A 54,281-nucleotide genomic window follows, 5' to 3' on the forward strand; every position below is an offset into this window, starting at 1 on the left:
GACTTTGCTGCTGCTTGTTGAAGCGCACGTTCGGGTTTAATACAAACTTCTGTCACAGCACAAATTTTCTGGAAAACTTCAATCCAAAACATTTGAACAGTAACACATTCTCATAATATATATAGATATTACCCTTTATTAGATGAGCATTTCCAACATGTGTCTGTCTGGCCAAAACCCCACCCTCCATGACCTATTGGGAATCCAGTGACACCTGTGTAATGTTTTGAGCTGAGTTAGTTTCAGTGAGACATTCTTGGACATAGACTTCTCTCCAGACCTTGTTCCATTCATCATTTGTTATATCACATCTTAGATATATGACCCAAGCCATTTTCAGAGCTGGAAAACCAGATGTTATTTTATTTAGAACTTCTTGATAGATATTTTTTGTTTTTAAATGAGGGATATCTCTTGCTAGTAAACACTTCCCAAGTGTCCCAATATGAGGCTTTGGGTGGTTCTCTTGCCTGATTCGTAAAAGCAATAATTGCACTTCTCACTTGGAGATATCTTCACCAAGGTATTTGTTTTAGGGAGATTTCTGAGTTAATATCTGCATATGATTTAAATTCTTTATCATTATAAAGATCAGCTACTTTTTCAATCTTATCCCCATATAAATGATGCCATATAAAGGGTTTTCCCCTTATCATTATGTATGAGTTGTCCCAAATTGGTATCCACGGTGACTGTGTCATAGATTCTTTTGTATAGCTATTAAGGATGTGCAGAGGGCCCAGTATTTGTATTTGTATCTGTATTTGTTGAGGCAGCAAAATTATTTATATTTATATTTGTATTCAAATAAAAGTGGAAAGAGGTTTAGAAATCCTGTTTTTGTTTTTATTGCACTTTTAATTTTAAATTAAAAAAAAAAAAACTTTTAAATTAAAGTGTTACAATAAGTTTTCATGAAGTGTTCCGTTGGGAGCACTTTGCTTGTGTCAGTAGCTCAATTTTATCTCTGAGGAACACCCCCAACTCGGGAGTGATGTCCAAATTAGGAAATGTGCATCATGTAGCAGGTGGATGTGACTCCCCTCATTGAGACCTGCTGATAGACATAACAGTGGAGCAGAGGCAATTTTTAAAATATTTGTAAAAAATGTGAAACAAATATTTGCTGAATAACGTATTTGTAGCTATGTAGCTTCTTCCAAATATAGTACACAAAACTTAGGCATGGGTGGGGAAGATCTTTACTGCGATGTTTGATAAAAAAGGCAATGTTTTAACTGATTGGATGTAACATATTGCTGTTCAATATTGGCCCAAGATGGTTTAGGTTGACCAGATTTGTCTTCAGAAATACATGCATAGTGAAAGCCCAGTGATATAACTGAATGTTTGGCAGAATAAACCCTCTTTTGTCTTTTAAAATGCGCTTTTCTTCTGTTCCATAAAAAAAATAGTAATAAGTTTGTTAATTTGATTGTATAGATTATCAGGCATTGTAATTGGCAAAATACTTAACACAGAATAATTTTGGGATGACCATCATTTTGATGGCACATATTTTGCCCCCAAGAGAGACGTTGAGGCCTTTCCATCTTTCAAACATATTTTTCAATTTCTCCAGAATTGGGGTAGTAATATAATGCCAAGATAAGTGAGGCCATTTTGCAAGAACTTGATATTAAGGTCGCTCAAATCCGGCTTTGTTGACTGCTCAAAAAAAAATAATGTCCTCTAATTATGAGTAATTCACTTTATACCCCGAAAAAGAAGAAAAACACTATAATACTCTTGATTGATGGTTGTGGCTGAGTAAGAAACAGGTTAACATTGTCTGCATACAAGGACATTTTATGAAGTTCATTAGCTATAGTGACACCATGTATGTTTCCATCCTCTCTTATAGCAATAGCCAAAGGTTCAAGGGCCAGAACAAGCAGCAAAGAGGAGAGAGGGCACAGCTGTCTGGTCCCTCTATGGAGTTTAAAACTGGGGGATGCCATTTGTGATGACTGATGCATAAGCCCCTGAACATAGGCTTCTAATGCATCTGATAAAAAAGGGACCAAATCCATAGGAATTCAAAATGTTGAGTAAATATTCCCACTCTACCCTGTCAAAGGCCTTCTCCGCACCTAAAGACAAAGCTATGGTAGGACTGGGGGAGGTACCTGTGCACCATTTTATATTGAGTAGATGCTTTATATTATCAGCACCAAAGCAATTTCTTATAAATCCAACTTGGTCAGGATGCACTGAGTTGGTTATCATCTTTTCCAATCTATTTGATAATACCTTAGCCAAGATTTTAATATTACAATTCAAAGTTGATGGAGGTCGACAGCTCTCACATAAACTAAAGTCCTTATCTTTTTTAGGAATTATTATCATAGATGCTGTATTAGAGATTACAGGAAAATGTTCCTTCTTGGATAACATTGTTCAAATGAGCAAAAGCAGGGAAGTGAGTTTATTATGAAACATAGAAGCATAGAATTCTTGAGGGACACCATCATGGCCAGGTAATATCCCAGCGGCCGTGTGATTAATAGCTGTGTTAATTTCATCAATTGTTAAGTCATTTTCCAGCATCTTTCCAGTATTCATAGATGGCAGTTGTATACTTTTGATAAAAAGCTCCATGTTCTGGTCTATTGATACTTGACCATAAGCAGCAGATTCTGATTGGTACAGTTTTTCAAAATACTCCCTAAAGATACAATTTATTTCTTCATCATTTAACACCAGGTTACCATGATTATCTTTTAAAGCAGTGATTACATTTCTACTTTTACCTTTTTTTAAAATTCAGTTTCTATTAACATAGTAACAACAATTTAACCTTTGTGTTGGTACATATTGTTATGTTGTATTATCACATTTATTTTATGAACCTTACATCACAAGCACATTTTTTTTAGTACAGTGTTACTACTATGTCATTAAGCATTACTTTCTTGAACAGGTCTCCTGTTTCAGCACACCTATGAAATGTCATGTTTTAGTTAATAACACTATGGAACATATGGTTTGGACTTTGTAATACCATGGGATTAAACATTGTTTTCTTTTACAGTACAATTTCAGTTTATTAGAGAGTTGTGTAAAGTTACCGTTGATGCAAACCCAACATTTCCTGCTTTACTGCTTCTTATTAAAAGCTTTTAAATTACTTAATAATGGGAGACTTTTGTTGTGAAGAATTTACAGGAAATGAAACGTGTTCCTCAAAGAATTAACAGAGCTTCGTTAGTGGTGCTAAAAACCTGTTGACACAATAATGTATGAACAAATTTGGAGCTCTTTGTTTAGCGGATCAGTTAGAAATGATGCAGGGAGGAATAACACAAACAGCCACAGTGATGATGATGTTTGATGTAGAGCTGCAGATGACAAGCACACTTCCAACTGGTAAATAACTTATTTTAACTTGCTATACTGTGCAATGGAAAAACTCTCACAGCGTGCCAGCTCAACTCAAATCATGGCTCAACGTGACTACCCCCAAAACAATGGAAATGCTGTAACTTTTGCAGAGTGGAGAGTGCAGAGTGGAGAGTGCGGAGTGGAGTATCTCCCAGGCATCTCATAGAGATGTCTGGGAGATGTCTCTCACAGAGATGTCTCTCAGTCATCTGTGACACAGAGATAGACTAAGAGACTGAGAGATAGCTGCAGGTCTGTGTGTCTGGTGGAGCTAATCTTTGGCTGAGTGGTCAGTGCAGTCATCCATGGTCTGGGAGATTGGGGTTTGAGACCCCGTGTGGGAACCCTACTTTGCAAAAATATTGAAGAACACTTATTTTAATACTTTATTATCCTAAAATTAGAAGTGTAATAAAAAGAAAAAACAGGATTGTTACATCTATTTCCACATCCCTAACAGTGACACTGTTTGAATGTCTGGCAGTAAGGTTGAGTGAGGTCCAAAAACACACCTGCAATTACCGCTTAATGCCATATGGTGCCACCAAAGAGAATGACACAGATCTTCAAGATTGCCACTTTAATATGAATATATATGACGGAAAAGCATAATAGGATAAAGGAACACGCAAACCTCTACATGAAGACCATGGAGTGTTAACTGCATTAACTTATGTTAATTAATTTACCCTTATTGTAGAGTTTTACCCAGATCTATTTGCTTGTTTGTCATGTTGTTGTAAATGTCATCTTTTGTATACTATGTCTTGCTACTGCAGTTGAATCTACAGTCAACAGTCCTTTAATTGGTCAGAATTCATAACTTTTTGACACTAACAACGAGAACAGAGAGCAAGAACATTGTGACTGTGTTAGTTGTAGCCCCAAAGTGCCCAGATACCTTGTGTGTGCTCTCCATATACAGACAGAACATACTGTAACACATACCCACCCACATACACATGCACATACACACATACAACTGTTAAGTGACTCTCTTGGACTTACTGAAGCTTTGTTACATAATATTGCAGTCTAGAAGCTTGTACCGTACTTTCTTCTACAAATCAATACCAATCAATCAACACTAACCACAGGGTATTCTTTTGTTTTCTAACAATATACTCACAGGAAAGAAAATACAGAAAAATAAAAGGTGTTTCACTTGGAAAGCAAGACAAGACTCAGCAAGAAGTGGTTGAATAATGGATAACTCTGCCTTTTACTGTGCAATGCTATGTGTGTTTATCGCTCATGCTGATGAGTGCATTAGTAGTAAGATAAGCTATCTACATGCCGATTCCCTTGTGGTTTCAAAGATGAATGTATCCAAGAATAAAATTTTCAATGTGGCTTTTAATGTTACATGAACATATATAATACCAACTAAAATGTTGAAATGTGATGAAAGAAATCTCAAGTTTTATTTCTCTGTGGATGGCTAGAGAATGTTACATGGAACATACTATACCACAATTTTGGAGACTTCTGGTGTCCAGTGCTTCAACATGGACTATAAGTTTGGAAGTAACCTGAATGTTCAATGTTATTAGTAGAACATAAACTGATCTGATCAAACAAAAAAATGATCAAATGAATAAACAGCATAAAAACAATTACTCAAGGTTTAGCTGTTTATGTCAAAGACTTGCAGAGAGCAAGCTTGCAGAGTTAGGTTGAAATATACAGTAAGTTGGAACATGTTTTACATTGCTTGTGGATACAAGAGTATTGTCTGCATTATTGGCTCCCATAAAATCAATCAATCTACATAATTTAAAGTCGCCGTTACTGTCTGTTAGTTGTGTGCAAGTCAGACATGGAAATTAGAAAGTACATTATTAACGTTAATATGTGATAATGATTTAATTTAAAGCTTGCATAAGTAATGTCATTCATTTAGAATTTTTAATTAATCAGACAGTGGATATGTACATGATGTGTTGTTGAAGTTATCTAGTTAATTCAAATGTGGCACAGCCCAAAGTAGCTGCAGCAGCACAGCCCAGAGCCACAGCAAGAAATGTGTGCTGATCAGCTGATCACATAGCCTGTCCAAAAGGAAACAAGTCCACCAGGGCTCACGGTACAAATCAATTTGGGAGTTATTTTGAGGTGAGTCATTTTTCCCCGCTGCATTGCTACACCAGATTTCAGGGTTCCCCTACCTGCCAAATCCCATTTAACCCATGGCAAAAGATAAAAGCAGATACTAAAATATCACACTACTAAATACTTTAAAATATCTGGAAGGAACCTAGTTTCATGATACCCAGCCATAATCACACTATGGAATCAGACACAACAGGGTGTGGAGGAGGAAGTGACCACCGGAGCTACGCTACAGCCACAACCTGACACACAAACTTCGCAGTGCTGAGTTTCTCCATGATTCCGCCGACTACCAACCTGAGAATTTTGAGCCTCAGGTGGACAGAAAAGCTGAATCTAACACAAAAAACCCAATTAACTTTACAATATAATGTTGGAGCAGAGATGTAGTACCACTATTACAATTTATGAGGCTGAATATAGTGCTGTGGAATCAGACAAAACAGTGTGGAGGATGAAGCGACCACTAGAACTACGTTACAGTGAGAATGAAAGATAGGCACTGTAGCTGGTGTAGCTTTGCAGCATCGACCAGTGACCAGTGAGGATTGTCAGAAAGAATGGAGACAGACTGAAAACTCTGCACTTCTACAAACTTCGTGGTGCTTTGGTTCGGTAAACCTAACTTTATTTTCTGACAGAATATCATATCGGACTTTAACTCTGAATACAGAACAGCACAACAGCGACTATGTTACCTGTGACTTTTGCGACTGCATGCAGCTTCGAGCACAATCCAGACCCAGCTCCTCCTCATCTAAAACAATGAAAGACACAATATCTCATTGCAGTTTTTCACCCCGTCACCTACAACTGTTTCCCAAACCAAGCTGAAATAGACACAGCAGACGGGGAGTTTTTTTCACTGTCCACCGGCAGCTCTGGTAGCATTCTGGCTTGTGTGTCGCTAAGTTTGCATTGATCCACATAACTAACTCCAACACACTGTTTGTGTTATGATCCTTGCAAATCAGTACGATACATCCAGACTTGATGAGGAAAAATATAATGCTGCTCACTAACTTTTTCTCGGCTAACCGGCTGCTTTGCTGGGAAACGTTACTCGTCGCCTGCGTTCCATAAATACACCGTCAGTAGCAGATTGGATGGGACACACACAATGCATTCTGGTTGATGTAGGAATCCCCCTTGAGAGTAATATAGGGAATCTTTAGCCTTTTTCTCAGTTTTATCTAGTCATAGGGCACAAGTTTCCCTTTAACTTAGTTTATCATATAATCTCTGTAAAAAAAAAAAGCACTCACCTATCAGTTGTATAGTTCAGTTTAAAGCTAATCAAAACAGACTAGATTCAGGGCTATTGAATTAATTATTGATTTAAGAGTCATCACATTAAACTGAACTCTAAACTAATACCATGTAAAATGTCAGCAGAGCTACTCATGGACATTTTAGCACATTTATGACTGCAGTCTGACTGCACTTGCATTGAACATGAAGGATGTGGGAGGATGCATTACTTGAACTTATGATTCTAATCTATTCAATCTTTGTAAGGTTAGACATATTTTTCAAGGTGCCGCAAGGTGTTCAAGGACTATTCAACATCATAAGCTCAGCCATAGGGGCTGTTGATAAAGTGAATAATGCAGTCCTGTACAATATATCTGTCAGGCTTATATTTAACACCAGCCATTTTAATCCAGGCTTTTACCTTCTGTAATATCGACATTTTATGAGTTTAACACATTTTTTCCTTCACACTGATCTTTTTGGGAGTAAGTAAGTATTGAAAATTTAGATCCAGTATTCTGAAGTCTGTAAGATCAATATAATTTATGACTTTGGGTCATCTAGAGCCTGGTTGTCACATTGAAATTAGGATTTGGAGGAATTATTATCACTCAGTGATAAATCTGGCTCATAATCTGCATCACATATCCTCTTTCCTTATATCTCATGTATGCTTAGTCTCTTTCTGGCATGCTGTTAAATAAAGGAGAGTTATCTCAAAGGTAATTATAATTAAAGGCAGATATGGGCACACAGTTGCACATAAAAGGTAAAATAAATTCTGCATTTTTATTGATGATCTTTCTTCCCCAATCCATCCATTTGAGGATGTGTTCAGAGCTCTGGGGAAAAAGGCCACAGCTGAGGAGAAAACCAAAGCGAGAGTCAAAGCTGTGTTCTCAAAGCCAAAGTTATAATGAACTCCACATGTTTGAAGTCAGACATGCAGGCATCTCCTCAAAGAATACTAAACTTCAATATCAAATGATACGGTATAAACACAGTCAACTGATAAAATATTCATAGATAAGTACTTATTGTTCATTGATCATCACACCATTTTCATTTCTGAGCTTTTCTGAAACTATACAGTGTCAAAATTTAATAACTGCGCATTATGACAAGTCATCTTATGTCCTCAACCACATGCACTGTACATTCTGATACTGGACATTAGGGAATCATCATAAAAGGTTTTCTCTGAAATGTTCACTTTTAGTAGAATATTGAAAAGCCCTCTTAATGATGGACGCAACAACAGAATACCAATTATTAGTTCTTTGCTGTATTCAGTACACTACAATACTATTAAAATGAGATTTCATTAATTTTGGTCCATGACAAGATATCTGAAAAGAAAGAGTTGAATATCCATTAAATTTGTTGTAGATGTTCATGGTCCCCAGAGGAGTAATCTAAATGTTTTGGTGTCCCCTGATGTTTTGTTCTTGCCAATATGTCAATCCTATACACACATTTATGACTCCAAGGGGATCAATTCTTTTGATTTATTAATACATGGCCGTTCCTCCTGATAAAACAAAGTGAATTATTGTCAGACTTTGTACATAAAATAATTGAATAGTTAATTAAGTTAGAAATATGAGAAACGTAAAATGAATGCACAATTATCTCCCACTGAATTGTATTCTTCCACATTGGAGGATAAGGCTGGCGATTTTCTATATTTTTCTTATTGTCAACAAACATGCAGAGCTGAACCTATAATGAACTGGTCCTACTTACAATTATCTTGTGTGTATCCAAAGCTATCTGTACTCTGTGCCATACACGTCCGATGTCCAAAAACTATTAAAAACACACTAGTGAGCCACACGCCTGTTGCACTGGGTGACATGTTCCTTCACCCGGTTAGTTTGTTTAGAAATGGCTCGAGACTAATAATGGAAATCACATTTTCACTGCAGGAGAGTAATACGACAAGCTAGCAAAGCCCTGTAAACATCACTGCGTTCCCATGCATGCACAGTGGCGTCTGCTCTACATTGAACTTCTCTTCAGGGGTGAAAACAAGGTCGTTGTTGCTAGTCTTTGGAGCCATTTCTAAACATTCTCATTGACATGTTTTTAATTGTTTTCGGACTATGAAAGTCGGACAGACCGAAATGTTGTGATTTAATATATATTATACTGTAAGCAAGACAGTGTCTGGGAGTCCTTCCAACAACGGAGGTCTATGGCACAGAGGAACAAGATATATCAGGCTTTGGATACACACACAATACTTAGAAGTATACTAAGTAGGATCACTTCACTGTTGGTTTGGCTCTGCACATGAGTTTTTTTGATGATAAGACAAATATAGAAAATCACTTGCCATATCCTTTAAAATACGAATCTTATCTAAAAGTTTACAGTTGATGACATTAGTCATTCATGTATGCAACCATTCTTTTACAGTATATAGATCCCTACTTATGCATATCATAATATTTGACATTCCACTCATAATATCTTGTGGTCTCTCTCCCAGGTGGCCTTGATCTGGCTTGATTGAGGGAGGACCAATAAAGAGAGGGCAGGAATTTGGCTCGCTCTCTTTTCTCCTCCTCCCAGCCTTGGCAGCAGCTGCTATTTTTGTGTGTTACTGTTATGCTTTAGCTTTTTGCCTCTGTTTTGTTTGTTTGGTGGGTATAGTAGTCCTATTTTTGTGGCTTTATTTCTGTTAAGTTTAGCTTTCATGTTGGTTTAGGTTAGAGAGAAGAGCCCAGATCCTACAACCCTTTGTGGGTTGTTCTGAGTGTCTTCCCTTGTTTTGTTCATTTTGGCCGGCCCATCGGCTTCTGTTAGTTGCTGTTGGTTTTGTCAATAAATTGGTTTGACTTTTCTGATACTCCTGACTCTTTAATTATGTTGGGCTTTCTTTGAGCTGTTTTAGAGGGCCATAACATTTTTACTTACATTTACTAAAAATACATTATTTATTTACAGAGAACATTAGCAGCCACATTGCACAAAGTAACAACATGCTCTTTTCTTTTAACAGCTATTCTACCTTGTGGACAACAGCACTGTTAATTCTCGGGCTCTTTTTAGCACATCATCATAAAATGAGGAAAATGTTTTCATGCATTCACAGAAATAATAATTAGAAATGGCCTTATGCATTATGCCTGTAACATTAATGCTCAGAATTTTTAATTTATCATGACTTTTAAAACACCATAGGTTGATGTCAGGTTAAACCTTAATATACAAGAGATTCAGAAGGAATATATGCAGGGATATGTACTGAAATGTGTTATATTTACTGGTACTGGCATAGCTCTCTAGGGATGTCAATCAGTCCTTTTTGGTGAAATGTCTTGGCAAATATTGGATGATTTGCAGTAATATCTTGTACCTTCATGGTCCCCAGAGAATGGATTCTATTGATTTTGATAAGACACAGAAACAACATATAAATAAATATCATGTTACTCTGAAGAAGTAGGTTTAAAGTTTGGCCTTCTACTTCAAAAAATAAACTGGGTAAGGCGATGGCTGAGGGAGGAAGCAATCATCAGCAGCTCTTACAAAAAATACATAAGGTGTTTGGTGTAAAGGAATGGCTGACAGGAAAGCATAAAATAAGGATGCATGAGAAACTCATGAAACCTAAGAATACGACTTATTGAGTATCCACACTATGAAAGAAAATACAGGCACCTCAAGGTCTGTGTTTGTACAAGAATTGCTCAATAAAAAGCTTGGGCTTGTGAGTATAAAACTTCAAGAGGAAAAAGAAAACCTTTAAACTGTTCTGTAGGAAGCTATAGGTGATATTCATGCAGTTTAAAAAAAGACACAGTAAGCACTTTGGGTTGTTTTTGACCGCTGACTTGAAACTACATATATCTACAGTTTAGAGGAAAAATAATTGTGTTCGGGTGTGCAAGCAGGGGTTTTCTAGGGAAGTGGATTGAGGTTCCTTACATCTCTATCAGCAAAGTCAGAGCAGCAAGAAAACAAAGTGAGGCCTGGGTGAAAGGATTAAGGGAAGAAGAGGGCCCAGAGCAAAGAGCTGCTTCTGGTCTGATAAGTATGCTGAGGAGGCTGATTCATATTGGAATTTGGCAGACGTCAAACCATTACCATCTGCAGAGGACATAAGCAAAACAATTCATTTTTCTTGAACTGTAGCAAGAAACCTGTAGCAGCACAACTGTGGTGAGAACCCTTTATTTGTATAGCTACAACTCACATTAGCTGCAGCTACTTAACTTGATTTATGTGCCTTACTAAATTTATTTAGTCAGCTATCTAGGTTAGATTATGTGGCATGCTGCTCAGTAAATTAAACCTGATTGAGAAGCTTAAGTCTTAATGCTAAACTGAACCAGCAGCAGCACTTTGCCTCAGGTCCTCATTTTATTTTGTTTTTTAACCTGGTGGCTAACAGAAATTAATCCCCACCGAAAAAATCCTCCACCGAACACATTTCTTTGTCAGTGTACTTTAATTACTACAGTCATTAATTCATAAGTACTTAATGTTTTTGCACTAGGTGATCAACAACACAATGACAGTTCATTAGAGATACATTTTGTAAACAATGCATGTCTTATGTTTGTACGTTTTCAATATAATGTTTACATTTTAAGCTGTATTTATAGATATACAAATGTCACCTATGATTCTGCTTAAAAATAGGAGCAGCCACCAGTATTGAAAATGTTCTTTAGTTGTGAATAATAAGTAAATGCAATGAGTTTTGTGGATGTCAAAATTAATCAATCCACTAGACTTGTGTTTCCCGGTTTCTCTAAATGAATTCTTCAGATAAAATTACAGTCAGGAAAGCCTCTGAAAATCTTCTTTAAAAAGTAAATTGTGCAAGCCCACATCTTTTTTTTTTTTTTTTAGCCACCTGATGGATGTCTTAAAGTCCTGTATTTCAGAGAAGAATATCTTGATCTTTAGCAGTTAGATGTTCAACAGCTATTTGCTGAATTTGTCTTTCTGCTGTTTTGACCTGAGCAGGTAGCGGACACTTTGCTCGTCAGAGAATACTCATTGGAAACTACCTGCTCGTGGTTTCGCATGAGGGGTCATGGGCCAAGTGAGACTCCACGTTGTTAATTTTCAGGACCTCAGAGATTTGATATGGTGATAATATAATATACAAGCACTATAAAAAAAAACACAACAACATAACATTCTGCAAGATACACCAGTTAGCCAAGCTCTAATATTACTGCTACTACTACTACTTACAGTGTGGATTTATGCCATTGATTAAAAAAATGTTTAAACTTTAAAGCTTCACTTTATTGAAAAGCTGATATTGTTGGCTTACAGATAATATAATGTACAATATAATAATGAGGTCAGTTAAACTCCACAATTGTCTACCACTGTGTATCTTGGTGTTGATTTTGCAATAAGGTTGACTGAATAGATATTAAATTCTGCTGTATATAAAATGCTGTATTTTTGCAAGTGGTTTGGCTTGACTGACATACCTTAAGTGTTGGACAATCACACAGATGTAGCTGCTGCTCATTTACTCCCCTTGTCAGGACAAGGCTCACAAAAGAAAATCCATACTCCTTTGTTGTCAATGGCTTGTCTGTTAATCACCAGACAAAGGTCGCCGTGTTTAAGTGCTTGCATAGCATGATCTTTATCTGGAAGCTTTCATTGTATAAGATGTATAATTGTCATGTTGAAAAAAAGATTACATTTTATTTCTATAAAGGGGCAAAAATGGATTATACTGAAACTACTGATTACTACATTTTCTGTCATTCTCCAGTTTTAACTATCCAATGAAGGCAAAATCCCCCCAAAAAGAACAAAATGTCAAAATGTAGTGATATAAGAATGTCAAAATGCAGAAGTGGCCTTTTAAATGTCGACCCTGGGATACATTAGTGATTTTAAGTGTTTTGGTGTGGGACTGTGTGCTGACTGGCTGACACACATAAGCTTACAGTACTTGTGTCTGAACGTCAATAATATTAATTTATATCACCACTTGGCCTGTCACAAGGCTTTTACTGAAGCTAAAAATCATAAACACATTTACACTTTAATCAATATCATAGAAAATATGGTGCAGCAATGAGTGTTCCTTTTCTCCTGAGACATGGGTGCCAAACACGTTAATACAACTTGAACATAATTTATGGGTTGAGAGGCGCCACTACAGCACTTGAACTGTTATACATCCCTCAACTGATTGAAACGACGAGGGAAAATAACATTTTCTGCGATGCTTATAATGAGATGCCTTGCGCTGCAACTGATAATGTGTTCCAAAAAAGGCTGCTAATGGCTGTAGTGATGAAGGAGAAGAGGATCAAAAACAGCACCAACATCATTTAAAGTTTTATTAACAAACCTAAATTAAAATGAGCTTTTTGAGGGAGTTCAAACAAAAATACATCAGGGAGCAAAAAAATGAAGAAAGGTACAACGTGGGCCTCCGTGTGTGGATCCTTCAAACATTACAGATTGAAGTGTATAAGAAAAAACCATAACGAAGGGGCTCACTTTCACCAGTTTGTTCCATAGAGTGATACCAGTGGTTTTGTAGGAACTTGACTCAGGTATGCGCACAATGTTATTGTGAAGAGAAAGTATGTTTGGACTGTATCACACATACTTTCTGCCATATCTTATAACAAGTGGGTATTACATTTCCATTGATTTGGGATGCTGTGGCAGTTTCTTGTATTGTCAGTAGATGTAACACTTAGTTTGTCAGGTCAAACACCAAAATGAATCATCTGTGGCTGGTCCCTCTTGCATGAAAATTAAGGATAAGTAGGATTGTATTTTGGTTTCATGAGCACCATTATTAGTTCAGGCTACATTCTTTGAAATGTTGGAGAACGATGCCAACTAATACACTTATCTGGAACTTCATGGACCATGAAAATAGGTTGTTATACTTTCAGCCATCATTGCTCTGTTAAAACATTCTAGATACCAACTTAGCTGCTTAGATGTGGGGCCATGTCAACAAGAACAGGCATGATTAAAATGAAAACAAACAGGAAAAAACAAACAAGAAAACCCACAATTATTTTATCAGATGGCTCTGAAGTTAAATGCTTTGAGGGTACCAGACATCTTTCATGTAACATCAGAAAACTTGCTGTTTTATTTTTTTTTATTCCAGTTAAAAAACTGTAGACTGGTCAGTGAAAATGGCTCTTTATCCTCGCTGTTCATCAAAGTGAACATTTTTTTATTGTAGCTTTGAGCCCTTTCCATCATACTGCATAACCTATCCAAAAAAGAACATGTAACTTGCAACAGTCACATCACCCAGCCACTAAGTTTTTATGGGAAAGATGTGCCCATATGACCCCATTCCACAGTATGGATGATGTGCCTCAGTGCCTCCCTGAGCCTTAATATCACACAAGTCTTTCTTTTCTTCATATTCCATTCTTAATGTGTCTGTTGCTGAACTTTGCTGGCTGACAGGTAATAAATATTAATATAAATGCATAATGGCATGAATATTGGAATGTATAACACACATAATTGGTGCCAGGGTAAAGTCTGACTGAGATCCCTGAATGCTTGAGGAAACTTTTTTTTCTTAAAGGTCCAGTGTGTAGAATTTAATGGCATCTAGCTGAATGGACTTGGCAGAAATGGAATATAATATTCATAAGTAGCTATGTTTTAATTAGTGTATAATCTCATGAAAATAAGAATTACTGTGTTTTTGTTACCTTTAGAATGAGCTCTTTCTATCTACAGAGGGAGCAGGTCCTGTTCCATGGAGCCCGCAGTAGCTCAGAACGGACAAACCAAACACTGCCTCTACAGAGGGCCTTTCGCGTTTTTCGTGACCCCCGTTGGTTCTCCTTTTCGTTTGGAAGGGCAAGAGGGGTATTCAGTTGGTTGCAATCTGCAACCTCAGCACTAGATGCCACTAAATCCTACAGACTGGTCCTTTAAATGTAGTCATTTGTCAGCTTTTTATAGCTCATTCCTCAGCAAATCACTCAGCACCAACAAATCAAAATATTACTTTATTTATTTATTTATTGTCTGTTCAAGCTTTTAGATTTTCTGACTTTGTGAGCTTCAGAATGTCATTTTTATGCTATGGGCTGATGTTCAATTTCTTTTGCAAATTAGTTTACCAGAATTCCTAATTAATCAGAAGATGGAGAATCTTGGCAGTGCTAGCACAGCATGAAAGAATAATTTTGTTGTTGTTGGGGGTTTTTTATATTTCTTGTTTTTCCCATTTTAAATAAGACTGTGGCATATTTGACTGAACTCTGTTTTGAGGGAATACAGTGGTGGAAGCAATGGGATGGGGGCAGCAAAGGGAGCTTGTTAAAAGAACAGCTCCTCTAGCTTTCATGAAAAATGAGTATGCAGAAGACTGGAGGCATGCTGTGCAAGGATCCACAGGCATTGTGTGATGCCTACACTAAGACTCGAATGGTGGTTTGGGAATGAAAGGATGTCCACAGACACAGCTAGAGTCCTTTTACATTTATTTTTACTGAAAGGTGTTTGACAAGCTGACCACAGACATTTGTGTGTACGCAGTGTTCATCAAAAATCAAAAGAGGAATTTGTTTATTACATTTGCTGTTTAAAAGGGAAATATGGCTTCAAAACTTCAGCAAAGGATATGTAGCTTATACACACTATCAGACATCATTCTGTGTGCCTTCAGTTCAAAAAAGAGAGAAAGACATAGCTTTAAAAATGCAGAAATGTTTAAACTTTAAACCTCTATTTTCAGCTTTGGATTTCTATTTTTCAAAAAGGCAGGAAAACCTAAAAAAAAAAAAAAGAGAGACTTTAAAATAATTTCTGACTCGTTTACATTCCATCAGCTTTTATTGATTGAAGCAAAGGCAGGTAATCATCATTACTGACCAACTGAGATGCACAGTATGTTCATGTCTGACACACACCAAGATCTTGATTCAGTGCAGGCGAACCTGAATAGGAAAGCGTTTGAACCCAAGGACGTTGATTTTGACAGCTGCTCTCTCATGAGTTGTCCCACAGTGCTTTGCAGCATACCTCTTCCGGATCACAGACATTCAATCTACTTCAACTCTGAATCTGCTCTCACCATCAAATTTCATCAATTTTGAAGCAGGCCAGCATGAAAGGCAGATGATTACAATCGGCTCTCCTGATTGAACTCCACTGACCTTTCTGCAACAAATGTCTCTTTCTTAAAAAGGACCAGAAAATGTCAAACTATTCCCTTCTCTTCCAATGGGAGGGCTGAAGGGTCTAGTCCACACTGCTTCATCTGGACGGCGATATCAAACAGGTAGTCGTAGCATTCGCACCTACAAAATGCAGCAAGGTAAAGAATTTTAATCAATTTTCTTTGTTAAACGGCCCACAAAAGAAACATATTTTAAACAAGATCCAAAAGTGCAGAGAGGTAAATACTCACATGGTCTTGGCTTTTTCCCATGTCTCACCCCAGACGTACACCCCATGTCGGCGGACGAGGACTGCACATGAATTTGGATACTGCTCCATGGCCAAAGCCATCCTGTCTTTCAAGTCCCTTTCTTCCGGAGTATTCTCAATGATGGGCACTACCAGAGTTTCATCATACCTGTGAATGCAGCATACAAAATTACAAGGTTCACCCATCACCCAGTACTATCAGATACAGTCTTGCCAAAACTTGCCTGCTCTCAAAGCTTGACACTGTCATAGTCTCTCAGAGTATGAGGAAATCATATGAAAAGTAATACAAAGTTTGTGGATTTTCAGTTTGTGGAAGTGAAACTGTTAAGTAATTCAAAATACCAAAACTTTTCTGATTCCAGCTTCTCAAATGTGAGGATTTTCTACTTTTCTCTGCTGTATATTATTGTAAATAATATATCCATGGGTTTTGGGGTGTTGGTTGAACAACAAACCAATCATTATGAAAAAAAAAAAATCCAGTAACAACAGAACAACTCCATATTAGGGATCCACATGTTTCAGCCTGTGATCTGCATCAGTTATTGAGAAAAGTAAGGCAAGACAGGGCACATGTATTTGCAAAGAGCTCATGGCTAAGAATTAGCTGGTCAAATTGTACAATATGTTTTATGTGGAAATACCATAGACAATATTGAAGGTGTAAAGTTCAAACATGTTGATTTGATGTTTTTCTGAAGAAGATGGATGAAGGTGGAGTAAATATGTTGGTTTCTACAACAAAGCTGGCTGCTGCAATACCAGAAGATGCTGGAAATTTCTACTGTCAGAATGATTACAGGTGAATTTGTGCCAGAACTCCACCTTAACAAACTAGTCTTGGTAGGCAGACTTTCATTTTTTTTTTCCTAGTCATGAGACACCCATTCATTTTGGACAGTGATATGAGACTACAGAACACTAGGACCGCAACTAAGGAATTTTCATTATCGATTAATCTGCCCATTATTTTCTCAATGAATTGTTTGGTCTATAAAATGTCAGAAAATAGTAAAAAATGACCATTATAATTTCCCAGTCCTTCAGATGTCTTGTTTTGTCCGACTCACAGTCCAAAACCCAAAGATAATCCATTTACAATGATGTATGATTAAAAAAAAAAAAATCACTTTAGATTTTTTTGAATCACTGCATCTCTACAGAAACAAAAAATACAAAATGTACAAAAAAAAAAGATGGCAGCAAGCAGAAACATAACACTTCATAAATTCATTGTCCGTCCAAATTAACAGTTTTAGCGTTTCTAGAATGTTTATCATTGTACTTAATTTTGTGTTTTTTACTGTCAATGCCAAGCTACTTCAATAACTAAGACTTTACAAACCTACTCTTGACTGAGAAATGAAAATGGTTGAAAACTCTTTAGACTTCACTAATCCTTGCTGCTTGATTACATACCGATAGTTGGTGCCTGAGGTACCCTTACGAATCCCCTTGATCATCTCCTGGTGTGTTATCCTGAACTCTTTGCCAGGATACAGCAGTGTTGCCATGACAGCAGCCTTGGAGTGGGTGTGTATAACTGCTTGTGCCCCTGTATTTTAGCAAAGGAAAAACAGATTTTGATTTTCGAGTGTTTTGTCTTCTCTTCCTCAAATAATAATTGTAACGAGGCAACAGAAAGAATGCCACTGGCCACAAATTATTAATAAAAAAAAACTCCTCTACCTTCAAACACACTGGTACAATTTGAGTTGTATTTGAAATAACTACCATATTTGGAAGCTCTGCCAATTCTCATTCTCATCATTGAGTTTGCAGATAAAAACTGTACAAACTTTCTGCTGGATTTCCACAATCTCCATTTCCATTTCCAAAATCTTGACCTGTAATTTCAGTGTCAAAATGAAACTACTATAACTTACCTGCTTTTCTACAAACTGCCATTTTCCATAATTTCATCTAAAAAGGAGGATTTTTACAAACCGTAACTTCCATGAGGCTTCTCCTAACTTTGAGTAGGACTTTTGAGTCCCAACTTCAGAATAAAACCCCTATTCTGCTCAGTGATGAGTTTTATCAATGACTGAGTATGAGTGGTGTGTGTATCAGAGTCTCACCTCTCATAGTATAGGCATTCATAAAGAGAGGGGTGCACTGGCTTTTCTTTAACTTTTTCCAGGCAGGTGGACAGCTGATGTCCTTCTCCTCCACATCACAAACAAACATGTCTTCTGGCTGAGTAACACAAACATAAGAAAGGTATATTTTTAAAACTTTGTGCATTCATTTCCATGTACATGCTTCTCAATCAGACTATGATTAAAACCTGCTTACCTGTATTCTCTCTTTCTGGACACCCGATGGTGCGATGTAGATCTGTTCTCTGTGAGTTATATAACGAACAACATGCTATGTATCAATAGGAAGGACAGGTAAGTAGTTCTTGAAGGAGATATCCCAAGTTGTCACAACATAATGGAGCATGATGGCCTTCCATGGTAACAGCTGGTCTCCTCTTAAGGTTCTTTTCTTCAAAGAGAAAGTTATGGTGTGTACTGAACTGAAGCTCACTGGCTACTGCACAATGTGAAAGAAACACCAATGCTTTTTCTAGCAATCCATAAAGAACCCAATCCCCCAAGGCGGTTACAGAAAATAATTATTTCAAATTCTGCAGCAGTTTTACATTGTTCCAAGTATTCATAATGCACTTCGTACTGACAATGTCCATTCTAAATAACATTTCAACGACTGCCTGATGTGTCAACAAATCACATTTCCCTGACAGAATATTAAGTCGTTGATGGAAAAATTTACATTCTACTGTCTTGACCAAAAAGCCTGAGATAAAAAAATAGAGAAACCAACAGATTTGCAGTTAAGAACCAACCAGAGTGGATCTGTCTAAAAATCTTGTAAATAAATCACATTATTGTCTAAATGTTGAGAGTTTCCCTTCAGAATGTAAATGATAAACCCATTGTACTCTTCTTTATCTAGCAACAAACAGCAGATAAAGCAGTAGCCTATTGATTTTCAGTGCAAGGCTTGGCAAGGCTATCTTAGGCTCTGAGTCATTTCTGAGTCAAACTAAAGCAACAGTAAAAAAAGAAAGCCTTCAAAAGTTCAAATTCAGACCTGCACTTACTAGAATTTTTGTTTAATACGTCTGACAACACTACTGTATGTTAAGATCACTTGATTTATTCCAGATCTCCTTTGATACCATCCTCTCGCTTCATCTGGTGTTATGAGTATTGTTTTAATTAAATTAATCAGCCTTCAGATTTCTGAGCTGAAGGAGGACAATGAAGGACTGGAAAATAGTTATCACTCCATCCAAGAAACATCTGTTTTAAGGAATGTGAAATTGTTGTGTTGCAGTGGAGCTCAGTACTGCTTCTTTTCTATCAGACTCTAAAAAGGTAGCATTTCAAATAGTCTTAATAAGATGAAAAGAAATTCTCTTTTGAATCATTTCAAAGTAGCAATATCTTTCTATCTGAATGAAATACCAGCACACAGAGCTGCAGTCAGTAAATCTTATTTGGCTTCATCTCAGGTTTCATCAAGTTCCTCTGTTGGCTTAAATAAATGTCTGCCATTTCCCATTTCAGATAGGGATTTGCTAATGGGTGGTGCATTTTTGTAGCTGCCACCCAAAACAACACAGATCAAAGATGTTTGGAATAACCTGTCAAAAGCCTTCAGTTTGTATTCTGTTTCACTTTGGCAAAACTGTGGCCTTCTGTCTTCAGCCTAAATTTGCACACATTGTCAAAACCGATATAACTGACCTCACATCAGCTTCACTGGACTTTTAGGAATTTGTCAGCATACAAATTCTTCTCTTGGGAAATAAAAAAAATCTCCACAACAACATTCGATTTTTGGGATGTCAAAAGATATGCAAAGTGAAAAAGCTAAACGAAAGTGTGTCAGTCGGTTCAGGTCAGATATCTATTCAGTTAGGAGTGAAAACTTTAATAGCAGTGGATAAAACTAAAGCTGGGAAAATGATCGCTGTTAACCGTTTAAGCATAATGATGCACAATTTCAGATTCCGTACAATCTAAAATACTCATACGAACCCTCTTCTCAAACTGATTCCTCCGCCCGTCCCCGTCACCCATCCCAGCTGGTAGAAGAGTCGACATAGTTCAGGAATAAGAACACGAGGATGCTCCTGGTCCTGCAACAGTCACAAAACTGTTAACGCAATCAATATGAATAAAAGTGTTGCCAAACTTTTAATATATAGGCTATGCTTAAACGCATATGGAGAGAGCTTTTAATATTGATGTTTTGGGTATTGCTGTACCAACAGTGTGTCACTGTAATGGAAACAGAAGACTGTTACTCAGTATAAAAAATGAATACATGCAGTATTCACTTCTATTGTTGCAAAAAATAAGTTGGTGGGTAAATTTTGTACCATTTTTCTTAGTGTCAAAAAAATCCTTTGAATGACCAAAACCAACAATGAATCGATCCTACTAACAAGTATTGTCTGTGTATCTAAAGTCTGATTAGAGCTGCAAGGATTAGTTAATTAATCGATCAACAGAAAATTAATGTTTTGAATCATTTTTTTACAAAGAAAAATGTCCAAATTCACTGATTCCCACTTCTCAAAAGTGATTTTTTTTCTGGTTTCTGGTTACTTACTTACTTACTTATTTCAAGTAAATCTCAAATACACCACCTTGCTGCTGTCAATACTCACAAGAACATCAAATGTGTATCAACACACAGCTGAAAATAGTCCCTAACAAATACTAAATTAATGTTTGCCAAATGCTACAAAGCCCAGCTGTTTCTTATAAAAATGAAACTATATATTTGTGCCCCGTTTTTAAAGATTTAAGTCTTCAGTAGTTCAATGGGTTTGGGGTTTAGTACTACAGAGAGAGTAAGGAAGTTGGGAAGTACTGAGAGACTAACACACTGTTGGTTTTGGTCTTTTCATGGGATTATTTGACAATAAGAAAAAATGGAATAACACCAGCCGTAAAACCTTTAATGTTTATATGCACTGTGCTTTTAATGTTCCCCCAGTTATGTCTTGAGTAGTGCTGCACTAGTACTGTGTCACTATAATGGAAAGATCATATTATTATAACTAATTTGTATTTTATGTTGAATAATTAAATAAAAGCCTCCTAAAGCTCCATAAAATACTTTTAGCCTATTTTCTGACTTTGGCAGCCATCTGTCAGTTCAGGTGAATTTCACTGCAACATTTCATACAGAACATTTCAGTGTTTATCTGTCACGTCACGCTTACCTGCTTCTCTATGGACTCTTGAGCGGCATCTTGGAAGTCATTGCTGGTGCCACACAAAGATGACATGGCCTGTAAGAAAAGCACTGCATTTAATAACAATTCACCTTGCCAAGAGAAGATGTCTGAGAAAAGGTTGCAGTAACATTGATTTTAGTGTTGCATGTGAAAGCCTCTTAAGTCACGACTAAAGCAACAGAATTCTGTTAGTGCCTTACTTCCTTATTTTGATTTATTCCCTGTTGGAATCAGATACTGCGGTGATAACACAGGGTGGAATAAGTGAGAACTGATTTACAGTTCTCACGAACTCCTCTACTTCCTTCTCCTCCCACACATTAGGGAGAAAATGTGGTTTCCTTTGATGGAATAAGCACTGCTAAAAAAAAATCTCAGATGTCACTATTGATTTTTTTTTTTTTTTAAACCAATGATAACGCAATGGAAAACCCTTAAAGATGACATTTTTGAAGAGAATAAAAGTTACAGGCTTTTTACCACTAAGATATGAGGAAATAAGAACATGCAACCACTTGATATTGACTGTTTAATAAGCTGGATAGCTCAAACATGCTCCACACAAGTATGTCGACACATGCTTCGAGGTACGACAAGATCAAACACATGATGACTATCCCATTAGTCAGCTGATGGAAAATTATTCACAAACTATTTTGATATTTGAATAATTGTTTCGTTGGTTTCAGTTTCTAAATTATGAGGATTTTCTGCTTTTCTGTTTTATATCATTGTAAACTGAATGTTTTCTGCTTTCGCACTGTTGGTCAGACAGCTGAAGATTTTACCTAAAGCTGTAGGAAATTATCCATCAACATTTTACATAACTGAGAAAGTAATTGGCAGACTGATCTATAATGATAAATTATTGTCATTATCATAATATAAATAATTGTTAGTTGCAGCACTAGTCCATTAAAAATAACTAAGATAAACTGCATGAAAACATATTTAAAGACATTTTTGTTGAGCGTGTTTTATATTAGTTTTAAGCAACTGAAACCTATTTCCTGCTGTGAAGCTATTGTACCTGCACTGAGAATACATGTCAGCACAAATACTTGAATGAGCCTATGTCAATAAAGACTGAATATGCAAATTTATATTGCAACAAAAGACTACATAAGGCCATTTCATGTCATAAAGTAGCTCTCTGTTTCAAGTTGTGTGCTTATCAGTAAGGTTGCAACCGATGATCATTTTCCTTATCGATTAGGCCTAATCTGTAGATTATTTTCTAAATTAATAATCAGAACACAATAAGAAAGGCAGATACAACTCACGTCCCTGATTAGCCACAGGATATTGAATTCACTTTAATACACATGCAGATTGCAGCAAATATGTTGCTTTAAACTTTCAAAGCCGTAACATTATCTTTGTTCATTTTATTCCTTATGGACACATGCCATATGGTGCATGTGGCAGACACATACTAAACATTCACAATGCATGCACTGCTTCAGATTTAACCAAGAAGGCTAAAATGACTAGTGTGTTCAACATTTTTTAACAACACTGACTAGTAGGGTATGTTAAAACAAATGAATCCTACTGAAAAATAACAACATATGGCTAGATAATTTATTTATTTTAGTTCCAGCACTCACGTCACACTCTAGCCCCAGTTTGTGCCTCATGTATTTAATTTTAGATTTCACCTCATTCACAAATGTATTGTCTACGGATCCAAATGACTGCATTTGAGAGGCATATTGAGAAGCCACGTTTCACTCTTTGGTAGACCTGCAACCCTTACTCAATCAACAGCAAATTAACTGTCAACTATTTTGATAATTTATTAATCATTTTGAGTCAAAATGTACAAATTCTCTGAATACAGTTTCTAAAAATGTGAATTTTTTCTGGTTTCTTTCGTTCTCTATGACAATAAACTCAATTTCTTTGAGTTGTGGACTGTTGGTTGGGCTTTGGGAAACTTCTTACTATTCATTGCACCATTTTCATAAACCAAACGACTAATTGAGAAAATAATCGACAGATTAATTGATGATGAAAATAATCGTCGCAGCCCTACTCTTTGGTCAGTCATGACTTATTAAGGGTGTTTTCCCACGTCTTGTTAGATACATCTGACGCCTGTTTCCTGCTATAAAAAACCTCAAAACAAAACAAAACAAACAAACAAAAAAAAACAACACTGTAACTTAACTCTCTTGAAAAACTATGCATGTCTGTACACGTACTTGATTGAGCAATACTGTATCACTGCAGAATGAGCATGGAAAAACTGGCATCATAACAAAGAGTGCTTATCAGTTAAATGAATTGCTTGGTTTGAGTGAAAACACGCGTGCTACAACTGGCGTGTCTGATTACATGTGAGATACTGCATTTACTGCAATTTGCAGCCTTTCTTTAAATAGTAAAGATGCAATGTTAACATTTGATACTGCTTTAGAGACAAATGCCGTATGGTATAAGTTCAATAGCAAAGACAGAAGAGTTAGGCTTACACAGTCAGTGCATTACTGTAGAATTACTCCCCCCCCCAAAAAAGATCGATATTTCAAACAAAATTGGCCAGCAGGGTATTTTTAAACAAATGGACATTACTGAAATAAAACATGTGGCTTATGTGTGCCTGAGGGAGAACACATGTCTGTTAGTTAGCTACAGTACTCACGTTAAGTTACACACTCAGTTTGAGTCTCCCAAAATAATCTTAAATGTGACTTCTCAACCGAGTAGTGAGCGCCGATAAAAGCTATTGCTGTTGTTTCAGTTTCGTGAGATAAAAATACCGGTTATATTTCATTAACGATTGAAACTATGAGTCGCCACTGTTGACATTACCTCAGCTGTGGCTAACTGTTAACCTACAACTTTTAGCCTCCTAACTCGTTGTGGTGCAGCATGACTACTTTAGTTTTAACCTCCACCAGTAAAACATATATACAGAAGATAACCTCTTACCTTATATTTGTTGTGCAATATGGTCAAATATACGATGTTAAAACAACTGCTGCTATAAGAACTAGTGCCTACTCTACGTCATCAATGTGCGACATCGAAGCTAACGTTAGGTAAACATATGGGTGTGGGTAAACAAGACAGGACAGACTCGTCAAACCCACACAAGTCAATATTTACACTAATCACATTTGAATAACAGTTTTTTTAAAAAACAAATAGAGGCAACAGAGTCTTACTACTTTTTCATGTCGTGTCATATGCAGTGATGGAAGAAGTATTCGGTTCCTTTACAAAAGTAAACGTAAAAGTAAAAGTACTAATACAGCAATGTAAAAATACTCCGTTACAAGTAAAAGTCCTGCATGAAAAATCCTTATGTCATATTATGTATTACATCATTAGATTATTAATACTGAAGCATCAGTGTATAAGCAGGATGTTGCTGTTGTAGCTGCTGGAGGTGGAGAGTTTGAACTGCTTAAAAATAGTTTAGTCAAGTGGTTCCCAACATGGGGGTCGGCGCCCCCAAGGGGTCACCACATAAATCTGAGGGGTCGTGAGATGATTAATGGGAGAGGAAAGAAGAAAAAACTAAATTGTGATAAACAAATCTGTTTTCAGTTTTTTGACTTTTTCTCTAATCATTGATTTTTGGTGAAATATTGGATCATTTAATGAAATGAAACTATGTGAGACGTTTAGAGGGAAAAAAAAAACACTATTTGGTGGAGCTGTTAACAACTCAGACATCTGAAATGTGACCCCGACTACACACTGCTTTTTGAAAGATGTCAAAAGCCAAAAAGGTTGGAAACCAGTGGTTTCATCTTTAATGTGTTGTATTTTAAAAGTTAGTTATATTATCCAATGTGTCAAATCTTCATCTGAAAAGTAACTAAAGTTGTCAAGTAAATGTAGTGGAGCGGAGAGTAGTAGTTGCATTCCACCTCTAGTGGTGGAAAGTTTACTCAAGTACTGTAGGCTACTTAAATAGGTCTACAAATTTGAGGTAGCTTAATTGTACTTTACTTGAATATTTCCATTTTATGCTACTTTAAAGCTGTCGAATAAATGTGGTGGAGTAGAAAGTACGAGATTTCCATCTGAAATGTAGTGGCCTTGTAGTGGTAGTACTAGTAGCCTAGTTACTTTTTAGATGAAGATGGTCCTCATGCATGTTTTCTTTTCTCCCTCATATATTTATTCTTGCACAAAGCAACAAACTGAACAAACTGCCTGAACTTGTTACGTCCTAAGTCGCTCGTTTCAGCCTGATGAATGCCACCAGTTCATGAGGACTTGCGCGTTCATGAGACGTGATCATTAGCATAATCCACGGCCCTAAAATTGCCCTATAAAGCTCAATGTTCCGCTCCGTTTGTGGGCGAGTTTCGTTCGCAAAAAAGGTCCCAAAGAGGAAAAACACCGCGCAACATCAGAAATCAGTAAAGACAAATTTTACAAATTTAGGAGTGACAGTAGGAGCACCGTGACAGAAACAAAGAAGGAATGTTTTGATGTGAAGTTAGATGCTAAAAACATCTTTCGAAAGCAAAGCGCTACGTGATGGGAGTCGGCCATGTGACAGTCAGAGATATTAGAGGAGAATATTATAGTCTACAGGTGATGTTACACTGTCGGCTGCAACACAAGATGATACTGGTCAGAGACCTGCAGAGAGACAGAGGCAGCTGTCTGAATGAGAGAAGTTTCCTAGCAACTACTGTAATGAAATGTAGAAGTTGCTGCGCCAAAATATGGCCATAAAATCATAAAATCTAAAAAAAAAAAAAAAACCTTTTAAATAAATTGGCATGATGAAAATATGGTAAACATAATATAAACTTTGCATTAAGTTTGTTTTACTCATATATTCTTTTTTTATTATAACTGTATGTTAAACAAATGTTTCTCCAATGTGAAGAAAGGCAGAGATGATCTATTCATGACTCATATATGACAGGTTTGGACCGCTCATAAATTTCGTTAGTAGGGGAAAATTCAAAGTACAAGAAAGTTGATCAATACCATACATGTTCTATCACTCCTACGTGCATTTTAAGAACAAATCTGTTTCTACAAATGGCTAATGCATGAGGCCCAATGGATAATATCACAAGCTTTTAAACACACATTGTTAAAGATTAAACCAGTGGTTTCAAGCCTTTTTGGCTTTTGACATCTTACAAAAAGCAGTGTGTAGTCGGGGTCACATTTCAGATGTCTATGAGTTGTTAACAACTCCACCAAATAATGATTTTTCCCTCTAAACTTCTCACATGATTTCATTTCAATAAATGTTCAAAAAATCCAATATTTCACCGAAAATGAAAGATTAGAGAAAAAGTCCAAAAACTGAAAACAGATTTGTGTATCAGAACTCTGTTTTCTTCTTTCCTCTCCCATTAGTAATCTCACGACCCCTCAGATTTATCTGATGACCCTTTGAAGGGGATGACCCCCAAGTTGGGAACCACTGGACTAAACTAGCTACTTTATATTCTGATGGCCATATGCCAAACATATAGACTATATGCTATGAAACCCATAAATGTACATATTATTTATGGAATTTTATCAAGAAGTCATAAGAAATTGTGCATCTAGCCTGAGCATGCTGTCTGTTGGTTTGAGTGATCTCTATCTGGAATGGTCTGCAATTGCTCCATACAGCCACTCCTCCATGCAGCTTGGCTTCGTTTCCTTTTGAACAGACTCCAAGGCTCATTGCGTGCGGGAAAGGGTAACTGCAAGGAAGCTTGTGTGTACTCGTACGTGTGTGGAAGTTCCCATTTTGGCCATGCTTTATTTTGGCAGGTGCTAGTGAGAGTCTGTCACTCGTCAGAGTAAAGTGTCATCAAATTCTCCAATTGCTTTAGGGGCACAAACACAGGTTAGGGTTGTGGAGAAGGAGTTGGAAAAAGATCCACAATCTGTAATACATCTTTGAGGACGTCTGTGAGCCATTCTACTCTGTGCATAAGATTGCTCATATTAATGCTTTTTGAAATGCAGTTCAGCTTTAATTATACAGCAATTTTTCAAACAGCCATCTGTGTTTTTTAGCTATGCTAGTGGTGTGGCTCTAGGGATGGCAATAGCAGTCAGTCAGTTGGTTGGTGGTGTATACAGAATACAAGATCTCAACATCTACTGATACTGATATTCATGGACCCCAGAGGATGAATCACAATGATATTGGTGGTCCCCTAACTTCAACATCTACTCAATGAATTGTCACAAATATTTGGTACAGACATTCAATCTCAGACAAATGCACTAATGACTTTGGGGGTCACTTGACTTTTGATCTTGGCCCATTAACAGGTTGACATTTGGATGAATGGGTGGATAAATTACCATGGAATGTGGTACATGCATATATTTTAAAAATAAACTGAGTAAACAGAGCCTTGTAGCTGCATTTTGCACTCGTTCAAACAAGGAAAAGAAAATTCCAATTAAATGAACCAGGAAAAGAAAATTTAAACTGAATCAAACAGGAAAAGAAAATTCAAACTCTATCAGCCAGAGAAAGTACATCTTTACACATGATACAGTCATTTAAAAGTGACAAAATGAAGCTATTGTACCTTTTCCAAATTCCTCTTGAAGAAAAAAAAATATTTCTCAGGTATTTTGTGGGTGAAAGAAATTATGTACAAACATTGTAGATATGTACAAAACATTGCAGACTACTTTCAAATCATGATCATTTCTACGTTAAACAAGGTGAAACATGACCAGATTTTCCAAAGAAATGTAATACATGTATGGCATAACATTTTATTTCTTTAATATCTACTTGTACACAATTAACACAGATGATCCATTATGTTTATGAGCCATTTTGCACATTTTAATAGTAGGTCTAATTTGAAACAAATTTGACACGTTACAGCGCTCTACTATTATGGCTGACATAGGAACATCCCAGGTATCATACTTCCTTAAAGCTGTAGGGCATAATTAACCCAAAACTGAAAAGGAGTGGCACCTTTTAAAGTAGTGCCCTGACATTTTTTTGTTTCATATTTTGCCATGTTATGTTTTGTCAGTGATGTCTTTAAATGCTGTGAATACATCTAACCAAGTGAGATCTGTGGAGGAGACTTCTGTTTCCCTCCTTCATTACTTGAACAATTAGCAACATTGAGACACATCGGGCGTGCTTCCACCTGGTTTCCAGTTCAGTAAGTAGTGATTTACACAGTAAGTCAGCTACTGTGTTTTCTAGGGTGTGAAGTGTTACTATTATTATTATTAATGTCATAGGCTTATTTATGGTATAGGGCAGGTGTGGGGAAACACAGGGCAGGGCAGGGCTATGCAGAACAGGCGTGTAGATGGGCAAAGCAAGCACAGGAACACAAAAGGGAACACAGCAAAAAACCCAAAAATCACAAAATTCTCATAATAAACTGACCTGCATAGAACTGCCACAGAATATACATGAATACAACTCAAATACACAAGCAACACTACAATCTTTGCCTCTTATTTGTCAGACAGGAGTTTTTATGTGGCAATTGATCATTTCGTGTCCTCATCTGCTCGGTTGTCATGTGGGGTACCCCAAGGTTCAATCCTTGGTCCTATTCTTTTCTCCCTGTTCATGCTCCCCCTTGGTTTCCTAATTAGTCAGTTCAAGTGTATCACTGCTATGCGGACGGCACACAGCTATACTTTTCTGTCAATTCAAATGACCTGGGCAAACGCTCCACCTTGCAAGACTGCCTAACAGCTATCAAGGACTGGATGTCAGATAACTTCCTCCAACTTAACCTTGACAAAACAGAAGTCCTTCTTATAGGCCCTGAGAGCACTTCTGAAGTAGTACAGCAGTGTATGGGTCCATTAACAGTAAATGTTAAGCGAGCCTCCAAAAACTTTGGAGTCCTCTTTGACTGACACATGAACTTTGAGTGTCACATAAAGAAAGTAGTCTAATCCTGTTTCATCTAAGAAACATTGCAAAAAATCAAAGCTATATTATCCTTTGAAGATCTGGAAAAAATAATTAATGCTTTTGTGTCCTCCTGTCTTAATTATTGCAATTCATTGTTCACAACCCTGACTCACTCTTCTTTGTCTCGGCTCCAGTTGGTCCAAAATGTAGCTGCCAGACTGCTAACTAATACACAACGTAAAGCACACATCAAACCAGTGCTGGCCAACCTACATTGGTTACCAATAGAATGCAGAATTGATTTTAAAATTCTTTTAAATACCTATAGAGCACTACACGGGCTGCCCCCACTTTATACCTCTCTATATCACTGAGGTCTACTGAACAATGCTGTCAGGTAGGGGAAGCAGGAGTGGACCCAAATGCAGAGGCCAGAATACAGATTTGACGAAAATCTCCTTAAATCATGGATGGTCAAGTACAGGCAAACAGAGTTGAACAGAACTGGCAGACAAGACAAAACAATGATCCAACAACAATTCAACTCAAAACCAGACCTTAAATACAGACTAAACTAATCAGGGAATGGGGAACAGGTGACGAGACACAAGGGCAGGCTGGGAGTGATTGGCTGAGGGAAACACAGGAAGCAGAGCGGGGCTAACGAGGGTGAAGCAGGGCAGGTGAGGAGGAGTACATGAACACACAAGGGAAACACAGTAACAAAACCAAAACCCACAATACTCTAAATACAACCCACATCAACCTGTCCAAGAACCATCATGAACCTAAACTAAAGTATACAACACACCAGGCTAAACAACAAAAGGCAGTCCAAACCCACCACCCAAATATAACAAGAAAACCCATATGAACCGAAGGACTAAACAGAAGTGCAAACCAGGAGACCCCAAAGAACACAACACAAGAACATAAAAAGACCAAAAAACACACAAAGTCCAGGTAGGGTGTGACAAATGCCCTCTGGCTGTCCCGAAATCTTGGCTTAAGACCAAGGGTGACCGTGCTTTTGCGGATGTGGCCCTCACCCTCTGGAGCTGTCTTCCCCTAGTAATAAAAAACGTAAACTCTGTCCAGTTTTAAGAGGCTCTTAAAAACTTATCTGTTTCGTTAGCACTTTATCTCGTAATGTATGATTGCTCTCTGTGTTGCTTTCACTTTTTTTATTGTTATATCTGACTTCTTTGTCCGCCCTGTCGTTTATTTTTATGGTTTTATTGTTTTTTATATTGATATTACGTGTTGGTAAACTTTTTATTTTACTTCATTTTATTCTATGTTATTTTTCTCTCAATTGTTTGCATTGCACAGCACCTTTTAACTCTGTTTTTGAAAGGCGCTTTATAAATAAAGTTTACTTACTTGCTTACTTACTAAATATATCAGCAACTTAGATAGCAAGGCCTTATAAATGAAGACAGGTATGCTGGTGCTTTCTAGATGTCAGTATATCAGTATAAGTAATAAAAATTGGTCACATAGCTGAAAGTTAATGATTTTGTGAGTTTTACTTTTAAAAATTAATTCAAAGCTTGGTCTCAATGATGGTGGCACACAGAGTAATACACTATACATGTTGCCCTGATATTTCCCTTTTCTAGAACATCCCCATACATATATCTGCTTCAGCAATACTGCTGTTTGATTATAGCTAAAATAATTCATTATAATACCTACTTTCTGCACTCCAGCTTTCCTTCCCCTTCCTGCCATTAGTAGTAGTAGTAGTAGTAGTAGGTAGTTTACATGATGTGCAGAAAGAGCTGAGAAAACATATGTGAGGTTTATTATTAAAATACTAACTAATTTTGATTTAAGGGTGATAGTTGGTAAGCAATGACAATATTGTTGCTGTAAATGCTAGCTTGATAGCTTACCTAAAGCAGTTACACAGTTGGGTCCCATGCTATGACAAAACCTTGAAAAGGTCGTCTTTTGAATCAAATTTGAATATTGTTACAGCTTCTGTCCATAGGTCAAACAATTATTCTTTATTTTTGAGGGTTTTTTATGTGACATCATACTTTCATTGTGTTCACTGACTCACTGCTGTCCCATTGTTCTTTTCATCCATAACTTAATCAGCGCCCCAAATCCAATTCACTGTACAGTGATTCACTACCTACATTAAAAATAACTGGGGACCAATTTAGGACAAACTGATCCAGAAGGAGAACCTCATTACTTGTATTGGAAAGCATCTGTGTTTGTGTGACTAAAATGAAAGATGTACACCCCTGGTTTTTCATTTACTTTCAGATTCAGTGAACTGAAATAAAAATGTGCAATTATGATTTTAATTTTAGATTTCATTTAATCACCATGAAGAAACTTATGGTGGCCATTTCCATAAGCAAAGAATACATATATTCAGGATGATTTGGACATTAAAAGTACATTAATGCATCAGCTTCCCAAACTTTCGGTGAATTTAAGATTAACACTTCATTTGAAACATGACTTTCAACATGACTTTCTCATTGATATGGTCAAAATTGGATGGTTGTCCATCAACAAACAATGCTGCTTTTCCTCCCAAAAATGTAACACTAACTGAGAGGCAGCAACGAGAATCGTTATTATGTGTTTTTATGGATCTGATGCATAAATGTGCCAACTGGAGTGGATATACTGTATGTTCGTGGTATAATGGAGGTGATAAAGGCTATGACTACTTTCTCTTGGTGATAATAGATGTGAGCTGGAGTGCACAGGTCACTGCTCTGCTGCCTTGGGATTTTCGAGACGGGAACAACGGAGGTTGCCATGAAACATTAGATAACAGTTGGGGAGAGGCAGTGAATCTTTTACAATGGCTGCTAATTAGCCTGCACATGCCCAGTGGACCTGCCCTTGAATGACCTCATGTTCTGTGGCTTTGCTAGTGGTTATCCATTCATACGTTTGATTGTTCATGCACAGAGAGAAAAACCCTGTGAGTTTGGAAATCTAGTAATACAGAGATGGATGTATGTGTGGGTTTGTAAAGAAAAATTAGTCCCCTTAAATTTTCCTCACGTGCAGGGCATTTGGCCAGCAGTGCTTGGATTCAGAGTCTATATTTCTAAAATTCAGGCTGTCGTACTTTTCAAGATTTAAGCACTTATGTTTGAAGAAAATCTCATAACACCAGGGGCCGAATGTTCACGGCTCCATATCAAAGCTTCCTGTTGAAAAACGAAAAATGTTCAACCAAAATGAAATACTGCTCTAAGTCCAAATGTCTAAAATTGTAAAGAACAACTCACTCCAAAATGAGAATTCAGTCATGATTGATACGCCCTCATGTTAGCCTTCATAGTTACATCTTACTCTTTTCCTATAACTGAAGTTCTGTTACATCTCCAAAATTATTTGACTGCAGTTAACAAAATTGACTACAATTTAAATCAAATGTGTTTAGTTCTAACCTCAGCATTCTTTTAAGAGCAGTGTACTGCAATAATGAAGTAAATTTTTGACCTTTGTGATCTTTATTGCAACTGTTTGACTTCAAATCTCTGCTTGTTTAATCAAAAATTACATTGATTTCCTTACATTTTGTGTCATAGGTTTTAATCGCTGACATAATGTAATATGTAGACCCTTTTCTGTCTACACACTCACCAGGGAACCACGCTATGAGAGTAATTTAAATCGTGAATCACTACCAGTGTCTAGTCAGCGAGATCCAACAATTGCACGCTTGTGAACACAAGATTTATGTTTGAGCCTTGAGGTTATTCCTCTAATGCATCATAACTAATATATTTTAAAATCCCATTCTTAACAATAACAGAAATGAGCCTTCCCTGGGTGTGGAGTGCAAGACTGGACAAGTGCTCACCCACACATGCTGAGTAATTCTTGACAAATGTCGCAAACTCAAAAACGTGCCAGATAGCCTGAGGCTATACGGCTCAGTGGTGACGCATCACTTTCAGTCAAATACTAACGCATCACAACCGTCATATATGGTTATACAGTACACGCCTCTAGGGAACTGATACTGAATTGCAAAATCTTTCTCATCTAAATCAAAGAATGTGTAGTAAAACTTTCAAACTTTCAATTCAGTTCAGTTTTATTTATATAGCACCAAATCATAACAAGTTATCTCAGGGCACTTTTCACATAGAGCAGGTCAAGACCGTACCCTTTAAACAAACAAGACCAAAAATGAAGATTGTTGTTTTGTTTTTGTTCTCTGACCTATGCCTGTGGCGTTAGAATGATGCGGTGATGAGGTACTGATGGGAAAGGGTGTGTTGTTTCATGTGTTTCCAGAACCGCACATAATTTACCGGCCGCAACTGAAATCTTGAGTTCTTTCCAAGGCATTATGGGGTAACTGTCAACCAACACATTTTACTCTTCCTTGACTGGTGTTTCACACGGTACGCAGAGTGGTTTCACTATATTTCCTGTAAAAAAAAAAAAAAAAAAAAAAAAAAAGCTTCTATCTAAGCTGTCTTGCTTTAACACTTATTTTTAATGATGTGACATTTTTGAGTAAGAAACTTAAGAACTTCTAAGAATATTATTTTATTATCTTATTTTTCTCATTTAATTCAAATATGGTAACATTCCATTAGTGTAGTTTTCACCTTTAAGTATGTTTGTTGCTATATATATATATATATATATATATATATATATATATATATATATATATAAAGAAAATAGTTGGATATATATATATATATATATATATATATATATATATATATATATATATATATATATATATATATATATATATATATAAGAAAATAGTTGGATATATATATATATATATATATATATATCCAACTATTTTCTTTGTTATATCCCTTTTATTTCCCTAAGGTTTGAGTCTGGTCCCGTATTCATTCTTATTTTATTTTACATCGGTAGATGTGATGATTCAGCCACATTACCCAAGTAACTGATACAATCTTCTGTTGTTCATTCTCTTTTAGCCAGAATTCTGAAATGTGTTAAACTTCCTGGCAGTTTTTTGTGTATCATTTTATTCATGAATGTTTGTCTGCTGTGCCTCAGAAAAGTAAAAAGCGTGAGAAAGTCTGTGAGGAAAAGGGCGTGTTCACAGGTGTATCAGCCCTCCTGTGTGTGTGTGTCTTGTGTGTCGTCAACCATTGTTGTATTGTAACACATACCTGGTGCTGTGTATAAAAGGAAGGCAACAGCATGATTCATCAGATACACCTAATCTGTTCAGTGTGCCAAATACTTCAGGCTTAAGACTTCAGTCCGTGGCTCCTTCAGCACTTTCTGAGATGGAGATGAAGAGTCTACTTTTTGGGGTTATTCTTGGACTTTTTGCTGTCGTCCACTCAACACCAGTTAATGGTAAGTGACAGTCCCTTTTCTTCCTTTTTTTATTTATATCTCTTAAAAACAAATAAAATCTTTCGCTGTCAGCTTAGTTTATGTGTGATTCGAAAAGCCATTTGATTTTGTGTTTGGTGTTTGTGTTTGTGTTTGATGTACTGTAACTGTAAAATTAAGATCCGGATCCATTTAAATATCCTCTGACAACACCCTTATGTCAGATATTCATTAACGGACAATGAAATGACATTTGTCCATCACAAGAGGCCATAGTCATTGGCAAATACAGAAAATCTTTTGAACAGACCTCTAAAGTTTCAATAATTCCCATGGTATCCTTTTTCTTACCCCATGAGTCAGCACTTCCCCTGCTGCCACCTTAGATGCTCTCAGTGTTTCAGGTCTAAATCTTTCTGTACGAATCCCAGAGTAATATTTCATTGTTGGTGTGCAGGTTTCACCGGCACGTCCAGATTACACACAGAGGTCTTTGTAAAATGTGCTGAGCTGCTCCAGGAGGTGCATTAATGCGTATATCTTGAATAAAGGTGAAACCAAAGACCAGCAAAGAGCTGTTACACAAGTTTGGGCAACTGGTAACTTCATAGGGAACACTGTAGCTGAACATGACTGGACAGAAATGGAGAGTTTGATTTTTTTTTTTTTTAATTAACTTTCACTGTTTTTTGACTTTATTAAGATGTTGCAAGGCAAAAGATTATAGTTAATTATCATATCGGAAATATATATTTTTTTAAAAAACTATAAAAACAAGAAACTGTGCCTACTTAAGTTAACCAAATTCATTTTGTCTACATTCATGTCACGTGCAATACATTCTAAAAGGAGATAGTCTGACCATCTGAAACAGAGCATAGCATACCTTTTATATCCTCGGTTTCCATAGTAGATAAACAGCCTTATCAGGACAGCTGCCTTGCACAGTGGAGACACAGTTGAGAGACAACCCGAAATGACCTGGTGAAACACTGTGTCATGGGAAAATTCCCTTACACTATTAAGCAATGTTATGCAGGCATTTAAACATATATTTAAAGAAGCAAATAAATAAATATTTGCACACATTAGACAATAAAGTTCATGGCTCAATAAATCCTTTTTGCTTCCTCCTCCTTTATAGCACAAAACCTTGACAATGGCTTCCTTCCAACTAAAACAGGAACAAAGATCAGTCAATTGCTTAATTGTATGGGTGTGCCAAGTGTGTGGTATACTGAAACTTTGATGAGACTGCCTATCTTTTGTTAAACCACTCATACATGATTAGTCACTCAGGTTAATCATTACTGACGCTCACCACACCTCATAAAAGAAGATCACAACACAAGTTTATACAAGAATCTGGGGCAAAGCACATAATCCCTGTGTGGTCATATTGTAAAAAAAAAAAAAAAAAAAACGTGGTAACTTTCCTTTCCGCTCATGTCAGGGCTGGCAAGTAAATACATGTGGTAATCTTTGGATTTTTTTTTCTTCTCTTTCTCATAGCTGTGACCCAGATTCCCATCAAAGCTGAGGATGACGTTTACCGAGAGGTTGTGGAGGATGAGTTCCTGGTCGATCAGAAATTGTTACCTTCACTCACAACTGAACCACCTAAAAGAAACACAACTGTTCAAGCATCCCACCCAACTCCCTCTGACTCAGAGGAGAGCGACACTCATACTCCGTTGGATGACATGATTGAGAGCAATGCTGCATGGGAGACCAGCGACAAATCCACAATCTCTGTGTTCTTCCAAGACAGAGGTGAACACTATGCAACCACATCTACGAGGTCTACCTCCACAGTGTTGCCACGGGATACTGACGTCTCCACTTCAGATTCACCTACCACCCAAAGCCCTCAGTCTGGCTTTACCTCTTCTTCAATGTCAACTGAAGACTACGGCTTCCTGACTACCCTGAGTTCTGATTTAGGGTCTGGAGATGGAGAGATCCTAGACCAGAACCCTGCTACAAGCTCCACTACGACCCCTAGCTCCAACACAGAAACTAGACCCACTTCACTGTTTGAAGGAAACGAAGGATCAGGATCGGGTTCAGAAGAGTTTTTTAGCTCCGCTATTACCTCTAGCTCTACCACAGAAACTAGCGCTGCATCATCAACCTTCCCAGCTACTAGTATCAGCAGTGAAGGATTACAATCAAGCTCAGTCTCAGAATCAGGATCAGGATTAGAATCAGAAATATCAAAAGAATCACGCCAAAGAATGTTTTCTGAAGGTAAATAGCCTATACATGCCAATATATATATAATAGTATTATGATAGTGTATGATTATATATATATAAAGTACACTTTACCATAATACCATCATGTATTTGTTCTTGCACATGAAAGATTTTAAGACCATTTCTCTTTCTGTTCCTTTAGTTAAAGAGCCTCACAAGGTGGAAGCTTCTGACGATCCTGACTCTCACCAGCACAAAGGACACAATACACCAGGTGAGTCTTGAAAAAATGCATTTAATAAACCAGAGTTCTACATGATTTAAGTAACTGGCTTAAGACAATCTATTTTATTAACTCCAACTCTCTCATATCACCAGATTGGATCATCATCCTTGGCTTTGTTGTTGGTGTAGCAGCACTGGTAATAATCTGCGCCGCAATCGCTACCAGAGACAAGTAAGACTTAAACATCATAAAAAATATACACCATTCTTGATTTTATAACTGTTTTGACCGTTGAATTAAACTCACTATTCTGTTTTTTTCGTATAGGTGGAATGGACCAAACCAGCTAAAAACCAAAACTAACTCCTCAGACCAGCAGAGGGAGGTAGAGATGGACACTTTCCTGCACAAAGACATGCCAAGGGAGAATGGAAAGGCAACAGAGTACACAGTCATTCCTCTGGAGGAGCTCCCAGAGAAATATTCACACTGAAGCTCAGAGACTCTGCGGGCTTGAGACTCATCACTGAACTATGAGACTGTTTTTCTTAGCGGATGAATTCGATCGGAGGAACAGAACTGCCACAGGTGTCCTGCAAAAGGTTTCTGTGCGTTGTCACAGCCAGAACCAGAATCATGGTCTGTTTTTCCTGCTGATTTTCAAAAACTTGTTGATATATTTATTACCATATCAACTCTTTCATTAACTGTAAAATATAAAACTGGTCAGGTAAGATACACAAATGTCATTTATTTCAAATGAAAGGTCTTTGCAGTGTTTCATTCGCTATCTTTTAATTGTAAATAAAGTGTTAATTATTATTATTTTTTAACTCACAGGTCTGTTAGTGGACACAAGAATAAGATTATGTGTCCATTTGGGTTATTAATGTCTGTTTTTTTTACGTGTCTTCATTTTAATATTATTTGTAAATCTCTTTGTAATAATATTATTGAAGACGGTGTTGTGAATTGTAAATGAAGCTGCTCTATTGATCGCTCTACATTCATTATGAAAGCTCCGAGAGCTGAACAGCGCTCAGCTCACTATCTCGTTAGCTTTATAACCACTTCATCTGCTGTAATGTGCACTTATTGAATGCTAATATGCTGTATCACATCCTCCCTGATCTGAGAAATAAACACAACGGCAGCTCATCAATAAACATTTATTTGTTTTCCATTAATATTTACACACAGGTATTAAAACATTTACACAAGTTCAGTCCATTTGCCTGACAAATATTTTTTGTGCTCAGTTATAGTTCATTTAACACTTTCAAAACCACTTGCATTCAGACAGTCAAAGTCAAAAGACATTTTGCATCACAATGAATGTCAGACACAAGGAAAATGTTGAATACATTCTTGGACCAGTATGTGCGTTGAATCAAAAAGGAGAGATAGAAAATATAAGTTTAATTATCTAAAGATTGTACAATTTCACATGTTCATAAAAAAACTAACACTTGATACACTAGGCCAGTTGACTAGGAACATATTTAAATAAAGGACCAATAACAAATGAAATAGATGGAAAAGTGATGTAGCAAATTGATAGATAATGTGTTTTTTTTTACATCACATACAATCAGGGTATGATGATAATTACTGAGGAAGACTCTCTTCCAATTTGAAGGAAGGCGATGCTCGAGCCCAAACACTGGATGGCTTGCTGAGGTCTCACAACATGTAGACATACTGTAGCTGCCAACACCGATAATCTCATGCACACAAAACTGTCTTAATGTGCTCATAAACCTTAAATAACCAAATATAGAATCAATAACAATATTCACTCATTAAATAGATGAAAAATATTGATATTTTTCTCCTGACAACCATTTGGAGCTCAGTAGTTTCTCTTAAAAACAGATCCATGGAATGTATTACTTGTAAATAAATAACTCTAAGTTCACAACCTACTGAGATAACGAGTGGCCCATAAGAGGATAATCAACATTGCTCTAACATTGTTAAATAGATATAGTTATAGTTATAGAAACTTTTAGCATAGCAAAAACAATTCTGACAGATGAAAATGTCAGTTCTATACATTTCTTTTATACACTTTATCTAAAGAGAGTATATACACAAAGTGCAAGGAGGCACTTTAAACATGAATATATAAGCTGTCGCTTATATTAAAAAAAAGAGAAAAATAAATAATCCAGTTTTCAGCTAAGTTTGAACTGAGTTGCTACACAGAGTTAAACTCAAAAACATGTACAGATTCAGCCAACATCCAATGACCTTGTTGCTACGGCTTCAAAATTAATGCCAGTGCTGGAGACAGAATTCAACGAGCTAAACATACATGACCAGAGCTAATTAAGCCTCCATGTGATTACAAGCTTATTATTTGCATTTAAATATACTGTGTTCAAACTAAACTCGACAAAATCCCCCGTATAATATTTTGTGAGGAAGGCCCAGCCGTCCTCACACAGAGTGCAGCAAAGCTGGAAGGATACATTTTATTTCGTCTACTAAAATGTGAGTCTCAGTATTTTATTGAAATGAATAACTTTTATCTAGAATGTGTTAGTCATTACGCTGACTGCACTCTGCAGTTGACATCTTCAAGGCAAGGTTATCATATAGCAAAGAAATAAACAGTTTGAAACAAAACAGAGCAATGCACTGGCCTGCAGAGAGTTCGAGAGACATCCCCTCTTTTTGTCTCTCTCTTTCTTTCCTTGTTAATCTTCCTCTCTTGCTCTCAGAAACACGTGTGAACACACATAAATCCCAGTATACAGGCATTCTTTTTGACTACAAACAAAATCTCAGTGCTTCACTCATAAAGAACATATTTACAAAAAAGAAAAAATAAATAATGAACTTGCAGGGCACCCTTTACGTACTCTATTTTCTGCTTTACTGCTCTCTGCAACACATCCTGTACTGTTTGTTGCCACATTTAGAGGCCACATCTTCTCCTCTTAGGGTCTAAATCCTAAGCTTTGCTTCTTAGGCTTGTCCGTGTGTGCGACATCAGAGTGTAATCCCGTAAGTCAAACAGTCAAAGGTAAAGCAGTGATTTACCATCCTACATTTGCATTATAATACCACGTGGAGCGCTGTTTCCTTCAGTTAATGTTCTGTTCTCATAAAACCAAGTTTGCATTATTTTGAAACTTTGGTCCAGTGTTTAGAGATATGTGATATCAAGATTACACAAAACCACTGCTGGTGACAACCATGCAGTAGTGAATTAATTCAAAATACTTAAGATTCGATGCAAGTCTGTAAAATTCTTTTCTGTTTGTTCTGGGTCGACTCCAGTTTTCATATACTTAAACTTGGTCCTTGTGTTTAACTAGCAAGGCCATCATCATATAATGGAAAAGTAATGCACACCAAGGGCTGTAGTGAGGTGCTGATCACTGGAAGTAGACTTGAGAGTAGGAAAAAAGTGTTACACACTCTGGCTCCGTATGCATTTCTCTTTTATTTAGATGATGTTTCAGCCCTCAGGTCTTCTTCAAGATCAATTGTCGAGCCTTCTTCAAGATCAACTGTTGATCTTAAAGGCCTGAGGGCTGAAAAGATCAATTGTTGACCTTGAAGAAGGGCCAAAACGTCATCTAAATAAAGAGAAATTTCATCTGGAGCCAGATCGTGCAACACTTTTTTCCTACTCTCAAGGCCATCATCATCCACACTCTGTCAATCTCTGTTCTTTAAGCTACAAAGAAAATGCTTCAATACAAAAGAAAAATGATGTTGCAAAAGGTAGAAGAATTATTTTCGTTGACAGAACAGGAAGCTTGCAGCAGCACCAAGTAAGGCCCTGAGTGTTGTCAACCGAATGTTTTATTCTTCTGTACAAAATGCCTGAAATGCACCAGTTCATTACAGTTTGGATCTAGTTAGTGCAAATGCAAGATCTAACACAAGTGGGTGAGTCATACCGCATGTAATATGCTCCGGTATAGCTACCCAGATGGGTAACTGTTTGGTTTTCCAGTACAGTCAACTCTGCTAACTTTTTTTGCTCTCCTGTTTTTGTGTGTGTGTGTTTTTTTTGTCTTTTTTTTTAAAAGTTTTGTCGGCAGAAAGTAAAAGCTGGTGGAACTCAGGGTAAGGCGCAGCAGCATCTCGATCTGCTTTACTCGCATTTCCATGGTTCCTCCTCAACATGAGAGAACTCTGGAGTCTTGCCATTTTTGCCCATGGTGACCTGTAAGCAGTTATTGACAGTATCTAACTATGGGGCCAAGGCACCATCATTTACAAACCATCAGTGGTTGGGAGCAGAGAAGCCAGAGCTTCTTTACATTCAGGCCATTGACCGTGGATTTTACTATGTGAATCCCTGACATAAAAATACATATCTCAAACACTGATAAATGATACAGTGGTACTGTTTACATGGGTTTGTTGTTTTTCAGTGACAGAGTTATTTGAAAACAGGGATGATTACAGTTTTTCAGAGTTGGCCATGTATTTCATGGATTCTCTGCCCAACCAAATTACAATACTGATTAGTTATCAAATGAATCAGAATGCAGATAAAATTTGCATCATACAGACAATACTATACAATATCAACAAAAGTTCTACTGCATGAACAAAATTCTCTAAAATAACAGCAATCACTTCCTTGCTGCGCTCTGTTTTGAAAACTAGCAATATGGATAGCAAAGGATCAGAGATAGGCATTTCATGAATTTATGCATCATTTTGGATGAAACAGCAGTCTTTATGTATACCACTTGCTACAAAAAATCTTTAAAAAGATGGGCAATTATTGAAAACTGTAATTTGGTCAGGGCTGCCAGAAAATACATGTCCAATTAAGTAGACAAAAGAAAAAAAAAGAAGTACAGATTCTCAATAAAATCAAGACATACCAAAACAAAATACAAGTCAAATATAATTGTGTACACACATTAGGATTGATTGATGATTAAAAATGAACATTTTCATTTGGATTTCATGAGGCAAAAACTGTGATTTTTAAGGTGATAAAAAAAAACAAAAGTATGATGAAAAAAGAGTAAACTTTGCCTTTGATGAATCTGGTATCACAAAAACTGCTTTTTCATATGATTAACAGGTGAATAAATAAATATAGAAATATTTATTTAATTTGTTCACAACATGAAGAAAAAATGATTTTCTTCAGTAAAAATATGACATTTACTATTCACATAGACACAAGTACACCAGTATGGGAAGTCACATAGAAAGGAAACACAAACACATACGAGAAAAGAAAGACGAGCACAAACACAGAGCTGGGGAGGATTCTCTACATACAAGTCTCTATATCCGTTAACGTGAAATGTACCTTGCAGTCGTCTATCAAGATTGAGTTGTGGTGAGTGTATACATTCTGGTTGCTGTTATTTTCAAAGTAGGATTGTGTCTTTGCCATCTCAAACTCATCCATCCGGGCCTGCTGGGCATCGAATGAATCCAGCTCATCTTTGGAAAGATGGTACACGATACCTGCTCCGTACGAGTCCCCGACCACGTTTACTGAGGTACGGAAACGATCCCTGCATGTTGAAGAGGAGAATGAAGTGAAAGATAAAGGACAACTATTAATAAAAGCAAAAGAGAAAAGCACAGGAGCAAGAAAATGTGTTTTTTTCTTGCTTTTCTTTAAAATTGCTTTTATTTTTGATTTTCAGCAGCGACTAACAAGAGACGCAAAGCAGCAGTTAGGATTTCCTTATTCAAGCAGAAGAGACAGTCTCACTGATACCAGCCAGCAATGCCTGGCTGTGTGAGTGTTCATATTATTCAGGTTAATCAATTCATTAAAACTCATATAAGAGTTCATGCCCTTTCATATGAATTACTCACAGTCCCATTTAGCCCAAGGGTCAACATGGTATCTGTAATCAGGTGAGTGTGTAGGTGGGGCAGCTTGTTCTCAGCTGAGTAATATTAGCATTGTTGCCAATAGAGAAGAAAGAGTCAGCACTTTATTTCCACAAATGAATGATGTAGTTAAATATTTTTTAATCGATCTAGAAATGTCAGTGAGTGGGCATATGGAACAGTAAAACTGTAGGTCTGTAGAAAATTAAAGGCATATCTCATTAAAAACTTTGTCCATGTTGATATAATATATTTAATGACATTTAGTTTATTAAACTGCACAGGATTAGAGAACTGCAGCCAGGAAAGCAAACTGTAAGCAGTTTTACTGTGAGGAAAAGTGACATTTTTGGTCAGATGGAAAAAAGATGACAAACTATGGTTGAAAGTCTGCAGAGTTGTGCTTTGAAGCTGCAAGTTAAACATACAAAGTGCGTGCTACTTTTGTAATTACAAATTTCGTGTGATGATGACAGATTTTATTTTGGACTTAATTAGAGTTTTTGGGTCAAAAACACTTGATAATTAAAAATTGTAAAGTTGTGCATTAGAAGTAGCAGGTAAAATCATGAAAAAAAAAATCAGACAGTAAGAAGCTCAAAGGTGTTCAAAGGCAGCACAGTAATTTAACACTAATATATTTAGAGGTAATCTTGCAAACCTGTTAAACCTGACGATACACAACAAAGCCTTTGCACAGTGTTAGGTGACGTCTGTGTTTATTATGATGAAAAGTATTGTCACTCACAGCAGCCAGTCGACAGCCACCAGGAGGCTGATGTCCTGAGTGGGCAACCCCACTGCCGTGAGGATCAGAAGCATGGTCACAAGTCCAGCGCTGGGGATACTGGCTGCTCCAACACTGGCCAGGGTGGCTGTCATACTAAACAAGAGAGAAGTTCAACCATCAGAGGACAAACCACAAGGCTCCAACATACAAAAGCCACTATGTACTTTCAATATTCAGTTAATGTGTTTCTAATGAAATTGTGAGAAATTATTATATTTAATGGTACTTAATGACACCAATAGATTTGATTCTGGCCACTAAATGCTGCTGAGCTGCGTTTCACTGATCTACTTCCAATTGTTTATCTAAAAAATGTGCCGTTATATCTTTCTGTAGTTACATTCTCACCTGACGGTAATAATCTGGCCCCAATCGAGCTCAATCCCATTCATCTGAGCGATGAAGATGGCAGCCACAGCCTCATAAAGTGCTGTGCCGTCCATGTTTATAGTCGCACCCACTGGGAGGACAAAACGTGTTACTCTCTTGTCGATGCCCAGGTTCTCCTCTAAGCATCGGAACGTGACAGGCAAAGTTCCAGCACTGTGGAAAATAAACAGGAAGAAATGCTTGATTACAATAGCCGTGCACAGTGCGGAATAAGGTCTGCAAACTCTGCACCCAATTTAGAACGAAAAACTTGCAGAAGTAAAGAACTCTACAACAAATTGAGAGAAGATAATTAGTTTGACTGGGTCACACTTGATGTTGCAGTAGTTTTAAAACTTAATCACACTATTCTTCTATTTATACTGAAATAAATTGAACAATGTAAATACATCAATTGTTAATTTCTCAAATAAAGGCTAATATTGGCTAATACTTTCATGAGTTTTACTTCACTACAGAGAGTTTAAAGACTTAAACTACTTTGAATTTAGTTTGTATGAATGTTAGAGCGAAAAAAAAAACAGTTGTGAATCAGCAGTTGTTTTGTTTGTTTTGTCTGATAATTAATAAGTGCTTCTCGTAGATGTTGGAGCAGTGAGCAGGCAGGAACTTGAAAGAACTGAGCTCACCTCAGGAGGGGAAAGAGCGCATTTCGTGTCATTAATAAAACATCGAGTAAAGGAACCATATCCCACATGGAGGCATGGTTGGCAAGACTACTTCATAGATACCACTTGAAATAAAATCTACTGTTGTTATTTATGGCCTTAGATGAAAGCCTGTCTACTTTGCTCACGAGTGTCAGGGAGCTTGAATCCTGTTTGAAACACAAAACAGACACAAAGGCAGAAATGTCTCATACCTGGACGCTGTTCCAAGAGCCGTGACCCATGCCTGGAATATTCCCATGAAGAACTTGAAGGGATTTTCTTTTACTATTACAAAATATATCAGCGGAAGGAAGATGCCTCCATGGATGATGAGGCCCACTATCACAGTGACCATATACATCCCCAGCTGCTTAGCAACCACCTCCAAGTCAGCAATAGAGATGATCTTCCCACAGATGAGGCAGGCAATACCAACAGGTGAGTACCTGAAAATAGACAAGACATGCAATTTTTTTGATGTTATATACATGCACACTATATGTCTGCAGGGATATTATTAGTATTTTGAATATATCAACATATAGTTAATGTTAGTTGTGGGATAATCTGCATCAGTGTCATTTTTGATTGGAACAAAAAAAGCGAGAATGGTTTTGGCAGTGTTACTGATTGTGGAGTGGTGCACTTACCACATAATTGCACCGACAATGTTCATAACAATCTCATTCAGGACGTTGAAAAACTCCAACATCAACTTGGCCTTCTCCCCCATTTTCCCCATAATAACTCCAAAAGCAACAAAGAATCCAATCAAACCTGAAAGACACAAAATACAGTAAAGATGAATTAGTTTTCAATTAATGATTATGTTGAATATTTAAATTGTGGATGGAGGTTGCAAAGAAGCCCAGCTGGATTTAAATGAGTTGTTACATCCACCAAGAAGGTTGTTGTTTTTGGTCCTGTCTATTTGTCTGTAACCAGTATATCTGAAGAACAAGTTTTTAGTGTGGATTCATACATTTTTAACTTGAATTCTTCTCTAGTTTTGATCCGTTTCATCAATTTTTTACAAACATCACAATTTTTTCATGAAATTATGAACTTGCCAGACCATAAAATGAATATATAAATAAAATGATATCATTAAATGTATATCACAATGTATTTTGATGTACATCCAGATCAAGATTTAAAAATTCTATATATTTGTTATCAAGACGAGAAATAAAAAGGATTGTGCAGCTATGACGAAGATATTTTCTTAAGGCTTTCTACTTTCTCCAGCGAGTGCCTTTTAGTTTCAGTTGTGCAGTGGGTGTGTTTTCAGACTTTTCACATACCCAGGACATTCATCCCACTCTTGAACTGAAGCGACTTCTTGATTGTGAACTGTGGAGGTGCTTTGGTTCTGTTAGTGGGCACCGGTATTTTGGTAGTTACTGTCTGAATCTGGATGAGAAGAAAAGAAAAGAAGAAACAGTTGCAGCTACTGACAGATGAATCAGACTGTATATGGTGGGTGGAAACATTCTCCGCGACTCCTACCTGTTGGAAGCAGGCCTGCACCAAGTTCTCCGGGAAAAGATTTCGGATGAGATCAAACAAAGCGTCCACGCTGGACACCTCGTCGTTCTTCTTTCCCTGTCCAAGATTAGCCCTCAGCTTGGGGTTCCCGGGATGGATGAGCAGCACCAGGATCACTCCCAGGACGGCTGCAATCACTGTTGTTGTCATGTAGTACACCATGGCTCTGGTGCCTAAACGGCCACTTGATTTAGCATCCAAGCCAGCAAGTCCTGTTGGGATACATTTTACATGAAATATTGAATGTTTTTGCATGGATACTATAGGAATTACATGTATCCTCTCTTAAATTCTCTTTTGATTATAGATCCACCTTTTTCTCCTGGTAGTTTCAAAAATTAACTTGAACCACTCCCCTCATCAAATTGTTTACGTCATATTATATGTGCAAAGCCTCCATCTGTACAGTCTTTACTTAGAGGTGCTGGTGTTGTTCTCCAACCGGTGTCCGGTTTTGTGGCTGTTCTGTATGTGAGGATGTTTTGTGCATTTAGGTGCAGATATGCACAATAGAAAAATAAATTAATCTACCGACAATTTCAAATTATCCAAATCCTCCAAAGTGAGATGACTAAGTCAGAAACTCTGAGAAAATGCTGCAAGAGTGTGTTTAACATTCTAAAAACATGTCTACACATGCACTTTAATTACACACTTGTGCTTAGCCAGACAATCCATTGTAACCAACACTTCTTAAAAAATGTTGGTTAAGTTAACTAGTTGTAAGCTGCATGTCTCATGTTAACCTTTTGAGTTCAGGGTTTGTTTTGTCAGTGTGATTGCAGGAGATTCTTGACTTAGTGGAGAACTGGAGGTCAGACCTCCCGCACAGCATATTAATGTACAACATCAGACCTCAGCAGATGAATTGTGTCCTGAAGATGACTGAGTTTGGTGAGGAAGGCCAAGTGGAAGTCTTGTTCACTGTCAAGGTTGTGGGGAGGCAATATTTTATATTTGCCTGTTTTGTACTATACACAGTATGTCTAATATTACACGTACAGGTGGTGTTCTTCATCATATCAGTTGGATAGCTGGGGTCAGCTGATAAACGATTATAGTTTAGCAGTATCTCAGTTTATAATGTTATTATACTGTATGTTATTATACTGTATGTATTGCCAAAGTTTAAGCATGCCAGTTGAATTGGCAGAGGAGAGGACTCTGCTTTTTGATCCAAAAAGTTGTTTTTATGTGTTTATTATATCAGAATTTTTGAATGATTATTAGGGGATGTGTACAAAGCTATGTTGTCTTGTACATTAGCTTGTAACACAAAGTTGTATCATATCTCATGAGTGATTTGACATTAGGAGTTGGGACCAAAGATGTTGCAGACATGAACCATAACAGCAACTGAAGTGACAATCGCTCACTTAAGGATAGTTTCACATTATTTTCACATTATATTGTAAATGCAATACTCACATGCCCATATCAACATTGCAATGATTATTTGTGGCTGTAATCATTCCTCCTGTCAATTCTGGCTGCAAAATATCAATTCCTGCAGCAATTCCAATGTAATCAAAGGGGGGCAAAATCAGCAGCACTTGTTCTGTGTAAAAATGCATTCTAAAGTTCAGCTGAGGCTTCAGCTGTCTGAGTCAGACCAATCAAGTGGATATCTTCCAAACATATAGCCTGTACTAAAAACTGTAACTTTTAGAAGGTACCCACTTATTCTCTCTAATTCTGACTGCTGAAATCTTATATTAGCTTTGGCTGACTAAATTTTGTCCCTCATTACTTACACTGAAACTGCCTTTAAGAGGGGATCACTTTGTGCCAGTATATGCAGGAGAAACAATTACAGCGAACAAAAACTGTCTCAATGTACATACATATATACATGTATGGGCATGTGAGTATTGTTTTGAGAAAGACATGAAAATTGTAAACCTATCCTTTAATCAAGTCTACGGTAATCTAAATGTGCAATAAAATACGAGTGGAAAGTAAAGTAAAAGTAAAAACACTGTTTTCTTATATTGCAATAAAGAACTAGCCAATGTGCTTTAATTTGCATGGTCATTTCAGAGGTAATGTTGCCAGTAGCACTAGTCTACAGGCAACCTAACATAACTACTTTATATCTACAGTATATGTCAATGGATTTTGTGGTCATAGTTTTATTAGAAGTATTGTGTGTGAAATGATGCTTTAAATGTGCAAAAACAATTACATATGCTTGTCCAAATTACACCCACCATCACAGCTTATTTGCTTGTATTGAATTTTTAAAAGATGAATTTTTCAGTTTGAACAAACCCACCCACTCTTCCCTCTATCCTGTTGTGACTCAACTCCAGGGTAGCAACAAGCTGCACCATGAGACCTCATTTCAGGCCAGTTGTTAGCAAATTGAGCAGAACATTTGCAGCAAGTACTGTACCTCACCCACCTGTGACCAAACTGGAGACAACAAGAGGTAAAATAAGCATCTTCAGCATCCTCATTAGGATCTCCCCCGGGAAGCTGATGATCAAAATGACATCAGGAGGGAGAGGCGATATGTGCCGCAGCAGCATTCCAGCAATGGAGCCCAGAAACACACCTAAGCGGGCGAGAAAAGACAAATCAAACACAAAGCCAGGTAAATCTGAGCCATGAGATACTAGTTTCATACTATCAGTGAACTCTTTCATCAACAATATCTACTTCTATTGAAATATATCAAGAACATCTTACCTTTTGCTCATCAGAGTCTTTGAAAAATAACATTGCAACCTCTAATCTGAGAGTCACAGCGTCATGCTGTTAACTACAGCTTCTGTGAAAACTGTTTGACAAAACTTTTAAAACTTTCAACTTCACTTATGTTTCACCTTAGAACTGTTTTCCCAACTACTGTGCATCTGTCAACAGATTCCAGCTATTGCTTAGAACAACCAGTTGAAAACATTTTTAAAAAATAATGCCTTTTCCATGCTTAGCTTGCCTCTGGTAAAGGTGCAAATAATATAATATAGTAGCTCTGTATGCACACTCCAGCTACAGTGTGATTTAAATGCAATATGAACCCCCAGCCAGATTATCATGAAGTTCTTTTTTCCTTTGAATGCATGCTATTTTAACATCAGCACAAGAAAAAAAGCTGTGTACTGTTTTTATGTTTCAAATAGCATCTAGTAAAAAGTATTGACTTCACACAGGGTGGCTCAGTGGTTAGTACTCTTGCTTCTCAGCATGACGGCCCTGGATTTGAAAGGCTGGGTCCTTCTGGTGTGGAGTTTGTATGTTCACACTGCATCTGGGTGTATTTTTTCCTGATGTTTTTTTTTTCCTCCGACAGTCAAAACACATGCAGGTAAGTAAATTAACTGTAGGTGTAATTGTGTTCATCAGTGCTTATAGTATTAGCACTGTGACAGAGTGGAGACCTGTGTAAGATGCCTGTCATGCAGTGCAGGCGGGGATATACACTCCAGCCCTACGAGCCCCCAAAATGGATGGATTTTCTCAGAGTAGCAGGACCTGAAACTTACCAAGAATTGTGAGAGTGAGAACCATGTTCTTCATGATTTTATCGCACAGACTGCTACATGCGCTCTCCGTAGTGTCCACTGTGGGCTCCAAGTGGCTCTCATCCATCCTGACCTCCACTTGCTTCTGCATTTTGTTGGCACTGTGAAAATAGTAAACAAGGAAGAGGAGGTGGTATTATATTATTGGAATTTCTGCATTGCAAATTGTTAATTGGAAGCAGCAGATTTGCATGGTAAGAAAAGCAATGTTAGCTGATGTATGCAATTGTACACTTAATGCACGATTTATGGCACAGGTATAAATTCAAAAAGATCCTCTGTTTTGGCCATGTGTTCCAACAAATACAATCATGCCATGTTCCCAGGTGGGAAGACAGTGAGGGATTATATTATTGTCACTGCATTTGCAAACTCCTACATTTAGTTGTTTGTCAGCTGCTTGTGGGGATGGGGCTTTGAAATTGGGGGATAACATAAAGAAGCACTGTATGCCTGTCCATGAGTCAACATAGAGTGACAAGGGTTGTAGTGAAGCATAATTGGTTATTTGAAACTGCGGAGGCCCCTCAAGAAAAAGACTACCAAAATAGACTACTATTTTTAAAAATGTGTTCATCATGTAAGCAATGCAGGTACATGCACACATGATTAAATGCAATTAATTATACATACTCTGCATTTTGAGTGCATGCAAAGCTGTAAAAAGTTCACAGGTGGCCTTTTATAATTAGTGGCTGACATTCCCAAACAATTAGTGCAGAAATCAATAAAGAATGTGTTTATAATCTGCATTTTAAACAAATTTTCCAGTTTTACTGGCACAATTTGAATAAACAGAACACCAGCTGTTACTCATAACCTCCCCTCTGCTACTGCTGCTGTTGGATGTCTATGCCTGATAATTTATGATAATTTGAGATTTTTTTTTTTGTTGAATCAAAAACACAAGAAAACCTGCATGTAAAATTGTATAAGGGCATGCATAATAGTGATTTTTTTTCTTTTTACAAGTACTTATTGTAAATATATACACACATATGTTTGTGTCATGTGGTCAGTGAATTTATGTTTTCAGTCCACTCAAATGCTCCGAGGCTGCTAGACTTAGTAATTTTGTTGTTTAGGAATATCAGGTGTTAATTTCAGATCACAATCTTGTCTATCTTGCTATTCCTTCCTTCATCTCACTGCTTCATCACATCACTGAAGCAACAAGTATCTCAGGTTTGTTGTGGTCTGGCGTAAAGCCTCTTTGACTTAAAGATCAGCTCTCCCCTGTGCAGCCTTTAAATCCTCTGTAGAGCACAGACGTGCACAGTTATGTAACAGTGAATGCCCGTGTCATTTAGACACTCTCGACCTTCATGACTTGAACACCTGGAATATTAATTCTGGCAGCAAACATAACAGAAAAGTACTCTCTTTCACCCAGCAAAGGTTGTATAGTAAGAAAAAAGTTTCTTACAAAAACTGTAATATTTTTTAGTAGACAAGTCACAAGAAAAAAAGGAAACTAAGTTTTAATTCTAGGAAATATAATGTACTGTTCTTCCCACATTCAATTGATAAACATTTCATAATTCAGTATTCAAATTACCTTCTGTACAGCATGAAAGAGAGAAGGGAATATATAAGGTGAGGACAGAACAACTGCCAAGTCAATCACACCTGTCTGATACACTGTGCACTAGTATTAATGAGACTTAAGCCCTTTAAAGAGGATAAAATTAGCACCTCCAGCACTCAAGTGATTGAGTTATGTAACCGAAAAGGGGCTTCCCAGGAAAAGTCAAGGTGTCACCACCACCTGCCTGACGACTGTTATGCAGGAGATTACTAATTTGAATCCCAAACTTCAGTGTACGGATCAAACTTCTCTCTATTTTCTTACAAGTAGAAAGCTCTGAAACTAACCAGTCAAGACCAAAAAAAAATCCTCAAGAATAAGCACTGTTAGATGTGTAGGTAATTTAGTTCCTAAGAAAGGAAAGGTGAGGGATATTGTTTCCGATGCAAGCTGGTATTTTATGCTATTACCATTATGAGCTGCACAGGATCAAGATCTCCATCAAGATCTGATAGAGGCTGATGCAAAAGGGTCAAATGGCAGAACAGGATAGAGTGTATACACTGTTTTTAAAGAAAAATAACAAAAAAAATCTAAAGAACAGCATAGCATCTACTAATGCATCACTAACACAATAACTATATATGTAACAATGACAGTTTAGTCTTACAGGAGTTATATCTGGCCATAACCAAGCAGAGATATTCCTGCATCACCAATACATCATTCAGCTTTCAAGGGAAAGCTGCTGAACAATATTTTGATTGCAACTCCACTGTGCCAGTGTTTTAAAGACTCCTCTCATGAGCTACTACCACATTACTACATGCTATGGAATTATTCTAATAATGCTTACCAGTTGTTTTGTATGTTGTTATAGATTGAAATTGAATTTGCGGAGAGTGACTACACAGCCATCTGCGTCAGTGACAAAACTAACAAAGTCATGGCTCAAGCATTGGTTAAATCCAGTTAGAACCTCCAAAAAGTATTTTATCCCACCAGAAAGGATTCTTCAGTCCTTAAAAATCTGCAGATCTCTTCTTCCTTAGCTTTCAAAAATATATCCACATTCACAGATGACTGCTTAATCAGCTGCAGGGAGGCGTGTAAAGGTAAACTGACTAACCTAGAGGTTTGACAGAAGGCACCCAGACACGAAGGGTGGAGTCAACTTGCTAAGATTAGCGAGGAGTGAAATCCTTGTTGCTATTTTTTTTTTTCTTTTTCGCTCACCTTTTGTTTTGTTTACTTCTTCCAGAAGAAATGATTTCAACTATTTTGGATGTGAAAATGAGTGTCAGAAAGTCCAGAATGATTAAAAATCAAGAAAAGATTTTTGATTTGGTACTTCACCGAAAACTCAAAACTTGTTGGGATAAACAGCAACTGTACTTTAGTAGATGCCTAATAAGGGCCATAAAGTGCATGTTTTGTTGTTTATGCAGAGTTTTTATTTTGTGCAAGCTAGGACTTTAAATACACTTTGATTCATCTGTCTGTGTTATAACACTGTATCGTGATGGGATAAGTGTGAGATATTGTGGTGCCAAGAACTGTACTGTATATTGGCTCTACTTACCAGCTTCATACATTTAGAGACATTTAAAGGAAGAGAATATTGAGACTCAGCTAAGATATCCTGGCATTGCAAACATATTAAAGACCAAGCATCTTCAATAATTCAACTCTTTTGTGCCTTTAGTGTATTTTATCTTTGAATATCTATATACATGAATAAATTGTATTTTTTTCTCACCCGACTTCCCTGCTATTAATCTGTGTCAGGTAAGACGGTTTACAATGGCTGATCAAATGTGCCTTTTTATTTATGCCATGAATTTAACATGGACTACCACTGCTGCTATTGTTAATCCACAAATCATCTCCAGAACATGACTAAGCTTTTGCAAGCGAAAAGACTTTGTTTGTAACGATAAATGTGATGCATTTGGGTTTATTTGCATGTGTCATTAATATGTGAACCTGTTAAGATAAAGTCATAAATTCAGTGTTTAATGTCAGTTTCTTGATTTATGTTAAGTAAGAAGTTCACAGTAAACAATAACTTCCAAATTAGGCATGAAAAATGGTTCAAGGAGAACTTATTTAGTCAAATAATGGTTGATTATGAGCGCAAAATGGAAAAACTGATTGCAGCTGTTCCCTCTGTAAATTTTTAAGCATTTAATCAGACATCAATTTGTTATTTCTGACCAATTTTAATGGAGATTTCAGACAACAAGAGGCCTCATTCCTTTACTTAAGACAACACTGGATTGCTTGAGATGACTTGATAATTTGGATGAAGGCAAATAAAAAGCAAATCAACTTTTCATTATTTTCTAATTTTGTTTGTTTTATTCCAATAATATGACCCTGAAGGTTTCTCGTGCCGCTTTGTTAACAGTTAGGATCTCGTTACTGTCATGAGTCATATCCAGAGACACACATGTTTAGTTCTAGTTAAGTAGCCTTGGTCCTATTATTCTCTTCCTAGAAGTCACCATGACACCTTTTAGTCTCTCTCATGGGGATATCACAATTGTACATGCAGTCATTTTGATGGTGTTGCCATGGCAGCATTTGTTCTTGAATGTTATGTTGGGATGGCCAATTTTTTTTATATTGACAAGATGATTACCGAGGTGTGTGTGTGAGTCACTGGAGCCATTTTAATATTATAACAGACGTCATGTTCCTATTTGGTCTCTTATTATAGGTTAGTCATGAAACTGTGCCATCTTAAATCTTTATTAATAGTTATCAACAGTGTAATTTAGTGATTACAATGGAGCAGACAGTTTGACCTTGTTACTACTTTATCCCTTGAGGTAGAAATCATAGTATTGCTTGATAAGATTCAGCAGAGGATTGAATGCCAGCTGTCTGATTGCAGAGTGATTGACTATTACAAGACTCTATTGCTGCTGTGAAAATGAGCCTTTTTTCTCTGCAGTTTGTAGA

The 54,281-nt window shown here is 37.0% G+C and overlaps 3 protein-coding genes across 8 annotated transcripts; 1 reads left to right on the forward strand and 2 right to left on the reverse strand.

Moving 5' to 3' along the window:
- Positions 1-15,207: 15,207 nt before the first annotated feature.
- LOC122985062 (APAF1 interacting protein) lies at positions 15,208-24,689 on the reverse strand. 5 transcript variants are annotated; one of them, XM_044355441.1, is made up of 8 exons: positions 24,616-24,689; positions 21,428-21,496; positions 20,232-20,332; positions 18,475-18,523; positions 18,258-18,375; positions 17,596-17,731; positions 16,154-16,321; positions 15,208-16,043 (listed from the first exon to the last, which is right to left on the reverse strand). In XM_044355441.1, the coding sequence occupies exons 1-8, from the start codon at positions 24,634-24,636 to the stop codon at positions 15,944-15,946; spliced, it is 762 nt and encodes a 253-aa protein (XP_044211376.1). In that variant the 5' UTR covers positions 24,637-24,689; the 3' UTR covers positions 15,208-15,943. The 5 variants fall into 5 exon arrangements, with proteins under 5 accessions (XP_044211376.1, XP_044211385.1, XP_044211394.1 ...); XM_044355450.1 differs by having other exon boundaries at positions 24,619-24,651; XM_044355459.1 differs by having other exon boundaries at positions 24,380-24,645.
- A 9,728-nt stretch (positions 24,690-34,417) lies between these two features.
- Positions 34,418-38,202, forward strand: LOC122985099 (uncharacterized protein DDB_G0271670-like). The gene is made up of 5 exons (XM_044355500.1): positions 34,418-34,640; positions 36,132-36,869; positions 37,020-37,091; positions 37,196-37,274; positions 37,371-38,202. Exons 1-5 carry the CDS (start codon positions 34,568-34,570, stop codon positions 37,534-37,536), a joined length of 1,128 nt encoding a protein of 375 aa, XP_044211435.1. The 5' UTR covers positions 34,418-34,567; the 3' UTR covers positions 37,537-38,202.
- Positions 38,199-52,416, reverse strand: LOC122985086 (excitatory amino acid transporter 2-like). Of its 2 annotated transcripts, XM_044355493.1 has the most exons (11): positions 52,171-52,416; positions 49,748-49,887; positions 48,664-48,816; positions 46,221-46,471; positions 46,016-46,124; positions 45,362-45,488; positions 44,924-45,157; positions 44,020-44,214; positions 43,630-43,764; positions 42,343-42,553; positions 38,199-41,229 (listed from the first exon to the last, which is right to left on the reverse strand). In XM_044355493.1, the coding sequence occupies exons 2-11, from the start codon at positions 49,875-49,877 to the stop codon at positions 41,158-41,160; spliced, it is 1,617 nt and encodes a 538-aa protein (XP_044211428.1). In that variant the 5' UTR covers positions 49,878-49,887; positions 52,171-52,416; the 3' UTR covers positions 38,199-41,157. The 2 variants fall into 2 exon arrangements, with proteins under 2 accessions (XP_044211428.1, XP_044211420.1); XM_044355485.1 differs by having other exon boundaries at positions 46,016-46,471.
- Positions 52,417-54,281: the final 1,865 nt, after the last annotated feature.

The sequence above is a fragment of the Thunnus albacares genome, chromosome 1, assembly GCF_914725855.1.
Source record: "Thunnus albacares chromosome 1, fThuAlb1.1, whole genome shotgun sequence".
Lineage (NCBI taxonomy): Eukaryota > Metazoa > Chordata > Actinopteri > Scombriformes > Scombridae > Thunnus > Thunnus albacares.

What these genes read in the sequence shown, in the direction of transcription:
- LOC122985062 (XM_044355441.1), bottom strand. Translation starts at nt 24,636, where the DNA reads ATGACACGACATGAAAAAGTA. An exon ending in GGAATCAGTTTGAGAAGAGG is followed by an intron (nt 18,524 to 20,231) that starts GTTCGTATGAGT and finishes TATAACTCACAG; the next exon opens with AGAACAGATCTACATCGCAC. An exon ending in TGGGAAAAAGCCAAGACCAT is followed by an intron (nt 16,044 to 16,153) that starts GTGAGTATTTAC and finishes TGCATTTTGTAG; the next exon opens with GTGCGAATGCTACGACTACC.
- LOC122985099 (XM_044355500.1), top strand. Translation starts at nt 34,568, where the DNA reads ATGGAGATGAAGAGTCTACTTTTTGGGGTTATTCTTGGACTTTTTGCT. An exon ending in CCACTCAACACCAGTTAATG is followed by an intron (nt 34,641 to 36,131) that starts GTAAGTGACAGT and finishes TCTTTCTCATAG; the next exon opens with CTGTGACCCAGATTCCCATC. An exon ending in GCAATCGCTACCAGAGACAA is followed by an intron (nt 37,275 to 37,370) that starts GTAAGACTTAAA and finishes TTTTTCGTATAG; the next exon opens with GTGGAATGGACCAAACCAGC.
- LOC122985086 (XM_044355485.1), bottom strand. Translation starts at nt 49,877, where the DNA reads ATGCAGAAGCAAGTGGAGGTCAGGATGGATGAGAGCCACTTGGAGCCC. An exon ending in TCTCACTCTCACAATTCTTG is followed by an intron (nt 48,817 to 49,747) that starts GTAAGTTTCAGG and finishes TCGCCCGCTTAG; the next exon opens with GTGTGTTTCTGGGCTCCATT. An exon ending in GAGTGGGATGAATGTCCTGG is followed by an intron (nt 45,489 to 46,015) that starts GTATGTGAAAAG and finishes TGTGTCTTTCAG; the next exon opens with GTTTGATTGGATTCTTTGTT.